The sequence below is a fragment of the Taurulus bubalis genome (assembly GCF_910589615.1).
Source record: "Taurulus bubalis genome assembly, chromosome: 10".
NCBI lineage: Eukaryota > Metazoa > Chordata > Actinopteri > Perciformes > Cottidae > Taurulus > Taurulus bubalis.
The window spans coordinates 7,512,274-7,584,362 of NC_136598.1; the positions used below are offsets into that span (position 1 = coordinate 7,512,274).

The following is a 72,089-nucleotide window of genomic DNA, read 5'->3' on the forward strand; positions in this document are numbered from 1 at the left end:
AACATCGATTTTATGTTTTTGTGTACACAAACCTGGAGCAGTTTCTTAGCAAGGGCTCTGTGTTTGTTCACGGATCAGTGGGAAGATACTGTATGAGCATGTAAACAAAAGGCAGTTGGGCTTGAGCTTGAGTCTGCTGAGCTCCCTCTTCTTTCGATCACCCCAACAGGACGTCTCTAACCAGTCTAACTTTCTCTCTTCTTCAAGTGCAGAGGCTCAGTGAAGCCCTTCACCCCTGTTTTTTTTCATATCTTTTCCATAATCTTCAACATTTGTACTGCAGAAATAACAACAAAAATATAACTTAAGATAATCTCTCTAGGCACTGTTTGATTTCCAAGGCTTTTTGTTGTAGACTGTGATAAAAGGTCAGCAAACAGATACAAAAAAAAAAAAAGAGAATAAAAAGAAACACCAGGGAGTGATGGTTCTGCAGACCAAACACGTTCTCCTCCGTGATGTATCAAGGTCCTTTCGAGTCAGCTCACACAGCCAAACAGACTCGCTCTGTGGTGGAGAGGCTGTAAGGGCAGAAAGTATCTAAAGGGTAAGTGTGTAGAAGTTTCAAGGTTAAGTGTCAGTTCCAGTCTTGAACCTGTGTATCTCCTTCGTAAAAAAAAAGAACAAATGTCGGATCTTAAGCCATAATCTTCTGGGGAATCTCTATAGAAGCCTTGACGAAGATGCAGTTGTCTCGGATGTAGTTCCTCTTCTTGATCTCCTCGTGAGAGATGAACTTGGGGTAGCCGAAGCCCAGGGTGCTCTCGTCCAGCGAGTTGCGGCTGCTGCTGGGCTTCTGGAAGTTCTTCCAGTTGGGGTCGGGGTTGAAGGTCTCCGTGATGTGCTGGGGTTTGGAAAGCGACGGGTCGCTCTGGTCCAGGATGGAGAAAGTCACCTTGAAGGAGAAGGGCCACTCCAGCAAGCTGTCGTACTCTCCGGGTAACACGCGGATGTAGACGGAAAGGTGGGAGCCCTCGCCGCTGCCGTTGCCATTCAGGAAGGCCGACACCTGCAGCTTGTAGCCGTAGCGGTGAGTGTAGAAAGGCGGGCTGAAGAACTCGTGATTGCTTCGGAGTTTGGCCTCCTGGAGTTTGCGTGTGTAGTCGCTGAGCTTCCAGATGAGAACGCCATCGTGACTGACGGACAACTCCTCCATCTCCCTCCGCAGCTCCAGGATCTCCTGCCTCTGGCGCCCCACAAGGTTGCACATCATAGTCAGGTGAGACTTAGTGGTGTCTTCCAGGTGACGACTGATAGCCAGTTTGGGGCACTGCCAGAGAGAAATCAAAGAGATTCATTATTTTAAAAATCTGCTGCACAGTGAGTTAGTGATGAGATGCGTAACACGTACAGAGGTGGTTCATAAAAGGAAAATACAATAAAGAAATTGTCTGTATTGTACTTTTTTTCAATTATGATGTGAGGAGGTTCAGATGAATAACAAAATCTCTTGCACTTTTGACATAGTCCCTAACTTCAACTCCTCAACTACTAATACTAAAAAACAAAACACCCATGCAACATTAGTTTCATCCTCCACTGCACATTTTAATCTGATGAAAAATTATCGTTGATGAACTTTAATTTAAATTTAGATTTTTTCCATACTACAGCAAAACTGTGGATGCTGTTCGGTGTTCAGTTTAGTGTGCATTATCTGAGCAATGTACTTGTTTACATCCATGAACAGGCACAGATGGACAAAGATGTGGATAATGTGATTATTATATTTAATAGTCACGCTACTGCTGTGGAGACATGTTTTCCATCTATAAATGGTACACATCAAGTTTTCCACAGAGTATGCAGAACGAGTATGACGCTCATTTGCCGCTCTTCCTCGAGCGTTTCCACATTTTCTTAAATTGATGTCAGTTTCAAAAATAGACGGAAATGTCAGACTATAGTGATGCTCTCATTAAAATAGACCCTACAGGCACAGTGCTGTATGTTCGAAAAGAGAAAAATCATTACTTTGGAAACAGTGAGCAGCGATTTAAAGGAAATATAATGAAATAAACGCTTGTAAACAACAAAGACAAACAAGCTCGGCAGTTGATTAACAATAACAGCGTTCACAGAGAGGGAATAATCTTTTACGGTGCAGGTCAGTCTTACCCTGTGTTTGCAGCCGGCGTCTTTGAAGGGGCAGAGAACGAGCGCGCTGCCGCAGTTGTCCTTCACATGGTTCGCCAGATCCTCTCGGGCGATGTTGGGTGTGCCGCACTGGTTTGGGCACTGGACAGGAAACCGAGGGCAGTGGTACTGATGGTTCTGCAGAGGAGTCAAGGATAGTGTTAATGTGTGCACAGTTGACCTACAGCATGTGATATGAACACTGCTGCACGGTGGGGTTGCAGATTATTGGTTGCACAAGAGAAAATGTCCTTGAAAGTAAAACTAAAATACAAGCGGTATTAAGAAATAAGGCTGCAAAAAATAGACCAGAAAAGAAAAGAAAAAAAACTGACCACACAGCCTGAAACCACAAGAATATTGGGACCATTCTGCCAATAACGCAAATCTGGCAATCAGGGTAATAGAACACTCACTGAAATAATAAACTGATGGACAGATAATTAACCGGTGATTTGATAATTGATTGCTTGTTTCTATTGGTTATTGCTTTTATTTTTTTGCTGCTTTTCATTTTCTTAACTGACAGTAAACTGAATATCTTTGTCTTTTTAGATTGTTGGCCAGACAAAAAAGAGGTAATTTGGTCACCCTGGTGTCTGGTCAATTTTCTCTTTCTTCTGAAAAAGAAAAAGATATTAATCAAAATAAATTATCAACAGATTGATAAGTAATGAAAACAGGGCTGCAACTACTTAATTTGTATTTATTTTAATTTTTCTTGACTAATTAAATATTTATTCAAACTATAAAATGTTGTCTGACCGTCCAAAGGTATTCAATTTACAATGATCTAAAACAGAGAAAAGCTGATAAGTACTATTATATATATTTTTTATTTATTACTTTAATGGTTATTTAATAAAGCGACTAGTCGTTGCAGCTCTAGAACAAAATAATCACTAGTTGCTGCCTCCAGACTAACTAAATGGAACACGATTGTTTATTTTCCATCGACGAGGTCAAATTATTATATCATACCTCTATCAAATCTAAAATACATCAGAGGAAGCAAAAGGCCCTCAGACTCAATACAATTATGTTGACTAGGGAAAAAAAAAATAAACATCATAAACGAATTATAAAACACTTTGTGTCCAAGACCGGGTTATTACATCTTGTGACACCGGCTACACACAGGCAGGTGCTTCAAAACAGCAGCTCACGCCAACAACCAGCTGCCACAAACAGACACACCATGACCCACAGAGAGCCTCCTCTGGGCCATCCTGAGGCTGGAAACCCTCTACGAGCCACATGCACGACCCGGATGACAGGTAGGACGATACTGAGAGGAGTCACATTTTGACTCAATCATGCCAAAAATAAAGATAAAGTCATTTCACTAAAAACAACGATTAAAGCAGTCATTTGACATACAGGTGGTAATCTTAGTGTGATACTGACCTGGATTGTGTCGAAGACGAACTCCTTGCCGCAGTACTTGCAGGGCTGTGTGCGTTTGGGACACTCGGCCAAGCCGTGTTGGGACAGCAGACGACGCATCATCCTCGCTCCACACTTGTTCTCACAGTAAACACTCTCCTGAGGACACACACCCTGGTGGTTCTGGGGTTGAGAGGAAACACGTGATTACAATTTAAAGCAGAGTTATAAAATCAACACCTGTGATACTGGACATATAGTAGGTGTTAATGTTTACTCAAATGCAGTTTACATACTGCAGTTTTTATAGCTCAAAACTGCGTTTTAATGAATAAAATATATAAACTTTGACTGAATGCAATGAGGCTATTACACATTGTTGCGGGGTTAGCCGGTAAACTCATTATTTATAATAATAATGAACAACATTTAGAAACATTTACTAAATCAAATTTACTCTGATGGCTCCAATATAAATGTATTGATCAATCCAGACAAAAGTAAAAAGTAAGCGGGCGTGTCAAGGAAAACGAATATTTTTAGTATACTATAAATCAGACACTATTTTGATTATAGATGAATCATTAAAGCATTTTTTTCTTGCAAGGCAAGTTTATTTGTAAAGCACATTTCAACAACAGGGCGATTCAAAGTGCTTCACATAAAACCATTAAAAGCATCCAAACATAATGCAGAAGAAAACAAGATTTAAAAACAATTAAGAACATTAAGAAAACATTAAAAAACAGTCAAAAAACAAGAAAATAAAATAAAAGTTGCAGTGCAGTTTAAGAAATAAAATGCAGTAGTGAGATGCAGTAATTGATAAATATCCTTGAATCTGGTTCAATTGAAAGGCAGCAGCAAACAGAAAAGTCTTCAATCTGGATTCAAAGGAGCTGATGCCTCCCCATCAACCATTACGCGGTTGTAGTGTCTAGTACGTGAAGATTTGCTGCATTTCTCTTTTTTCATGTCACTGAATTGAAATATTTGGGTTTTGTGAGAAGTTATTTTGGACCCCGATGGATCTCACAAATTGTGTCATCTCATAATTGAAAAATAATATGCGGATGAATCATTAATAAAAGGTTTTGAATAGGACACAGTTGTAAACATTACAATGTGAGAGCCAAAAGGTGGATGCATGCCACTGTAGCTGTGTGCGGCGGCCATGTGGGCCGGAGTAAACAGAGGAGGGCGGTGGAAATGACAGAGGCGTTAGTGAGGAGCCGCTGAGGTCCTTCACCCCGCTCACTGAGGAAAACACATTCGGCATGAGAGACCCACTCAAAGGTTCTTTCCTTCTGCCAGCACACGTGTTATTTTAAAAGAGACCAACACACGTGCATTAGCCTCTCCTCCCCTGCTGCTGCTTTTCACAAAGACGTCTTTCATATAGGCATGGAAATTATATGGCCTCACTCTGGGTTGTTTACATCAAGCTCGTGCTGAGTTGTAACAGGAAAACAAAATAAATAGAATAAAAACAGGTTTGCAGTCAGCGTTTTACCTCGTAGGCTTCACCGGTGAACTCGCTGCCGCAAAACTCGCACTTGACCTTGCGCTTGGGGCAGTCGTGCTGCAGGTGGTCGGGCAGGTCGCGGCGCGTCAGCTTGACAGAACAGCGGTTGGGGCAGGGTATCACATTGAAGGCGCAGGTGGAGAAGTGGCCCTGAGGGAGAGACACAATGAGACACACCCACACATGTTAGTAGAGAGAAATGAATAAAACAGAAGATGGAGGAGAGACGGACGAGAGGATATCAAAGCTTCTCACCTGCAGCTGCTTCATTTGGCCGGTCCAACGGCAGCCCTCCTCACTGTGGATGCAGCGGATGGGCAGTGCCAGGATCTGTTGCTCCAGCTCTGGGTCCGGGTAGATCTGGAGAAGACAAGCAAGACGAGGTCAGTATAGCAGTGGCAGGAGCGGACCAGGTCATGTTGGAAGACTGTAATATACCACTGTCAGAAAGTGTATCACATGGGGTGAATAAATCATGTAAAAGCCAACGGACCTTTCCTCTAATTAATGCATCAAAAGCTGATATTTTGGAGTCGCCATGTTGAGAGCCGTTGATAGGCAATCAAAATGCTCCAAATTTCATATCTTGCACCTTTAAACAAACAAGATACATTGTGCAAGTATGTCACCCTAACCCTGCTTTGAGTCTTTATGCTAAGCTGGGCTAAACAAATCCTCCTAAACTGCAGGTTAATGCACACAGTTGAGATTGACTGGTGTCTCTCAAAAGGACAGGTAAGACTGAACTTTATTTATCTCGAGCAAAATCATTGTGCGGCAGTTGCAGTACAAAGTAGTGCAAATAGAAAATATCAAGGAGATTCCTAATATACTCAATGCCAACACTATTAACGGTGGAGATCATAAAATCTATAAACAGGTTAAATAAGAGTGTCCTTTAAAATATATATTAGAGTGGTTGCCACACACACACACACACACACACACACACACACACACACACACGAGATTGAGTTAGCAAACTGCAGCAGCGAGTCCATCTAGCCGCTGCAGTGATAATTAGTTAGTTTATGGGTTTATGGGACCTTTGAGTGAGACAGGCAGCATAGGAAAAGAAGTATTTTTCCGCAGTCGCTGAGCGATGAGGATGAGTCAGTTTTCTGGCCAAACACCCCAAATCCTCCCCTACAGTACGCTGTCCGGGGGATTTGCAGCTCTGCTCTGCCTCTCCATCCCCCCATGCTGTCACACAAGCAGAGGACCGGTCAAACAAGACAAGCCACTTCCTCAAAATGCCACAACAGCCCTCGAAACAAACAACAGCTCAGTAACAGCCCGACCGTCGTCACGTGCCCCTGCAACGAAACCTGGGAGCCATCGCCTTGAAATTAAAATAGAATTTGGAAAATAATGTAGAATAAAACACTTAACTCACTCATTGTTTAGCTGTGCTGGGGATATATGCCGCTGCCAAACTAAATAATCAGACAAACCTGTTAAATATGATACACAGACACATATATCTAACATTACAACAGATGCTTGACTAGCGTCACTTTTACAGTAGAAGCAGACGTTTTTGCTGCCATAATCACATTCTTTCAGCGGAGGCAAAGAGGGGAAGAAAAAAAAATCCTCTAAAGCAAACGGAGACACTCTCTCATTGTTCCAGTCTTGGAATCTGCAGGGAGACGGCAATAATGACCTTTTAATAACTTAGTCCCAGGCAGATCAGGGGGGTTAAGCTCTTTGGAGCTCCAACTAGGGGGTTTATTCTGTCTGGTTTAGCAATTTTTAGTGGCAAACTACAACTACTATTACTACTACTGCTACAGCAGCTGCAGCACAATCCTTTAATGACTGCAACGCTCTTGTTCTGTTGGAGCAAGGTTGTGTTTGTGCTTTTTTTTTTTTTTTTTAAAGGACAGTGTGCAGCGAGCGCTACCCTGACAGCAGACCACCAAGACGGGGTAATTTGCAGGCGACTGGTAGCCTTGGTAAATAACAACGTCTGACAGGTGCGCCATGAGCACATCCTTCCCGTGGGGTGTCCCTGCTATAACAGGCGCCTTCATCGCTCTCAGCACAGCATGCAGACATGCACTGCTGCAGCTCCGGGTTAATGGCTCGACGGCTAATGCAGGCTAATGCTAACTAACTGCAATGGGAGACTTACACATAGAGGACTTCTTTCAATCGATGCCAAAAGCTGCTCAGACGATCATAAGCTGTTCATTGGGTTTGAAGTCTCTCATGCATAGTTCAGAATTAAGCCCATATCCTTTTCTTTCACTCTCCCACTTTACAACGAGGGTATCACGTGCGAGAGAGCCATCCTCTAACTCTTTGTTCCCCATCAGGCACATTTTGATTAACCCCCTTCAGTTGAAATTTAGATACACTTTTCTTTTCTTCTGGGAGAGATTGATTTAACGGGAAAAATGCAACGGTTGGATCAAGTGAACGTACTTCTTTCCCACTGTAATGTGTAATGGAATGAAATGCAACTGCTGACTCTGGGTTAAAGATTATTCCTTTTTTGTTTAGTCATGCTGGCTGCATCTACACAGACACACACGCAATTATACAAATATACTGTTATGTATTAGGGAACATACATACATGCACACATACACATAATGCAACATAAATAAGTTGGTTGTAATGTATGATGTTGTATTATGTGTTTTTATTTTTTTAAAGCCTCACTTCGGACAAGGTCTGCAAATTAGCTCGGGCTTGAAGCCCGACATGCATTGCATCGGTTCCACTTTATTTAAAAGTAACAATGCCTTCATGTTGGTCTGTCCACATTTTTGGTGCGGACTGAAATATCTCTGCAACTATAGGATGGATTACTATAAAATGTTATACAGATAGTTATGATCCCCAGAGGGTTAATCCTCTGGTAATCCTTTGACCTTTCCTATAGTGAGGCTGTGTGTTTTGTGGTTTTGAATGAAATAGCTTGACCACTATTGGACGGATTGTCATTCAATTTGGAACACACTTCCATGTTCCTGGGTCAACATTTCAACTTGCCCAATATTTATCATTTATGACCAAATAGCTGCTAAACTAACACCATTCTCACCAGCCTCAGCTATACATTGTGTTTAGTGCTAACTGGGAAATGTTAGCATGCTAAAATACTAAGCTAAATGGTGATCATGGTAAATATTGTACCTGCTTAACATGTTAGCATTGTCTAAAAGCTCAAAGCACCACTGTGTCACATGATACTTGTAGACTATTTTAGTCTCATGTTAATAGTGTTATTAATACCTTATTTGAGAAGAAATGTGTTGTGAGAGTGATCATCATACCTTAGCATAGTCCAACGGTAGCTGGTCCTCCGGACACTTGAAGACACCCTCACTGCAACAAAAGAACAGAAGAGCTTTGTTATTATTGGAATCACTCCAAATAAAAAAGGACAGCAGACAAAAGTGTTTGCAAGCATCTCGACAAGGATGATCAGTGAGATCCTTAACTCTGACCCCGACTGAGAACGACTGGAGCTAAAAGTAACTTCTTTGACAGTCGTTGTTTTTAGTTTGATTCTGTCTCTTCATACACTCTTAATATGAGAAGCTCTCTGACTCATCACTCTGTATGATGTAAAAACACACACTCCCCATCCACACACTGCACAATAAAGTCAGATCTCTGAGCTTCTGGCTTCAATAACATTGACTCTTTCATCCTCTCCCCCTCAGAGGAAACATCTGAACGATTTTACTTACAACAGACGACAAAACTTCAATTTGGAGCCTGATCGCTTTATTTATAATACATATAGAAATGATGACTTCCCAGCTACTTTTATAGATTCTCTCACAGCTTCGAATGAGTGTGTAATTTTCGCTCTTGGTCCACAGTCTAGATAACAATGAGCTAGTTTCAAGAGGCTTCTGTTTCCCTCAGAATAAAGCAGTGTAAGCCTCGGCTTCATGCGCAAGGCCCTTCCTCACAAAAAACTGACGATTTCCTGATTTGCTTGTGTGAGAAGAGTTTTGGGGTTCTTTTCCTGATTTTTCTCCCCCAGCAATTCACCCCAAATGAAGACTTTATTTCAGGCCCCCACTCAGTTTTTGTGGCGCCACAGCAGAGCCCTCACCAGCCTGTTTTAGGGCCAGATGAACAAGTGCCACGGCTCATTAGGACATCCCTACCCTGATGTCATCATTAAATATTCACACTTGTAAATAATGGAGGCAGCAGCCACTAGGGCGGAGCTGCAACACACAATCTAAACAAAGGTCTCACAAAGGTTACTTAAAGAAACACAGAAAAGGCAATATCTATATGTTGGCGTATCTCTTAAGATGTTAGCGGCGTCGCCACTGGCTTGAGCGCTCCTGCTGTTTCTGGAGCAGAGATGCTCCCAGTCTGCTAGTTTGATAAACGGTTAATACATTTCAACATTCATTGGTTCCAGCTTCTCCGATTTGCTGCTCTTTTTATATGTTATGTGATAGTAAACTAAACTCCTTTGAGTTTTAGACTGCTGATCGTCCCCCTTTGCGATTGTGGGAAACTGTAAAAGGCATTTTGACACTTTGACAACCAAATTATTTGTTGCTTAAATCGGTTGATAAGGAAAACAATATTTAAATGTTGGCTTTGATTTTCCCCATTAAATCTACTGAAACTGCAGATAACAGAAATGCACAGAAATGTGCTTCTGTTCTAAAGTCACTGGCCCTGAAGCTTGATCTGACCTCCCCTGCAAAGAGGCCTCCCGCAACTCTGGCCATGCCTAAATTATGTTAACAATAATTAAGGGACAACAGTGTGCAAACAGTCAGTGTTTGTCTCTTGGTGCTTTAATATGGTTAGCTGCAGTGTCACCTGACCACAGCTCCCAGAGGCACAGTGACATGTGACAGGACGGGAGTGCACTTTGTCCCGTCTACCCAGCTGCTATGAAATGAGGCAGCGTGCTGACGGGGGGATGGGAGCAGAGGTTAGGCCTGAGAGGGAGGGAGGGTTGATGAAAAGGGGGGTGGAGGAGGGAGGTTAATGCATGACGAGACAGCAGTAATTCTCCTCCATTAGGGTCACTGTGTCAGCATGAGAGCTGGAGTCCAATTAACAAGCCACAGAGGACAGTAAAAGAGGGTCAATCGATTAGAGGCTAGGGGAGCCCAGTCAGCATCTCACGTGTAGTGTGAAATAATTTACAGTACTCATTGCCATCACCGAGAAATCATCCGGAGCTGCGAAGAGTAGAGAGCACCACAGCCACACAGCGAGAGGAGATGAGAAGCGACAGGCTCTCAGCTCCGGACGGGGGACAGCCAGAGGCCCCGTCCAGCCCGGGCCCCGTATCTGACACGCAGAGAGGCAGACAGGCGAAAAGAGCCAAGTCACAGACTGTCAGGATAATTTCTCCCATGGTCGCAGAGAAGCTCCCACAGCCACACATTCATGTGTTCGGGCCCCACTGCTGATAATACTGCTCGACTCTCCTGGTCGCCCGTGAGTCAAACTCTCTGCCGCTTTGTGACAGCACATTAGCAGAGAAAGGTTGGGCCGATGTGTAACGCAGCGCCAGTTCAATTACATCCATCTTCTCTGACTATACGGAGGGCTTTCTAGAAGAGACTGGAAAGCAGCATGACCAAAAAACTGAATATCTCAAATAGGGCTTCACAATGATTAAGATAAATACTCAAAGAAGCTGCATGAGTCCAATGAATGCTGAGCATTTTTAGCCATACCAGTGGCTTCATATGTTAGACTTACCCAAAATGGTGAACATGGTATACAGAAGCTGCTTAACATTAGCATGTTAGACCTTTTAGCATATAGGACACATCACAGGGCTGCTAGCATGCTGTAGACACTTAGTCTTACGCTCGTCAGCCGCATGATGAAACGTTGTGTGGCTTATCAGAATAGTTTACAATTAGTTTTTACTGTAGATCAGCCAATCGATTGACTGACTAATTTGTTTTCTACTCTAATCACACATTTGACTGAGGGCCAACTTCGATTGAATCGCTTAAAAAACAATTAGTTAATTAAAACATTTGCTGATGTTGATAATTCATTCACTCTGTTATTTATTAGCCAAATATTTGTTGATCTCAGCTTCTCAAATGTAACAATTTGCTCTTTTATGTGGGTAAAATATTTTGGGGTTTGGGGCCATTGGTCAGACAAAATCAAGAAATCTGAAGAAGTCACCTCAGGCCCTAGAATATTTGTAGAAATAGCAGAGAGCTTTATCAGTAGGCATAATTGTTTGCAGCCCCAATGCAGTCATCAAAGGATAAATATAACTGTTCCACAAAGCCCAGAGAAAAAAACTCCTCTGCGCACATCCTTGCAAGTGGGAACTTGCACCTCACATACAGCCAAACTGTTTAAAATCAAGTTTCCCACAAGTGTTTGTCCCTAACCACAGGTTCACATCCTTGTCAGGGAAGATCCAGGGTGAGAGGCTGAAAAAACAAGTGTTTCAGCGTCATGTTGAGATGTCACAGGGGAGCAGCTTAAGACCGGACAGCAGACAGTATAATACAATAACCTCATTAAAATTTCATCGCCTCCCCCTCTGTCCGCACGCACTGCAAGAGCAGCCGAGGCTCCACAGCTGCTCTGCTGCGGAGACCGGGATGTTTAAGTGACCTCAAATTCACTGCCAGACAACGGCACACACATTATCACCTTGTGTTAGCGTTCACCCCCTCTGCAGGTGAAATGCACCCACTAGTCAAACCCATCAATACCTTGGACCTTAAATCCTTCTCCCCTGCTCAAATCTTCTTTGCAGGCACAGATTAAAACAGCCATGCATTCAGCCGGGCGATGCCACGAGGACAGCTGTCACCACATGCTTCGTCACTGTGCGCACGGCTCCTGACAGGCAGACGGTGAGGAGGTACAAATCCCTCAGGTTTAATCTCACCGGTGCAGAGCGGAGGGTTTACTCTTCAAGCGACAGCGACCAGTCTGCAGGCCACACAGAGTGAGCATCGTCGGTGACAGTAACCTTGAAACCTGTTCTATATTAACTAACAGAGAGACTCCTAAACAAACCTTGCTGTGTTTGCCATTGTAGAGGGCATGGCTGTCGAGACAGGCTAAACAAACTAAATCAAAAGAATGAGGCCTTTGGAGGGGACAAGTCTGTGGCACATTAACACTCTCAACAGACCTTTGTCACATCAAGGATTTTCTCAGATGGTGTCGAGGAGCCTCGACTGAACTGCCCGCTGATCTCCTGCTAGAGCTCACCACCAGCTTTTATGTTCATCCTCCTGCCAAACACTTTTTGTCGTTTTAAGTTATACCGAGGATTAACATTAATATACACAAACAAAACCTTAAATTCCACTAGAGCGCTCTGTTAGGGCTCTCTGTCTCACAGCGGAAACTAGACTCCTCTCAGGAAGTTGAAGAGAAAACAGGAATCTAGTTTTATCTCAGCTAGAGTCCTATCATCCCCCAAATCCATCTGGTTTTTAGTTTGTGTGTTTAAGACTGTCTGCAGTCATGATTTCTTTCTTCTGAGCCTTGGAATTTTAACAATAATGAGTTTCGATAATATAGAGACATTACAGAGAGACTGATATTCTTCCGTGTATCATCAGTTATCTTGAAGCTTTTGAAAGCAGATGTCTTTTCCTTAAGATATCTAGTTTTTCAAAGAAAAAAAATGGTTGGTTCCAGCTTCTAAAATGCTTCGCTTGGCTTACCTTATAGTGCATTTTATATTTATGGGTTTTGGATTGTTGCCTGGAAAAATGTGGGAAAAGATATTTGCATATGTGTAAGCAATCACAGTATTTTTTCTCAATCATTAGTTGCAGCCCTACATTTGACTGTTATGCAGTTGAAAATACACCACCTGACAAACACATTTATCAACAGCTGCAGGGTTAGTGCTGTTTAGAAGTGCTGATATAGGCTGATTACGTTTCCTTTGGCTGGAGCCAGGTTAGCTATTTCTCCCCGTGTCCAGTCTTTATGCTAAGGTAAGCAAACGCCTGCTGGCTGCTGCTTCATATTTATCGTACCGATTTCACACTATATTCTCTGCACTCGGTCCTAATACTCTTAGTATACTTAAAGTAGACTAATTAAACTGGCATATAGTCAGAGTCAGCAGATTTGTACTGACACAAAATGATGTGCGACTTTGGACAGCTACTGCTACTTTAATTACGGAAACTTCACGAAGGGAAAGCAAGATGTTTTTCCACAGATTTAATAGATTATTTTGATGTTTCCCCAGCTGTCTCTGGAGCCGTCTCACCACAACCCGCAATTTGTTGTAATTTCTTGAAAATTGTGGATCTGTCTGTGAGTTGCTCAGGCAATTTGGAACAATAGTGTATATTTAGTGGAGGGAAAAACATATTTAGCATACTGTCATCTTTCTGTATAGTCAATATTGTCAGTATGTGTGAGCTGTGCTACTTCTTAAACCAACTGACAATCCATCCTTGGAACAACTTGTTCTCACTACCTGGACTTTAAAGCTGCAGAAGTGGTTCGGCCTGCAGAAGCCCTTCCTCTCATCCTCTAGCTGGATTAACTTGAGCAGTCTGTGCTGACTAAAGTGGCCCCTAAATGAGGTCGAGTGACGGGGGCTGAGGCCGGCTGGCGTCTCCACTGGTGGAACCTGATACAATGCGAGGGCAGAGCTCCCTTCGCCCACGGCTGATTTTCGCTCTTTTTTGTCTGAAATGGGAGAAGCAACTCCGATACTTTCATTGAGTGTGATGACACACTCGCCCACAGGTGGATCGACTGCTCCTTCTGAGGCTTTATGTGCGGGACAGACACAGAGAGTGTGGCGCTGTGACAGCTTCTTGTGTGGGATTTAATACCCACAGGATGAGCTTATCATACCTGTGGTTTGCTAGAGATTATATTGTGCATAAACCCTCCAACGTTCTACTCTGCCACCTCTAAAAGGAAGGCAACGCTTACTATGACATGAAGCTCAGCCTGTTGCACATCTTGTCCAAATATTGTACATTAAAATCATCAAAATGTTTGATAACAGTGGGTTACTAATACATGCTTATGCTGCAGAAAAACAGCTACTATTAACCAATTTCTGGAGAGGAGCTGAAATGACGTCAATTAGTCAAACTATGTTGATAATTGAATAATCATTTCAGATGTTTTTTTAAGTAATACATCTGAACATCCTCTTGCTTAAGCTGCTCAAATGTTAAATATTTTGGTTTTAAGTCAGTACATTTTATAATTTTAGGTGTTGTTGGAGTTAGGGTCAGACAAAACAAGACAACTGATGACATCACTTGGGCTCGTGTACGATTTATCAATTGATGTTGAAAATAATCAGCAGATTAATCGTTGAAAATAACGTTAGAAAGATACCATCTTTCGAAGGATTATTTTGCATCTGTTTTTTACTGTTTGCATCTGTTTTTGATGTTAGTCAGACAAAACATAGCAAGAGAGATACAAGCGGCTAGAATGATAAGAGACTTCTTTTTCAGCACCCAGCAAAGCCTTTTGGCCAGTTAAACAGTGAATACTTACTGTAAATCCTCTTTTCTATTTTATGGGACTGGCATAACCTGCTGTCCTCCTGAAATGGTATTCATATTTATAGAGGTCATCTGTGTGCTTAATCTTGTTCCAATCGGCTTTGTCTGTACTTTGTAAAGCACACATTTTGTCATTAATTACTGACCATATTTCACCAAACTTCGGATAAATATTAGTCCAGTGCGAGTAAGTATTTCCCAAACGTCTAATCCATTTGGCAGAGGAGCAGTCAGAAAGTCAGTGAATTTGAGGCTTATTCATTTTATTAATTCTGCAAAAAGCACAGAAAAAAACGGGATACATTCTTAAATTACCTGTCTTGTGTAAACACAAAATTTGTATTCCCTTAGAAAGCTTTTTACGGTCAGACTTTAGATGGATTTCCGGTTTGTTGAGTTTAGTAGAAGCCTGTCCAGAATATGACACCTGTAAAATCCCATTAAACTTCCTCTGCTGGTCACTAACAGCCACCGGCAGCTGTTTCATATGAAGTAACAATGGCTGACAGTTTGCAGGTCATGGTCATCAACTAGACAGAAATAAATTACATCTGACTCTGTGTTCGACAACCCTAAAAAGACAGGCGGAAAATCAAACCGCTTCCAATGGTGATTACGCTCATTCAAATAAATCAAGCAGTGCTAAACTTTAAAGTGCAGTTAAAAATCTCTATTTTATGCTTCCTTATCCATGCTTGCACTATTTCTTTTGTGTGTTGCTGTGCCAAAATAGGGAAAGAAATGATGCAAGTGGAAGAAAGACACTACTACGAGAGAGTGTGTGTGTGTGGGTGGATGGATGTCTGGCCTCTTTTCCTGGCTTCAACACCCCATGAAACACACTCACTGGGACCAAATGCGGACCAAGATAGAAAAAATATATGAAAAAGAGTGTTTTATTACGAGCTACACTTACACCAACTACAAAACGTGAACAAAAGAAAGCATATGTTGATGCTTTCGTTTCCTCTCTTTTGCATAATATCCGTATGCAGAGATCATTTTGCAAACCGTACATACTGACAGTTCGGACACCTGAGGCCATGCATGCTCATATCGTAATCACTTATGTAATTATATTCATCTCTCCTTGCAGTTCACCTCACCGTGCTGACATTTGTGAGCACAAGCCATCTGTGAGCAAGTTCACACAGCTATAGAGCGTCCAAAGGTTAACAAATTCTCAGTTTGTTTTTCTTAAATGTCAACTTTGCAGTGGCACCGGCAGCAGATAAAGCGAACTCTTAAAGCCTACTGTATGTTGTTTAAGGACTCTGATGGAGCTTATTTACATTTCAACCCAACAACAACATTGTTGGGCTTGTCCTTCATTTATTTTCCAAATGTCAAGGGACTGTTGAAAATGACACAATTATGACCAAAACAATGATATTTAATATATATTTACGACACTTACTTTTGACCCGTGTACATTTCTGCCATTGTTTACATTTAGTTGTTGGACCTTGATAATATGTATTGTTTGTATTTTGCATATTTGCACTTCTACTTCTTACTGCAACACAACAATTTCCCTTAGGGATAAATAACATTCTATTTTATATTATATCTTATATTAACCTTGCTACAACCGAATGAAATACCCAATGATTACAAGGTTACCTTTATACACACATGGGGGCTTGGTAGAGGATCATTACCATTGGTTTATTACAGTAGGTTCAGACCTACATTTCCTGCACGGAAATATTTTGCTAGTGTGATTATAAAAAGTAGCTCTGAGATGCAGGGGAGGCAGAATCGGCTTGAATGTGTGAGCAATGAATACCATGACTCATCGAACTGCCAGAGGTGCAGCTTAGAAAACACCATGCCATGATAGCAAAGCGTAAAGGAAGGAGCCACCTGCCAGAGGACAAGCTGGCTACAAAGACAGAGCAAGAGGAAGGAAGGAAGGATGGATGAATGGATGGAGGGAGGGAGGGTCCGAGGGAGGAGGAGCAGCCATCTGCAGGCTGAGCGCAAGCCTGCGAGATGCCTTAATCCATCCTTAAGTGTGTGAGGAGGGGAGACAGCGCTTAGAAGTATTTATAATCCGCTCGCACTGTCTCCTTCCATCAGTGTGATCGGGCTTTGACACGGAGTCTTTATCAGAGGGGACGGTTACAACATGAAATGCTAGTCCAGCTCCTCTTTGTTTTTTCCTGTTGACTTTATGAATTTATAGCAACACAAGATCTGTAGGACATCCTTTAAACTCGCATCTACGATATTATGAACTAAGAGGCATAGTTTGACATTTTGCAGAATGAATTGTTTGCTGTATTGCATGCTGAGTTAGATGGCGTGATTGATCACTCGTAATTGTGTACGCTTAGCTTTAGTAAAAGACTGGAAACAGGCAAAACCAGCTAGCCTGGCTTTAAGTGAAGGCTTTTGTACAGATTAAAAACACCAGATATAATTTTTAATTAGATCATTTGAGGTGCTTGAGGAGGAGGAGCTTTAAATAGAGCAAGGCTAACTATTTCCCCGTGATTCAAATCTGTGTGCTCAGCTAAGCTAATTGACTGGCTGACTGTAGCTTGGCAGAAAAGAAAATAAGCAAATTTATTGAAATGTGGAAAAATTACTTGACCACCCGGTCAAAAGAACTGCTTCACATGATACAAGGATTTCAGTCTCAGTTATGCAATCAAATAAATAAAAACGCAAATGAACATTGAAGGATGTTTTTGTTTTGTTTCCCTATATTAAACGCTGTGTGCAGGAGGTACAGGAAAATCAATCCACTTTCATTAACTGCTGCTGATATGGGTGCAGAATGGTGGATGTGGGGGGGGGTTGAGGGAAAAGTCTGTCCCATCAATTGTATCGGGAGCTGAGCTCATGCATGCAGTGCAGTCACCCTCACCCACGCAGCAAAAAAGAAGAAAAAAGACCACGGAGGCGGACCCACATGCACGAGGGCCTGAACTGCGTACATGAAAGGAAAGAAGGCCTTGAAAGGAAATGCGTTACGTTTGATCTGGTTGAAGAGCGGTTTGTGGAGGGGCAGAGCGGGCGGAGGATTGCGCCTGGAGATCAATGAAAGTCCTGAGCTTTAACATGTCGCACACGTGAGAAGGACCTACTGGTCTGTGAAAAAGAGCTAAAATCACTTGCAAGGTTGCAGCACGTGTGAAAAACCCCACTCTCCATTTTACTACCCACTGTCACACAGTCGTGAAAAAAAGAGCGTTCAACTGTTATTCACCAACTGAGACCAAATGGAAGCCGTTACATGCTATAAATTACTCCAGACGTGTGTGAATTTGATCTGTTTTAATCGCAGATGGCAGGTCTAATTTTAGCTCAGCTTCAGAGGACAGATTTCTGCTCAAAAGGGTGATCTGCAGCGATGGCGGCTGGCTTCGAGGAGCTGCGACACTGCCTAGCTAATCCTGTGGAATGCCTGCCCTGGACGAAGGGGCTTTGAGATTGCCAAGGCATCGCCTGGCCTATGATAAGGGAGAGCTGCCTGCCTGCCAACTGTATGCATATGGCGCTGGAGAAACAGCACGAGTCACAGTCGGCTAATTTTTCCTTCAAACGACATTAATGATTCAGCTATTGGAGTCACAATCATCGAGAAGCCCGGCATTACATCGCAGCACTAATACAGATGAACAGTGCGCTACGAGCCGTGAGCGGAAAAGGCATTTTCAATCAGAATGCGAATGCTTCAGTAAAAGCCTTAAAGGTGTCATTCAGAAAACAGAAACTTGCGTAAGTGCAGGTGTTCATTTTGGGGTAATTTCTTAATTTGTTTATTCAGGCTTAAAGCAACAGCTGGACAATTTTGGAAACCTGCTTATTCGCTTTCTTGCCGAGAGCTACAGCCCGCAACCGTCTAGCTTAATTAGCTTAGAACAAAGACTGGGATGAAGGGGAACACAGCTAGCCTGCTCTCTCCAAAGGTCACAAAATCACCACGTTATATCTTGTTTATTTAATCCATACAAAATCCTGTTTCCAGTCTTCATGCTAACCGGCTGCTAACTGTAATGTTATAGCTTTATATTTAGAGGACAGATATGGAAGCCGTATCGATCTTATCTAACTGTTGGCAAGAAAGTGCATTTCAGACTCTTTCAGGAGGCTTTTTATATGTTTTCTTTGCTTGAGCTAATGTGTTGTTGACTGCCAGAATATGTGACAGATGGTTCGTAGTGAAGAGGTTAATGCCTTGTAAATAGAGAGATGAACTATTGGGTATCACAAACTATTTCACTTTAAAAACACACTTTCTCTGATTAGTTAGGATAGTAGCAGATACATATGTCCTGTCCTGGATTTAAATGCCAGGAAAGTTTGTGCTCAAGCATCCAGAGTGGAGGTGCAATAATGAAATATGAAACATCCATCAGTCAAGACCGGATTGAGCTTTAATGGAGTCTACTTCCTCCCTCACTGTAATAAAGATAAAGAAAAAAAAATCAATTCTGACACAAAATCCAACAAGGCATTGGTGTTAAAAAGCCATTAAAATTTAAAAAAGGATTTAACATCCAAAGGTTTCATGCTCCTTTAACCAATTAAGACGCCGTGTGTGAAGTCATCCCATAGTAGGATAAATTGCAAGCCGTTTCCTAAATTAAGCGGTGTGGATTTCAGTGTGAATAAACTGCCCAAATGCCTTTTTTGTCAAGACGGTCTTAACTCCTGTGGAAGAATGAAGAGGAATATGCCAATAGCTTGTTAGCTGGTTCGAACGGCTCATTATTCCTGCGTAACAACCTCCTGATGCTCTCCGTGGGGTTTGTTTTACGAGTTTCAAAACCACCAAGATCTGTTTCACTCGGCCCAGAGGCCAAGAGGGACATTTTCTCTTTAAAGAGAACTTACCCTGCTGTTGGCCACCAGAGGAAAGGCATCAATCAGAGGCCACTTTGAGGTAAAGTTTCACGATTTAGCAGCACCTATAGACACATGAGCTCATGGCACTAGTGGAGGAAAAGGATGAGCGGCTGCGTTGCATGTATTTATCATGAATCAAGTTTTATAGCAATTCGTAAGCACTTCACTTCACTCATTTATGGAGTCTGCTCTCAATGCCAAAACCCATACAGCAGACAAAGACGGCAGTTGTTTTCATTGCATGCGGAAAGAGCCTGAGAGAGGCACTGCTCTCATCAACCTTCAATTAAAACTATTCTTTTATTACACGGTGATTGTCACTTCATTGAAAATATGTGGAGCACAAGTCAGTTGTAAACATGCTGAAAAAGGGAAAACAACACAATAACTGCAACCACATTTCATAAAAACAGACCACGATGACTTATATTAGGTCCAGGAAGGCAGTTTTTCGCTCCTCGTTTCTGCATGGCCTTCCTGCCACCAACAACAGCAGTTGGGGAGTGCAAATAATCCCTCCACCAGCAACATCTTATGCACAGCAGATCTTTTAATTAAACTGCACCTGTTTACCCCATGTACCGGAAAAGGAAATGTAATTTAAGAATCTGCAACCATGCCGACAGCTCAATTTATTCAACCGCGTCACAAAACTATTCTTGCTTGCTAGATGCTCAAAAAGTTAGTTTTATTATCTCCAACGATCTAAACTTATGTGTGCACCTCCACGGAGAAGCATTTTCTTTTGCTAATTCAAATGATTAAAATTTGCGCCACATTTGACTTTTGTTTGCAACTATTCACCATTGTTTCTTTTTAATGGTTGGATCTTTGAACACAAACGCTACCAAACCGCTGGTAACAACAGAAAGAGCAGGTGTACAGTTATTACCAGCGGCCTTTTCTGTCCCGTCATTCATAAGCACTCAAACACACCTCTCGAGCTGACCTGCTTTCTGTGCCTGAGATAGCAGTTGTGGGTAAACCATTATCAGCTTTACTGTGGGAGTTATTTTATTCCGATCCCACAAGCAGAAAAATAAATATATGCAATGTCCTCTGTGACACATTCATTAATTAGCTAAAGGTGGAGGAGTCCAATCTTTCAGAAAGAGTAAAGACAGAAAATGAGTCATTGTGTCGACACAGTGACTCATTGATCATTTGAGAAATTGTGAAACTGATAAGCACAATGGTTTTTGCATCACTTGAACTTAACCAGGTCACAGTGAACTCAAGACCGAATGGAGATGGGATAATGATGCGGGAAGCACAGCCATGAATCTGATGTGTCATGAGTCAGTTGTATTCCTCTCAGGCAGAAACAACCTTTTTCCCCCCTTAACCTCATCTTTCTTCCTTGACGGTGTTCACCTTAAAAAACTAGTCAAATTGACGGCTCACTTTCCTCTCAGATGTCCTAAAAGAGATCAGCGTTATATAATGTGAATTTCTACTTTGGACTAATTTGCATTCTTATTGAACTGCTCGCAGAAAAGCTCCTTTTCCTGATTTGTCAGTGAGGTAATTCAGGCCTGTGAGGTGTGCACGTCAGTGGCAGTGACAATTTTAGGTCCTGTGCTTTTGTGTCCATGGTAACTGGGAGGGAAGGTGAGGTCTTTTTAGGTGTGTGTGTGTGTGTGTGAGGGAGTGGTTTGCAGACAAGTGAGAACACACAGACACATGCACTAATTCACAAAAAACAAACAATCACTGCCCCTCGTATCAGCCGCTATAATCTCAGCCATGCGGTGGCGAGGAGGCCTGCGTGTAGTCGATTGAAGCGATACAGAAGAAAAAAACTCCTCTTCCCTCCTTCCTCCTTCCTCCTCCCTCCTCCCTCTTCCCTCTTCCCTCCTCATTGAGCCAGCGCTGTGCCGCCTTTGTCCGCAGTTGTCCACTTCTCTGCTTTGTGGATGCAATGTCTTTGTTCAGCGAGGCAAGGTGCTGACGTCAAATCGCCTCCTTTGTTTCAAAACGCCTCAGCTGCATTGTTCATCTAGCAGGAATTCTTCAACCTGCCCCTGTTGCTGGGAGCAACAATGAGATAAATGACAAAGATGTTTTGCAATCACCGCATAAGAGAGCAGAGGGGAGCAAAAGAAGAAAACAAAAAGAGGAATCAGCAATAAATAGAGATGTCACCCATTCTTCGCAAGAATACATCGCAAAGAGGACAATGCCATTTTCTTTTGTTAGCTGCATTTTAGGCAATGCTTCAACGGCAGTGGGAGCGCCACTCGGTTGTTTGTTTCTTTACAGTTAGATTCTGCAAAAGGTATTTTCTGGTTTTCCTTTCCAATTTGTTGTAGTAGATACATTACTTTGGTTTTGGGCTTTTGGTTGGACAAAAGGAACAATTGCTAGATACACATTTCCCTTTTTTTCATTCATCATGAAAGTCACCAGCGGAGGAATCAATAATAAAAAACAATAATCAAGGTGCCTGTTTATTAATCCACCACCACAATCGGCCAATCCTGTGCCATTGCCACGATTGGTGGGCTGAGAAAGACCAGAAAACAAGCGCTCCCTCCCCCTGAACGAGTTGACCGATTGATCCATCTGGACGAGCACCTGACAGAACGACTTCCTGTGCGGCCCTTTCATGGGATCAATAGTTCGCTTGTGCAGAGGGAGGAAGAAGTTGGTTCAGAGCATTAACGTGTTGACATATGTGAGAATGAGCTGCGAGACACAGCACAAGGGAGTTAGTGTACTTGACAGAGTCATTGAGCTGTTTGGTTAAAGGACCACCACAGTAAACAGCCCAGCTGATGAGAGGAAGGTAGAAGAGTCTTGGCAGGAAAGAAGCGGAAAGGCGAAGGGGCAACCGGGCAATGACCTTAACATTGATGAGGCTCCTGTGGATAAATGACTATAATTCAGAGTGTGTTCGCTTCAAGTGAAGGGCTTAACTGCTCTGCTGACACCTGTTCAGCTATACAGAGGAGCCTTTCACTGAGGACAGGTGCCTCGGCAGCGAGACGCCCACTTCCCCGCGCTCTCTGCTCCGCTCCCAGCTGCTCTCCTTTCAGACCTCAGACTCAGATTCCTCACATGCCGGCCTGTCAGCTCGGCAACCACTGCAGCGGGCTCTCGGCAGCCTGACAGCGATGACAGCCCCCTAATACAAATGAGACCTCTACCAGATCACCACAGCAGCTTCCTGCATTATGGGGGATAACGTGGAAATATTGCAGGATCGGTGTGTTTATGCTAGATGGCAATGTGCTGCATTCAAGCACCTTTCTCACTCTGTGCTGGATGGGGGAAGTATGTGTGAGCTTCACTTCATAGAATAACAACATGACATGACTTCAGCTACAATCATTGGTTTGACTCAAATTTGAGAGAAATGAACTCATGACTTGCATCAGACTTTTTGGAAATGACTGATGAAAGTCATTTCCTGACTCCATTCACTCATAAGTGGGAGTGGTAATTGTTGGTAGAGCGAACAATTATTTGTATTTTATTAATTAATTAATTTTTTAATTAATCCTCAAGTAACATTAATCATTCGATCTATAAAATGTCAGAACACTTAAAATAAAAAACAAAAGCTGACCTCTTCAATTACCTTTGTCACAGTCCAAACCCTACAGACATACAACGATCATATAAGACAATGAAAAGCAAGCTCACAATTCAAAAGCTGAAACAAGGAAATGGTTTGGTAAAATGATTTAAAGGGTTAACTGATAATCAAAGTAGCGGCCAATTAAGTTTCTGTTGAATCAACTCATGGTGTCTGACTCTCAAACACCCTTTTTGGGAAATTCAGTTTTGCTCAAATGACGCAAATCAGGAAAAACAAAAACCATCCTGCTGGAATGATTTCTGTGGGAGCTTGAACATGTGTGTGCTGCTGTGTGCATATTCACAATCAGCTCTCTAGCCGGTTCAGTGACCTGTGCACAATACAAACAGATTGGGGAAGGGGAGGCGTAGTTAGTCAGTACGATGGCGCAGATGAAGCCAGATCGAGCACTGAAATGGTTTTCAGCTGAAAAATGTGCCTCATGCTTTCATTACGTTCTGCGATTTAACACCTCAACTACAAACCTTCTGGAGAGGCTCGCAAGTTTTGTGGGAACGGGCAGAGGCATGTGCGTGTTGTGATAGCCATACCTTTATCTAAGCTGTTTCACATAGCATGCATACCCGGGCACGTGTGAGCACTGGCCATGCTTCCCAGATCTGGGCCAACTGGCTGCAGTCCAGCAGCGGCGCAGCAGCAGCAGGGCTGGGTCTGGCGGCTTGTGACAGCGCCAGACCCAGGCGGCTTGTGCGAGGGGCAAGGTGCTTCGCTGCATAGCTGGAATGTTTTCGGTCTTTGTTTGGCCCCAAAAGGCTGCGAGATTCATTTAAAGGACCTCTTATAGAGGAGGGCAAGTTATATTCTATAAGTGGCTGTGATCTGCATCCACATTGCTGCTGCTGCTGCGCATTTAGTGATTTAGTGTCGTTAGGGCTGTTTTCCCTCCAAAGACAGTGGTTTAGGTTATCTTCATAATAATCTTCTTCTGGCCTCGTCAAACCTATTTTTAGGGATGCAGCCATGCTCCCAGATCTCAGCTCCTAACCTAGTGAATATAGTGTCATTATACATTAGAGCTAAAGCTTCAACAATAACTTAAAAATTGTAGTAAACCTTAAATTTCCTTTCAGTAAATCATCTTTGTAATTTAAAATGTAGAAAATAAAGTCTCATCCAGAAGACCCAAAGTTTAAACTAATGACTAAACATACTGTAGATGTTTTTTGCTAAACTCCACAAAAGCTACAATATTTCCGATCTATACTCCACAACAACCAAAGCACCTGGGCCCTGTTTCTCGTACCTGGCTTACTGAGTTAGCGGGCTAATTGTCAGGATAAGATGACGTAGGTCAGGCTTTCTCGGTTTCTCGAAGCAAGCTTAGATTAATCACCATAGAAACGCAGCAAAAAATGTAAACCTGCTCCCGGGCAGGCTTACTGAAATTCACTGGATAAGCTGGACACTCCCACCGGACAAAAACGGCAGCTCACTTCCTCATTGATGAAGGAGCGATATTATTTATATTAGTTTTATAGGGAGAGAGTTCTTCCAGATCGCCAGGATCCATCCTTTACATCATCATGACTTCCTGTACGCGGCGATATAGATTTTGCCGGCAAGAAATAATTTATTTACGAGAGCTTCTCGAGCCGCGTTTACTGTGAATGACTACGGTATTGACTTCCTCATATGCCTTCATGATCATCTCCTGCTTCTCAGCAGAGGAATAAAAGGAGTTTCCTCTGAGTTTATTTGCCATTGTACTGTTAGAACATCGTGGTGTCAGTGCTCCATTATTATCACTTCTGAAGAGGAGCGGGCGCATTTATCCAGATGACTGACGTCTGGCTAGAATTAACGAGATCGTTTCAGCGCGGATCAGCCGTGAAGAAACCCAGATAGCCTGATGTCAATCATCTCGCTAATTTAAGATGGAGATTAGGATATTTGCTTGACTTTGTTTAGTCAGGTACGAGAAACAGGGCCCAGGTGATGATGAGTTCAGCTCTCTTCATGTAACAGGAAGTCAAACTAATTGCAGTAATTTGAAGTTGTTCTCCGCGAGTGATTCAGGTGTGTATATGCTGAGTCACGTCTTTAAGACTTTCCCTAAACCACAAAGTGCCTTTCGTCGACACTTTCACTTCCTCCTCGATCACATGGCGCAGAAAACACTCGATGTGTGGTCACTTGATTTGGACGCTCAGGAGGTCGTGTAGAGGTTGAGTAGAGGCTCAAAGTTCTCGAACACGGTGGAGCATTTAGGATGTATTTTTGTCTGAAGCTGGCTGAACCGTTTCGCTTGTGATTCAAATGAAAGCCGCCACTTTCAGAGATCTTTCAAAAGCGATGAATTATGCTTGAACTGGCTGTCTGCAATAAACTCCCTCGCAGCAGACGGATGATGTGACCTGAAAGCGCCGCACGGAGAGGCGGCCCGTCACAACGAGAGGCTGAAACAACTCAATGAGTAAATCCACCTAAGACGTTTAAATGCGCCTCCATCCTCTGAATGTCACAAGTGCCTCGTTCTCGTTTCTTTACGTTCAAACAGCTGTCACAATACGAGTCTCACAATAACATATTTTCTGGAACTCTGCAGCTGTGTGAAATGGTCCGGGCACTTTCTCTCAGCGATGTCATCGTCACAGCTGCATCTCTAAAGCCTCTCTGCTTCCTCCCAGGAGATTTGCCGCAGATTACCTTATCCTAAAACAAGCCGGCTCAAATGTGTCTGTGTGGAATTGACAAGAATAGGGCTATTAAGTTAAGGAAGTTTCCTCGGGTCCATCAAAGAAGCTATTCTTATTCCGCTGTTAGTTTTCTTTACTAGAAACGATGGTGGGAAAGTTTACAGGCGAATTACAGCTTGTAAACAAACTTCACATGGGGCATTTGTGTCATTTACCATGGTGTTAGGCAGAAAAACAGAACCATTGGACTGTCTGTAATAATCTACCTCATGGTGTTTACGCAAAGTGAGGGTTCACTCATTTTAAACCAGGCTGTGGGTCAAAAGTTGCAGTTTGGGGGGGCTTTACTAAACATGGGAAATTACTGGCCATCCAATGTCAACATCAATTTCCTTACACCCATAAAATACCGTGATTTAGGCTCGTTTCCTGTTGGATTTCATTCTCAGGCTTTTATTTTCAGCTTGAGTGCAGTGCCTCGTTTCATGTGCATCAGTGTTCACACTTGAGCTGACACAAAATGTAGCAACTTTTTAGATCACAGATTAATCAGTTTGGTTAGTCTTTAAGCAAAAACACACAGAGAGATATAGAGCACTGACTGTTCTTTTCCCAGACAAACGCTGCTATATTCCTCTCCCAGTGTCTCCCTCTATGCATTGATGTGTTCAAATGTACTGGGCTGTTTCCAGCTCTGTCACCCCAAGTTCCTCAGCTGACAGCAGCCTCCGTGCACACCAGTAAGAAGGATTCACAGACCCTAAAGTGCAGAGCGGAGGCCGAGGGCTTTGACTCCGCTAAACACAACATCTCTCTGTGCAGCTCACTGACCACCGTTGTCGTCAGAGACCGGATGGGACAGCAGAGACCCCCCTAAACTCTCCGGATCTGGACCCAGGATGCCTGTGCAGCCTGCGGACACCTGCAGGGGACTGTGAATGTCTCTGTGATGGGACGGAGGGACGGGCAGGGTAATGAACACGCAGTCATTCATCAGCCATCCATGGCATTGCTCCCATTCAGATACAGATACCCACTGAGACACAAAGCCCCAGCTGCCTCAAGTGGCAGACTTACACACAACATTGGGCACCAATGCAACACACAGCTCCATTTAGCGCCTTTAAAAAACGCCCAAAGTGCCTCTCTATACGTCCCTCTGCACGGCTGTGTGCACAATGGATAGAAGTGGATTCATCATGTGTTTAAAAGGAGAGAAAGGGACTTTGATTATCACATGTTGACGGAGCCAAACGCCTTTCAGATCTGGTGTTTGATTTTTATGGTACTACTTTCTTACAAATCACTCTTTATTTAGTGTTTTAATGGTTAATAAATCACTTTCTAAAGCTTTACAGATCAGTTATTAATCTAAATAACTTTTGTGGTATTTAGAATGTTTATCCTCCAGCAGGACAAGTGCCTTTTGAGCTCGGTACACTTTAAGGTTATTTGCTCTCTTGCCAAGAATTGAGAAGATTGATACCACTCTCATGTCTGTACGGTCAATATGAAGCAACAGCCAGCAGTTAGCTTAGCATGGCATAAAAGACGAGAGACAGGAGGGGGGGCCTTGCTTTCTCTGAAAGTAACATAGTCTACCTAAAACCACTTCTAAAGCTCATTAAGATACCTCATTCATTTAATCTGTATAATATTTGAAATGTAAAATACGTCAAGTTGTGTAGTTTATGAAGATTATTCATTTGTCAGAGGAGTTACTTCTGCAAATTATGTTTTTTACACAAATTAAACAAACTACATCCGACAGCTGTTTCCTCCTGTTTCCAGTCTTTATGCTAAATTAAGCTAACCAGCAACTGCTGACTGCAAATGTATTGTACAAACATGAGTGGTGTCAATCTCCTCATCAAACACTCACGATTTGTTAACATGTGTAACTGCAGACTTTATGGATTCTTTATTAATGAACATTTACATCGATCAGCATTAATCGATGAATCGTTTCAGTTGTTTGTCTTGCAATGCTACTTAATCGTGGCTACTCTAATGTGAGCATTTGCTGCTTTTCTCTGTTTTATATCAATTCAAATTAAATTTCTTAGTTTTTTGGGACAAAAATAGACATTTTAAAGAGGTAATGTTTGTCTTTTTGTGAGATTGTAATTAGCATGTTTACTTTTTTCTATAATTCACTAATTCGATTCATTGGAAAATTGCTCAACACATTTGTTGAAAGTGAAAACTAGCGTTAGTAGCCCTGATTGGCGGATGTATGTACCATTAATAAAGCCATTAGTTAGACCTTATAACTCTTTCATAAGAGGTCACGGCTCACAGAGTAGTATTGATCATTATTGCCCACACATTCAAATAAGACATACTGCTGCTGTTATAGAAGAGTATAAAAAGACTATAACAGTGTGAGAGAGTGAGTATGACCTATATCAATGAGGAGAGAAATAACTGCACTATACATAGATGATGCCTCAAGTTAAAATGAATCACGATTAATTAAAAGAATAATAAAATACCCCCCAGGCTTTTGGACAGTGAATAATCGAGTCGTGAACATTTTCCTCATATTAACCCACACTTTGTAGTTCATCGTGACTCTGGCTAAGTCAGCAGTTGCAGCACTACGCAACTGCGTGGAAGGAGAAGCTCCCGATCCGAACAAACCAATTACACCCATGGCAAGGCCGTGGCACTGCACTGCATTGTCCCCACAGAGACGGCGCTGTCACATTGCATGGCATTACTGTGGCTCAGTGGACCCAGGACTGATGAGCCATGAGGCCTGGCATGTGTGAGGGAGACTTGGCCCCCACACAGTGAAGGGAATTGTGTTACATACCATTAAAGTGTTGATTGCCCTTTATTAAATAGGCAGTGTTGCTAAAACAAAGGCTGCCCCGGTCACACTCAATTGTTGAAGCATGTGACTCATATTTGATTGCAGTGAGCGCTGCAGGGCAGGGCTGCTTCTGGCCCCATGACTCTCCCTTGGAGCTGGGACGGCCTGCAGGACTGAAATATTTGAAAGCATTCCTTGAAAGCGGAAACACAGCCCATTGGCGTCATATGCTAACATGCCTATGGACACAGACGAGGCACTCACCAGTTCTTCTCAGCACTGACACATAACATGGGAAAGTAACAACAATTCCAGAGTGCCTCTCAGGAAAGTGTATTTTGACAACCTTCGAGCTGAAAATACAGGATTAACCCTTTCATTGGGCAACACTTTAGCATTAAGCTTATGATTGCTAAATGAGTCAAAGTGTTACCGATGAGGTAATATTGAGGACTGTCTGTTGAGGGAGGATGATTAACACTGAAGAAATGCCATGCAGCAGCATTCTTGCATGTCTTGTTACAACAGAGCAGCGAGCTCCGGAGACAGCGACATAGCCGTCAGTGTGAAAGTGGGCAGAGTCGGCTGGCAAGCCCCGACTGGATGTTACACATCCTTCAATAATTACAGCAAAAGTATCAACCTAGTTGCACAATGGGCGAAGCATTAGATAACTAATGTCTGTCAGCCTCAATACACTTGAACACTCCTCGCGAAAAGATGCGTGCGCCCGACGTGGAAGTGGCCTCAACCGGCACACTTTGTTAATTAAAGCGGTGACAGAGCAGCTTTGTTTCTGTTAGTCAGAGCTAGTGAAGGTGGAGAAATATAATTTACTGTTGATGGAAATCTATTTAAGCTTCATTCGACCTGTGAAGTGGACCGGGAACTCTGATTTAAAGCAACATCTGAAACAAGTTGTCATCTTGGAGAGAAATAATGTAATATTTTACACCAAGATGAAAAAACATTTTGATTGTGTTTGGCTATCTCAACATCAGTATCAGATGTACAATCTGATTTTAGATAATGACGTACCACTTTTTATTGGGAAGTCTATAAGTTGTACCTAATGGCTTATTTAATGATTAATAAATCATTTACAAATGCTTTAAAGATGCGTTTTGAGCCATTATAAGAACAACTTTTGAGTTGCAAAGTCGTGAGGAATCTCATTGACTGGGTTATCCTTTCCATGTGGTAATAACACAGTTATAAATGGTCCTAATCATCGAGCTTGCAGGAGTAAACCATAATATCTTATTGCTTCCCTTTTACATTTTAAATAAAGAGTTTTGATGAAGTATTTAGTAAAGATGTTGATTAGTCATTATTAAAGACTTCTAATCATCAAATGTTGCAAGTGGTTAAAACGATCTCACCAGTCAAATGGAGTTTTTAAAACATTGCAACTGAAAAGTTGATTCATAACAATTTATAATGATGTATTATCCATTAACAAAGCCAAAGTTACAATAGGTCTGCCTGCTCTCAGTCGATTAATCAACGAATTGACCATGTTTTTATGTTTTTTCATGCTGAATGACTTATTTACACGAAACCTATGAGCACATCTCTGGTAAACACAAGATTTAAATTGGTGCTTTTGTGTGATTCTTTCTGGAGAAACAGAGTGTTGGTCCACTGAGTATCTTTTGTCGAGGACAGCCCTAAGCTACAAGTTATAACTCCATAATGAAAAGGTGCCTTATTATTTAAAATGGCATTTTTTAACTTATTGCAGATAAGTCCAGACATTGAAGGTGAACAGACCTCACTGATGTTGCACCAGCTGTTATCTTCAGGCAGGGCAGAGAGGTAAGCATCACATTCATATCTGGAGCGACATCACGACCAAACAGAAGCAAAGAGCAAAAACAAAAACTGTCATAAATCTGGAAACCTTTGCTTCATCCAGTCAGTCTGTGGTATGAAAAGAGTGTACTGGAGGACAAAGACAGAGGCGGGTAAGATGAGGCAGACAAAGCGTCGGGCCAAACTTATTGATCAGCAGCAAACACTGTTCCTCCCTTGCTCTCTTTGTTCATCCGAGTTTCTGCTTTTCAACCAGATGCAATTTGCTGCCGTCTAGTGAGCAAGGAGAGGCTTTCTGACGACTCCAAGAGCATGACGCAGCAGTTCATGAAAAGTTGATATTTCACGACTAAATTAGATATTCCTCCGTCCTGATGTATTGTAGGTGACAAATAAGTTGTATTTGAGAGTTTCTCTCAAGGTGCCATCAGGTCTCATCAAGTAAAACTGAAGACATCAGATCTTTGCCAGCGCTGGTTACAGTAAAATAATTGCTACCAGTCCGATTGATTCTAGTGATTACTCACTAGAAACACAGCACACTTAACAAACCGTGGCACTTTTAAGAGCTACAACACTGACTTTAACAGGATTAAAACGCTACACTTAAATATGTTTGAGTGCTTTAACTTCTCACAAGAGTTTCTCAATAAAGAATAAGCAAAGCACTCTGTTTGTTTCTGTTTTGTCTCCCTCTCTTTGTCTTTCTGAACACACCACTGAAGCCCTGATATGATTCATGCAAAGGAGCTGCTCTTCTATATCCTCTAGGTATGAAAACATCAGTACGGTTGCTCTGTGTGAATAAAGAATATCCACATTCATTCACAACATGTAAATGAAAATGCATTTTTTGTTTGTTCATTATGTTCTGCCTGTTAACCAAGAAACAATGAACGCATATAAGCCGGATCCAAAGAGCTACGTGAACATCTAACTGAAAAGCAAAACAACGCTCACAATCAAATCCTCAGACCTTCATTGTCTTTTCTCGATTTTTCAAATCATCTTTTATTCCCAGAGCCTAAGGTGAAGTCTTCAATTATCTTTATCCGACCAACACTCCAAAACCCAAAGATAATCAGTTTACAATCATGTACAAGAAAAGAAAGGCAGACGATTTTCAGCAAGTTTTGCTTGAAAAATTACATGATAAGTCAATTACTGTTCATGTTGATTTACTTATTGATGAATTGACTTATTGTTGCAGCTCTACACTCAGCACCATTTTGATCATCTATACAGCATAATATTTTGGGAATTATTGAGCCAATTCATGGAACTCCCTTCAATCATCTTAGTTGTTTTACAAAGTTGAAACAATTAGCTTTGTTGTAAGATTTTTGTATCGGTTTCATACGATTGTAAACTGAACATCTTTAAGTGTTGGATGGTTGACGCCACTGGAAAACTGTGTTGAATATTTGTATATATTCTCTGACATTTTATGGACAACAAAAAAACTATAGATTAATCATGAAAATAATCGACAGGATAATTAATAATGAAAATAACCAGGAACAGTAGCGATAGTCTACTGCCCAAAATAAATCAGGGCCCTCTTTCCACTTTCCAACAAAATCACATCATCTTCCTAAATGCTCTGAATGTGCCTGAAGAAGCGCAGTAAATAACTGTGAAGATCTTCAGCTCATAGATAAACGAGATGTAACATAAGATTACTCTTTCTCCGAACTCCAATGGAGGGTTACTTTTAATAGATTTGACATTACAACTCAAATTATTAATTATTCACTCGCACTGTCGAAGACGTTCATGATGCAACTTCATAATGTGCAGTTAAATTGTGTTTTTTGTTGTTTATTATAGGTTTCCTTTTATCTTATGCTGTTTGTGACTGTTTTATCTTTAGGTGAACTGTCCACAAACAAAGGCTTTCTTTCTATAAGTAACACATACTTCAATGTTGAGCAGATGAGGAGGAAGAGGAGGAGGGGGGGTCTATTAGTTTGCTGACCTCGGCATGAAAGGTCCCTCAGTGGCCCCCTGACTGACACCAATGAAGGAATCTGTCTAATCCTGGACTGAGGGCGCACACACACACACACACACACACACACACACACACACACACACACACACACACACACACACACACACACACACACACACACACACACACACACACACGATGTGGAGGCAGGGACCCTCTGCAGGACACCACAACATGAAATATATTAACACCAAGTCACTTCACCATAAAGATTGAATTAATCAATTCTGCAAAAGCACACAACAATAATACTTTGCATCATTGCAAGCCTCGGTTTTTTTTGTGGGACTCGTGGATGATGTAGCAACAACAACAGCCACCTCCTTTGAGCAGAACAATGACAGCATCCTCTCTACCTGTCCAACAACATCACCTGGATTCATGACCGATCCAAAACCAGGAGCTCTTGGGTCATGTTTTCATGTCGACACAGCGGCTCATAAGCATTCAATCATTACCTTTCCGGGAAGGAGAAACACACCTGAACCTCAACAAGGAGGGGAGCTCAACGCAGGCGCTGTTTACCAGGCCCCATCATGCACTGTCAGAATAATTGTGCAGCAGCATGAAATACTAAAAATGTTAAAAGGTGAGGACTGAGGAGGACACACCTACACATCCTTTATTTACTGTTGCTCGGCCGAAACTAGCCGAGGCTGCGGTGGAGTCTAGTATCGCCCGCTCCGTGGCGGCTGTGGCAGACAAACAAACACACCGTAGCCTACCTCAGGAATTCTTGCAGACAGGTGTCACAGAACCGATGCCCACAGGTAGACACTTGGACCGGCTCCCGCATCGCCTTGCTGCAGAGCGGACACTGGAACCGTCTCTTTGGCTTTTCCAGGAACTTGTAATCAAACCCGGGCATCGCTACAGGTTCCGTGGGTATTTGTTTTTCTCCCGGCCTTCAGCTGCAGGTTAATGGGCACAAATGTCCTCTTTGCTCCTCTGTGAACTCCCCACCCCCCCACCCCTCCCCCTGAAAACGGGGCTATTTAGCTGCACTGCCGTTTAAGCCGATGAGGGGTTCACATCACGTCCCTTCCGCCAAACCGACCGATCGGGCTTCGGAGAGGCGAGTCCTCTCCGGTTTTCTCTTCCTGCAGCCCGCAGACTGGCGGCGACAAAAGAGCGACGTGTACCGTCCAGGAGGCGCTGCGGAGATGAGCACAGATTGGCCCTGGAAACCCTCTCCCTGCACGTTTACTGATCAGGGGTTAACGTGTGGCCCTCGTCTCCTCCTCCTCCTCAGTGGATGCAGTACTGAAACACCGAGTACAATGCACAAGCTCTCCGTCTGCTGAGGTGCACCGAGTCCCGCCTCCTCCTCCACGCAGGAGGAGTCAAGAAGCTGAGACGCCGTTCACACCATTTTATCCCTCTCTTCTCTCCTCACGGAGCTGCCGTTTGTGTGGCTGCTCATCAAATGCATAGTTTGTTTTTCCATGCCTTTGTTTTTAATATGTATTAGCTTCTTTATTTGTCAGATGCAAGCTTATATGTGTATTTAGTGCACACCTTCTGGTCCTGGCGTAAGACATATATATAGTCTTAATCAGAAGAAAAATCAGAGGTGAGGAAGGTTGTGTTGTTCATATCTCAAATAAATATGAAAGAAATGTCCAATTGACCTAATGCAGACGCCAACAGCGCAGTAAGGTGACAGATGCCCTCTAGTGGTAGAGCAGACACACACACAATGAACAATGTAATGCATCTCAGTGTATTTAATGTTACAATGTTGCGTTTATACGTTATAGTATTGTAATAAAACCTGACATACTTTGTTACACAGCAAAACTGGACATGATTTTACGACAGTAGAAATAAAGAGCCCAATCCAAATATTTTGCATATTTTTTTCACCTGCTGTATTGCTACTGGATTACATCATCATTACATCATCATACAAGACAACAATGTCGAGGACCCATTTCCTCAGAAAAAAATAAATAATTAAGGAATAATATCCTCAAAAAACCTAAATCATAGTTGTAAAAATACATGATATTGAATCAAAAATCTTGATGAATACACTTGGAGAAAATACATACTAATCTACAGAATAACTGTAATATATATATATATATATATATATATATATATATATATATATATATATATATATATATATTAATAAATAATAATAGTTACCATAATCATACCCACGTGATATCAGCTGTATGGAAACTATATAATAAATCAGATGATAGTTTGCACGTTTTAAACTGTTTAATTTCAAATATTAAGAAATATAAGTATTTCCATTTTAAGGTAATCACTTTTTTTTTACTCCACTACATTTCAGAGGCAAACATTTAACTTGTTACTCCACTACATTTATTTGGCAGCTTAAGTTATTTAGCAGATTTCGATTATTAAAACTAAATATAATCAACTAAGATGAATTATTATTGATTAAGTATATAGGAAATAAACATTGAACAAGTTAGCAAATTTGTGTTTGGTAGATTATTTCCCCATTTATAAGGGGGCTGAGCACCACAGTTGAGTATGTGGGTTGCGCCCATGAAAAATGTGCCAAATTTTCTGCCGATGCCAAACAGCTGATTCTGCTGTTGCTATTGACTCTTGTTTGGTAGATTGGATGATTGAAGTATATCAGTAACAAGGAAGGAAGAAGACGGCTTTATATTTAATTATTTAATAAACAGTCAGGAGCCTCAGTAGCGTGTGAAAGAACCATCCACAACCACAACAACCTGGCACCTCCTCCTCACTGCTGTGGGACGGCATTCCATCCTCAAGCAGGATCTGTCTCAAGTCAGCCAAAGTGGTTGTGTTGGTCACTCTAACATGAACAGCACCCCCAAGCTGATCAACAAGGGTTCAGTTGGGTTGAGGTCAGGACTGCTGGAGGCCATTTTAGTCTCTCTACTCCCAGACTCTGCAGGTAGTCTTTGATAAACCCGCTCTGTGGGGGTTAGGGTCCCACACTGTGGCGCAATGGGATTGCTCCTGGTTGCAGAATCTCATCTCAATATATCTCTGCATTGAGAGTGCCTCCAATAAAGCACCTTTGGGGTACCGGAAGCTCAAAACAAGAGCCAATAGCAACAGCAGAATCAGCTGTTTGGCATTGGCAGAGAAGATTTGGCAAATGTTTCATGGGCGCAACCCACATACTCAGCTGTGCTGCTCATCCCACAAATCCATGTTCCTTACAAATAGAGTAACGTTTGAAAGGGAAATGAACAGGCTTTCCAACGGTAGACAATGTATTGCCAAGAAGCATTGTTACAATAGAGAAATAATCTACCAAACACAAATCTCCGAGCTTTTTGTTCAATGTTTATAAAAGTAGTAGCCCCACAAGTGCAAGCTACAACATTAGTGACACACATATTAATGCCCCACTAATTATAATAAAGTAATATAATAAATATTAGTCTGAAATGTGCCATTATGCATAATGAGTCATTTTACTTCTATATTTTGATGCACATACTGTTGTACTTATACTTATTGAATAAAAGGTCTGGGTTCAGTCTAGGACTAGGTCATCTTGAATACAGTTCACACGATGTATGTACCATCTCATTTTAAATATAATACACATTTCAATGACGAAATCACACATTTATTGTACATTGCACTTTATGTGCAAAGTATCCGAGGGTGACATTTATGGCTTAGAAATGGTGACCCAAACTACTACAATGCAACAAAATGTGTCCAAGTATATGAGCTACTTATGATCCTTACTGTTAACCTTGTTCATATTACGGCATTGCCTATACTTTGGATTTTGTGTCTGTTTTTAAAGTTTTTTAATATAATTTTGTTATAGTTGCATTCCTTCTAAATTTGTACTGTAACTGCTCTAAAACGATTTCCTTCAGGATAAATAAAGACCTATCTTATCTTATCTTACTCTACGTAGACGATTCATACATGTGGATATTTACGGCTCCCTGCAGAGTAAACTATTGAGTGTCTATTATATAGGGAATAGTGAACGAGTGAACCAGGGAGTTATTTCGGACACAGTACTTACGTCTTAAAGACGCTGATCAGTTGAACCCTGAAAAACAGATCGTTATCTGGTGGGAACGCTGCTGGAGTTACAAACGTATTGGTGGACTAATCCAATAAACACAATGTGAGCGCTGACGATGCAATCGAGATTATTGGGTTAGGTTCATTCGACTGATGACGCTCAAGTGGCTGTCATTCTTTTCGTTTCTCTGCATTGTGTCACCTCGCTCACCAGTGGCTTAAGAGAGCTCAAACCAGTTTGACTATTACTGGTCTTTATCATGCTAACTGCACGTGAGAGAGGACAATAGCTCGCCACAAGAACGCTGCCTAATGACTTCCTGTAATCCATCTCCAGCAACAGTGTTGCAACATTCCTTTAACTAACCTGGTGAGAGATACACCTACTGAAACACACAGCGTTTGACCTTTTCTTTCTTGACCGTGCTTTGCTGCATGATATCAAACCGCAGAATGAAACAACCATTCATTCCTGGAGAGAAGAAAACCACGTGCGAATTTGAGGGCGCAGCTGCGGTGTGAAAGGAAATCTTTCAACTGCAGCGCAGACGGGCCTCTGGGAAGAGTTATATTCAGAGGAAGCTTCACCTTATGCCACGCTGGGCTTCAGGGCGACCGCCGAGTGGGTGTGGGTTTGTTTTCAGGACAAAATCATCTCTGCGCAGGTTCCTCAAGCAAAGCTGAAACAAGAGAAAGAGACGAGGGTGAAAGGTCAAAAAGAGCTGAAATTACACTGTCTTTTCAGTCATTTCTCAGAAATAATGTTAAAAGAGGATTTACTGTTTCTCGTCTTCATAAAAGAAAGTTCCGTGGATATATTTTGGACTGATGGTGGGATAAAACAAAAGAGTTTGAAGATCCCTGACAAAACAATTATTCAATTGATTGAGAAAAATATTCAAAAGAATGATCAGTAATGAAAATAAGTGTTAGTTGCAGCCCTAAACGTCCACACATGACTCATCTTGTTGAACAGATTACTGTAGACCGATGAATACATTTGCCATTAATGAGGCCGATAGTGGCTGACAGTTGTAGAAGTAACACTGTAGTGAGGAATCAAACGGTTTAGTGTTTCTATTTATAGTTGTTTTTTTAACCAAAGACATAACTATCACTCCATTCATGAAACAGTATGTGTTTAGTTCTATAACAATCAAGGTGTTTGTAGGGTTTCATTGCTTTTTGATGCTGTAATACTCAATAGAAAGTATATTTGGACATGACAACATTTATCAACACAGTTCTCAAAAGGTGTAGTGTTATTCTCATCACTTGGTCCGATCAGCATCAAACCCTACTAATGACCTCTATGAGTGTTAGTCTATGTTGGTCTCCATGTCTTCGTCACATGATGCAGGTCAACAAAACATTTAAACAGCAGCCGTGTAGCCTGTAGCGAGGATTACCGTCATCTCTGTTATTTATTAAATTGCGATGCAGTTTAATCTTCTCTACATCTGCAGCTATTTTCAATTTGGAGTGTAGAGGGATGATTTAATCCCACCTTCACTGTTTTTCAGTTTTCATTCGAATCTATGGCTTTGCACTGTCACCGTCAGGGCAAAGAGAGACAGATTGCTGTTTTTTATTCCTCTCAGGAAGATGTCTATGAAAATGTCATAATAATTTTAGTCAACAATCAACAGCCACAATGCACAATTAGACTGAATTATTAGTTTTGGCATGCAGATAGAAAATGTATGATGATGTGTAGCTGGGAAGAACTAGTTTGTTAATGTTAACAGACCGCCTGTGAATGGAAATGCTTTAAGATGTACGACTGCATGAAACAAAGCTGTAGTCATGTCATCAGCCAGTGAGCTTTCAAACTTAGAAATTAGTCCATTATCAATTCTTCATAAACATGCAATTCTGTCGACGCCACCAAGGGAAGCTGGTCTCAAGTTCAGCCTGTCTTTCATCCGGGGATTAGCACTCTCTCAGTTACATTTCACCAGCATCCCAACATCTCACAGCGTTTGTTAACAAAGGCTAATAAGCAAAATATTACGTTTCACTGCCAGCAGAGTGTTGCCATGACAACAAGCCACCGATGTCACCGTGAATGGGTGACTCTCGTCGAGCTGCACCGCGTTAGGTATCCCAGAATCCTCTTCTTTCCTTCCGAGGCGGCCGCGGGCCCCCTTTCCCCAGGTGTACACCTCCCCATCTGTGGAGAGCGGAAGGAGAAGAAGCTGGTCACTGTTTCTCACAGAAATCGTTAACTGACAGCTCGGTCTCTCTCTCTTGCCGCATAATGACTTTATCTGAAGGAAGCCGAAACTGAACAAAGACTTCCCTCAACAAAGAAAACCTACAGGCAGTGCTGCCACTGCTGGCTTTCTCCCCAGGGAGCCAGTCGCTGGCACAATAGGACATTCTACAATTTAACCACCAAAACAGAGACTTACACACACTCAAGCACACACACATCTGTTACCTATCTGTTCACCCATGTGTTCAAAGAAGCAGACCCATGGTTTCTTATGTGAAGCCCATTGGCTAGCACCCTGTATTGTACTGCTTACCATTCATCCAAACCATACTATATGTTCCATTAAACCATTAAACTTCTTTAGTTCATTTCAGTTATTTTTAAAACTTCAAGAGACTTGAAAGAGTAACAAAACCCATCCAGTAAAAATTGAATCGGCTGTTTTTGAATGAAAGTTACACTTCTGTTGTGTGGTCACATGGTTGCTCACAGGGAATGTTTGAAACTGGGTGACTCATTACAATCCTCCTTTTTGTTAATCCAAAGCAGCTAAACCACAGATATCTGAGCAATGCTATCTCAACTGAGAGCTGAGATGAACCCTGTTGTGTTTGCTTGTGCGACTTCTACTTATGCATATCTCTAAAGGTAGTGAGGGATTACAAATGAGGGGAAATAAAGAGTTTGTCTTGTCTTGAAAATACTTCTTTTGTACTCTCAAGTCAGTTGCAGAACAGCAACAGTTTTAATGCAAAACCATAAAATTCATTATGGTTCTTTAAAACTGATGTGTGTGCTTATCCTTTTTCTTCAGGTTTAATTACCAGACAACGTGGCTCTTGTTTAAAGCGCTTGTCAGGGTGTTCTGGTCACAACCAACAAGAAGAGTTTCTAATCAGTCCCAGCATGCATTAGCATCATCACGTAGTGACAAAAACATTATTTTCTGTCTCCCCTGATTTGGGCCACACTATGCAAGTACATTTCAATGGAGCTTCAGGTCTCCCTGGCCCTCCTGTTAACTTTGTAGCACCTTGGTATGTCGGGACAAATGACACCTGTATCAGTTATTAGTTCAGGAATTCTGGGGACCTCACATATAGCCCAGTCTTCAACCTATGGAGGTGTGCAGGGCTTCAAAACCGAGCCAGTCAAAATATCAGATATCGTTAGTTCTACTCACCAGATCCGATAGCTAAGGAGAAAGCGTCTCCGCAGGCAGCCATGGTGATGCCCTGCAGCCCGGGCACTGGGTAGGGAACACGGCTGCTACGACGGGAACTACAGCCCATCTGACCATGCTGGTTGCTGCCAAAGGTAAAACACTGACCCCTCTCTGGAAAATGTTAAGATAGACAATATCATTGGTGCACTCAATGTTGTGGCTGTAGCCTTAGTTCTTTTAACTTGTACATTTAAAGGTACTAGGTGAAAGTATTCCATTTAAAAAATGCGTTTCACTCAATCTGGCACTACAAGAACCGAGAGAACTAGTTTGACTAATGCTAAATGAAACAATGACCTACTCTTACTTAATATCATGATGGAGGTAATCACTCAGAGATGCATCATTTCAAATCTGATTCAAAAATGTTATTTGATAGATTAATAATGGGAATATCTTACCTGTAACAGCAACAGAATGGGCTGTCCCAATGTCAATGTGAACAATCTTCTCACTGTTGAGTGGGGCTGATTGGACTGGACAGTAAGAACTGACTTCTTCCAACTGATTTGAGAGATTTGGTTCCTCTGTAGCTGTTATCTTATCCAGCCCAAGCTTGTTGAACCTGACCCCAGCAAAACAACAAGATCCAGGTACTTACAACAGAGAGAGGAATAGAGAACACTGCATGTATTGTATCCTTTTACACCACTCCTTTAATATGCAATATATGTTGATTAAAAAACCCTAGAATATGTTTTAATCCTATCTCCCTTATCGGCTGCAGGTAGCTGCTGAGTCCTAGCTATCTGAACAATGCTGCTTCTACTGAGACATGAAATGAATGCTGTTGTTTTTACTGTCCTACTCATACACAACACTACATCTTGTCCAAAACCTGTTTGAGATAAACAGATTAACAAGGATGGAAAAGTATTTGTCATTTTAAGAGAATGCTGTCTCACAGGTTCTGCACCAGGAAAGTATGTCTGAGAATCATCTAATCTAATACCACCCCATCCTATATCTATTATAATGGCTATGTCTTCTTATTAAATGTAAAATAAGATGGTTCACAACTGATCATCAGTCAGTGACAGTCATTGAAACATATGGCCATAGTTTTGGGTGGGAAAATAGAATTACCTGTTGCTTCCACATGCCACAATGCTGTACTGGGTGCTGATAATCATGGAGCAGTCGACTCCACACACCACCCTCTGGGCCTCAAATTCCCCAGGTAAGCACACCTGCTGTGGAGAGTTGTGGGTGTCTTGGGTGCCTAGCCCGAGGCGACCTTGCAGGCAAAGGAGCAGAAACAAGGACAGAGACCCAAACATCAAGCTGGGTGAAGATCTACGGCTGCCATAAATCAATCACATACAAAACAAACACCAAAAGATGAATACTAAGATACATTTGAAAACAACCAGCTTATTTACTACCATTGTCTCCTCTTCCCCAGGCAAATACTTCTCTTTCATTGGTCACAGCGAGTATGTGGGAAGCACCACATGACACCTGCACCAGCTCGTAGCCGAGGAGTGCCTCAACTATCTTGGGCTGAGTAGAAAAACAGAGAGAGAAAAAAATCAAAGTCTTCATTTTAAATGTTTAAGTTACATATGTGTAGGGACATAGCATTCTGGTTGTCCAGTATTTTTAAAGTCGAAATGCCTAAATAAATTATTATGAGACTAAATATGATAAATAAAGATATACATCCAGTTTAATATGAATATTCCTTCCTTTGAATGGTGGACCCGTACCTGTGTGACATCATTGAAGTTACCATGTCCTAGACAGCCGTTGCTCCCACTTCCAAACGTCATGACAATCCCTCGGTCTGAAAATTAAAATTAAAAAGAAGGGATTAAAGACACTATGAGTCGATGACTGTAGGTGTATTCTTATATAGACCAACACAATTATTCTAATCCTCATCTAGGAAACGCTAATCTGTATCACTACAGTGAAAAGTGATGAAAGAGAGGCAACGGAGCTGAGAGGACGGGTCTTTAATCCTGTGTTATCTGCTTTGAATACTGGACGGACTGACAGCAGCCTCCTGAGGCACACTGACTAACAGAGCACCATAGTTTGAGTTCAAGAAAAACTGCAAACTGCTCGGCAAACATGGAGAGGTGTATTTTACAAGTGGACCCAAGCTATCTGATCAAGTCTGGAAAAAGAGCTGACTGCCTGTGTTTTACAGTCATGTGGTGCTGCACGAGAGAGCAGAAAACAAAGAATAGACATTTATTTCCCTTAAAAAAAAGCTGCCTGCTAAACTGACATGGGTGTAATGTCTCTGGTGATTATAAAAAGCAGAACAGCCCACCAACCTGTCATGCAGGTTGTAAAAAGGTCGCCACAGGACACAGACTTGATGGTGACTCCAGATTGACCCTCAAGGAAACGTGAAATGAACTGAGGCTGCATCTGCTCCACCGCACCGGGCAGACTGGCCTCACCAGACCCCACTGATGGAGCCTGTGACAGTAAATGATGATTAGTCTAAAGGGGCCAAACTGTGAGAGTGTAACTGTGACCTGGAAAACATAAGCAACGAAAAATGTCAAACTGATTCATCATTAGGAACCATCAATGTGTGATGCTCTATTATTGAGTACCCATATTCCACAGCTCTATAGAAAATTAAATCAAATCCCAAAACATGTTGATTTCAGCTTATTGGTTGTGGCCGTTAACACTGAGGCAACTGCTGGTGTTAAATGTACTTTCTCTGACTCTTCAACACTCTATTTTTCACCTCTAATGTGGCAGTTGAATCTACGAAGAAGCTCTGTGAGCCGTGACATGAAAAACTGATTTTTACCAATGATATTTTTGATATTTGAAAAACAACTAAATACAACTAAAACTGTATTTTACAAGTTATCCGTGAGAAGGTTTGACCCAAGAGGGCAGAATAGAGCACAGCTGTAGCATGACTTTTAAATTATTAAAGCAGCATCGTAAAATAAATGTACAGGTTAACACAGACCTCCCATGTAATCAGCCGGCCAGACTTGGTCACCCCCATCTTCTGAGTGCGGCCCAGAGACACTTGAAGCACCTCAGTGTTGAGCATCGGCAGGCGGAGAGGCGCTGAGATTCCACTTCCCCACGTGTACACCACTGACAGCGGGAGGGAATGCACCTTCCCTGGTCCTAAACCAAAGGATCCATCTGTAGAGGCCCAAGAAATAACAATCAAATGTGTACTTAAAGTACAGCTAGTTTTGTTGTCAAATAATAGTGTTATGAGCCTCACCTCTGGACCTGTTCGAAGGAACTCTCCCTCCTGGTCTACCGTGACCAGTTTGCAGAGTAGACAGTGGTTTCTCAATCCTGGAACAAAGAATAATAAAGAACTCATGCACAAAATGTAATAAATCTTAATATCAATATCATCATTAGGCATGCATTAAGGCAGTACCTGCGCATTTTAACATTGCCTATATCTGTGTAGAGATTAAGCAGAGGCCTGATGCATATGGGAAGAGCCATTATTTCATTGAGTTGAGGTCGTTTGGTTGGATCCAGATTGAGCATGTTGAGGATGAGCTGTCGAAGTTCTGGGCTGTACCGATCTGAAATCGGAGCGAATGTTCCGCTCATGATCTTCAGAACGAGCGCAGGTAGATTCTGAAAGCAAAATTAAAGATTGTTAAAACAGTGAAATTACAAAATTAGAAATATGTGAAAGATCCCCAATTATCTACGCAAAATCCCTGGTATAGGGTATGAATTTCACATTAATACAGCACTGTGGAATTGGCAATGATAATATTACAAAAACTAAGACAATTGTAGTGCTATTTGAATCACTACATCCAAGTAAACAAGGGATTTCTTTTTTAATTGAATGTCTTTCTTACAGCAGCCTCGAAGGCTCTTTTAAGACTTGCGAGCTCATAGAGCACACAGCCCAAAGCCCAGATGTCACTCTTCTGGTTATACGGCTTTCCCTCACACAGCTCTGGGGAGATGTAACATGGGGTACCGACCACCTGCAAAGTGAAAAGAAGGAAGAATTGATTTGTGCTAGCACATGTTATGTTGCTGAAGTAATCACAGTTACAAACCAAAGGCAAATAAACACACCGTGTAAGCTTTGCTCTTGCTGACAAGGATTTTGGAGATGCCAAAGTCACCGATTTTGACGATCATCTGGTGCTTGTCAAGAAGAATATTCTGTGTCTTAAGATCTCTGTGCAAGATAAGTTTGTTGTGTACGTGATAGAGAGCAAGTAAGATCTGTACAAAGAAGTGAAGGATAGTGTCCTCGTCCAGCAGAGAGTTACAGCGCTTCTGTATGTAATCAGCCAAGGTTCCACCTGCATGAGGAAAACATTAAGAATAATAGTATAAACAATAAGGATGACTTCTTGCTTAAAACCACAATAACCTAGAAATCGATCAAGTTGCTGGGTTGAGTGATCAGCCGTGAGATGATGATACCAAAGCCAATAGAAAATGGATTTAACAGGTTTTAAGAACACAGCAAGTGTTGCAAATGTTATCAAATAATGTAAAGGATGACACAATACATTGATGATTTACCTAAACCCAACTACTACAACATAAGTAGGGTGATAATAACAACATGGAATGGTAATAAGAAATAATATACTCAAAACAAAACAGAAAATATTTTACAAAGATTATAAAACAAAACAATTGAGAGACCTTTGAATATGTCAGTCTAAATTAGCTGTGGATTATCCAGACCTTTAGGGTTTGTTTTTTAACCGGCTACTGGCTCTGGGTGGTGCTGCTAAATTTTGGACTACTTGATCGCGCTCTACCTTTTTTTACACTACACCTTACGACAAAAAGTTACCTGATCACCTCAAAACGCCAACGGGCAGATGGTGACATGGGAACAAAAAAAAGGTATGGAGCCCTACAGCACTAAACCATGGGAAAAGTGAACCGTTAGACAATGAACAAAAGGGGGTTGTGTAATGAGATATTACAGTAAGCTTACCTGGTGCATACTCCATAGCTATCATGAGGGCCTTGTCTTCCAGGAAGTTCTCATAGTACTCTATGATATTTGGATGGTTGAGCAGCTTCAGGACCTGACACTCGTTCTGAGCTGACAGGCGTTCATCTCGTGACATCTGCTCCACTGGGATCTCCTTCAGGATGACAAAGGCCCCGTCGATGCGCCTGCGGCACAGGTGAACAATCCTGACAGGGGAGGAAAATGAAGAAAACATATATATATATATATATATATATATATATATATATATATATATATATATATATATATATATATATATATATATATATATATATATATATTTTGTTCCGTAATCAATACAGTAAGGTGGCCGTTGGTAGTTTATATCTCGTGTGACAGTTTTGTTTTCGACACAAGCATCTTGTATTTGAAGAAAATAATTATGTTAAGAAAAGTTTGAGTATGACAGTGAATCACTTGTAAGGTAAAGGTGTCTTTTACCTGGGAAAACCTATTTTCACAAAATGCTCAAAAACCTCAACAAACATGGTTCTTCCTATCACTTACTGTCAGAAAATTAATGCCAAAAACAATCACTACACAATTACAACAGACAAGGGAATGTTCAGATTAGAGTACAGATTTACATTTACATTGTTGCATGACTAACAAAGGAGGAATAACAAGTACAACTTTGACAATGTACAGTTATACATGATTGAATTTACCTTCTGACTTCCCACCTCTGCTGAGTATATAATAGCATGTAATAGTTTTAAATGCATTGGGAAAAGAGCAGTGAAGTCGTCTGCTAATGTTTGGGATGAATATAGTAACAGTCTATGTAACTTAATGTAACTTTTCCAGCAACTTACTATCTTTAAATAACAACTTTGTTTATCAAATGTTAAGTAATGCCACTAGTAATTCAAAGAGAGGTGAACGCAATTATTCAGACGTCTGCAATAATTGTTCATTTATAGCTAGCCGAGCTAACGTGTATTAAAAAAAAATCGTTCTAACTAGTTTGCGTTAAATGACAAGACCTACCAAGTTTACTGAACAATGAATCAACCCAGAGTGCTTTGGCATTACGACTAATCACGCTATTCACGTCAATATAGCAGCTGAAACAACGTTTTTATATTTCACGTGTAACGTTCAGGGGAGCTAGCGGTTACTTTTCTAGGCATGTCTTCTTCTTGGCACATTTGACGGATACTGTTTCCCCCATTTTCGCCAGTTCTACATTTGTTAATTTACGCCTGACAACACCTTATTTTCACACATGCAGTCGGCATAACAGATGTGTGGAGCACAGACCAGCTACAAAGTGGAACTAAACTCAAGAGTTTACCCGAAAGCTCCTCGGCCGACAACTTTGATTTTCTCATACTTCTCCATCGGCGCTCCCAAACGTTTCCGCCGTCACCAGGCAACCCTTTCCAACTACTATAGGAAGCCACGAGGGACAAAACTAAGCGAAGGGAAAAAGCTTGCAAAATATATGTCAAACTGAAAAAAAAGTAGTTTGACAGAAGACACAGGAACACAGTATTTTGTTGAGAGAATAAATCCTATATTGCATTAACAGGGGAAGATATGTATATGAAGATGCATCTTTTATTAAACCTAACTAAGTATTTCACTGTTTTTTATGAAATCTGACCGAGTATTTCACTGTCACCTAACTAAGTGTTTCATCATCCTTTATTAAACCTACATTAATGTAGTATTTCACCAGCGTGAAAATATTTTTGTAATGACTTGGTAAAGGTCAATCCGGGCCTCAAATCAACTGAGATTCTGTAACATGAACTGAAGATAGCCATTCACGAAAGACATGCCTGAAATGCCAATATATACAGTATATAGTAAAATTGTCAAAAATGATCCTGGCCAATGTGGAGATGTGATCAACATGTGCAGGAAAGATTTGGTTGAGGCCATTGCTGTAGAAAAAGATTTCAATACTTACCAAAAACAATATTTCACTTTCTTATCCCAAAATGACTTTGAATGTTCAAGCATAGTTCAATAAATACAACATGCATGTTTGAACTTTTTCAGACAGATAAAGCTAGTCTATTACTATGAAATTGAAGAGTATCAGACCATATGTTTTGACTAAATTATGTAAGTGTGCAGAGCAATCCAAGGTGTCAGCATTTTAGGTTACAAACTGTTTTTCTTACAGTACATTGTATGTAATTTTACTGATGTGCCAGAAATATACTCAGCACAGTGTTGTCTAACAATTGTGACAAGAAACGACTAGAGCATGGACTTCAGATACTGTAGTCTGACATCCAGACGCCTGGTGATTATAACGTGCCTTCCCCTTGTCTGAGATAAGCAGGAAGAGGGCTGCGTGAGCACTGCTTCCCCTCTGCCACGGGGATAATAAACGCTTTGTGCTATGACAAAGCCTGCACTGTTTTGTGCTGAAGTAATCCACTAGTATCATCAATCTGAAATTATGATATATCACCACAAACATTCATCTTCATGTAATTTAACCTTTTCTCTCCAATTTGCAGTTTTCTAAATTACGTTAAGTTAGGTGGAGGTAAGATAAGAGAGTAGGTGGTTTACCAAACAATAGTTGGCTCTTTCTCAGGGATATAATATCTCAACAAAGGAGCGCCTATGGAGCCTTGCAGAATGTCTGGCACTCCTTAGACCAGCTCAGTGACATATTTGGCCTTGTGCTGCTGTGTTCTGTTAAATTTGTCTCAAGACGCAACAGTCAGTAACCAGGAATGCATTGTGTAGGATAGTGAAACTGCTGCTAAACCTCAGGTATGTTTGGAGATCTCTCAAGACTTGCAGGAAGTTGTGGGTTAGGATGTTTCCTCATATCGATGCTTTCACCTCGCTCCTCATTAACTCATATGCAATTTTCGCAGAAGGAAAAGCACAGGTATAATTAATAAAATTAATGAATTGTGATATAAGTAACTACTGTGATTTTCCTATTGAGACAAGTGTGTCTCTCTCTCTAACATATATGTGTATGAACCTACAGTATATATGTATGGTACTACAAATGTATAATTATATAGAAAATCATTATAATTTAAGTTGTTCACTAGATGTTCCTTGTTTTTTTTCTTCCGTGTTTTACATTGTTTTGTAAAGAACCTTGTATTTGTTGATTTTGACATGCTATATACATAAATGTAAGTACTGTAATTATGATTACTGTATAGCTAGCAGATAGTGCTACATAAATGAACACCAATCCAAAATAGTTTATACTTTTTATGGTTCTTGTTCCAATTCATATTTTGGATGATTACAGTTCTCACTATAGCACTCATAGCAGTTTAAACACGATATGCATTGGAGGATAGGAACACAATATATGAAGATAATACATGTATTTATTAATGTCAATAAGTTGCACAAAAGAAAGGTAATTTTATACATCACAATTAAGCCGTACTGCTTGAAACAGAATCTCCCTCTAAACAAGACAAACCTACTTTTTTTTGGCTATTTATAATGCAGTTGCTGGACATCAATTAACCCGTAGATTGTCTCTCTTGCAGACTTGCAGTCTCCACAGCATAGCAGTTTCTCAACAACCCTCCGGAGACAGAAGATTCACCCCAAGATCAATATTGTACTGAGCCAGGCACAAAGATCCTGGTCTCAAACACATTAAACTGAATAGGGAGACCGGTTGGTGTTTGCAATAACAACTTCTGTTAGAAATCCTGAGCTGTTTCTTTGGAAACTTGACCCTGTGAGGTTTCTGATAAAACTATGAGAGCAAAAGACTCATTCTCTAAAAATAAAACAAAACATCCACGATGAGGTAACCAGAAAACACAATGAATGGCATTAAGTTACAATTCTCTCTCTAATTACAATGTGTCTCGTTACAGAGAAGCCTGTACTCAACGCACGTAGATTAAATATAAGGTTCATGTTTCCAGTTTCACACTTGGAGGACTAGACCTATTGATCAGTCTTTCTTTTTTATTTATTTCTCAGTCACACATATACACACACACACACATGTGTAGCTGTGTAACTTGACTACTTTGGAATCATGTTATGAAAGCAATTGCAGCCATATTATTAACAGGGAATTTTCTAGTACATCTCAACATCACCACGTCATCACCAGCGAGGTGGGTCTTCCTGGAGGTTATTGGGAAAGGGCGCCCCCAAGTGATTGGATGGAGAACTGGGAGGTACTGATCAGAAGAAAAAAGTATCAGTCTGAATGAAACGCATGTTCGTCACGTGAGCTTGTGCTTCTATCTAGTAGTGTTGTATATGTTGCAGGCTATACATTGCATGCTGTGTTTCTTGATAGAGGGCAAACTTGTATGCAATGAACACGGTGGTTTCTCTTTAAGTATAAACTACAGTGTAGAAACACTGTTACAAGTAAAGGTAAATCAAAACATGTAAGCATCTAATGTAAAAGTACTCATTATGCAGAATGGCCCATTTCAGAATAATGTATATGCTGATACAAATAGTGATGCATTATGTGTAAGCATCACTAATGTAGCAGTTATTAAAGTTAGGCTATCAAATAGTAGTAAAGTAAAAAGTACTAGATTGGATTTCAAAATGTATTAGTAGAATAATCACTAACTAAGTAACAACTCCTCAAGCCCAAACATAGAAATTAAAAGAAAGAGGTTGGCTAATCGTGGCTTCTCTCAAAACGAAGGTTTCGGAAAATCACCACCCACCCTCAAGTGACTGGTCAAAGCACAAATAGTCCGGTAGTTCCAGATAGAAAGCTGTATTGCTGAGTTTGGTTTGACAAGGTGTAAAGAAACCCTTGTAGTTTGTAAGTAGGTGTGTGCATTGTTTAGTTCAATGGAACAGTCAAACACAGGCAGTAACACTAGTTTTGGGCTTAATTGTCCCAACTACTGAAAATCCGAAAAAAAAAAAAAATATATATTTTCTGGCCTTCCTGAATGATACTGAAGAGATGGAACATACCACTCTAATAGGGCAGGTGGAATAGTCCAAGTGGTGTGGCCTTTGTCCAAACCTGACCAAATTTCTGTTGGAAATCTGCACAATAACAAAGGCTTGTAGCCAATTCTTGAGTCTTTAACTTTTAGTTTAGGAAGGCTGACAATACAGGATCCTGGCCTGGTGAATGCGATCTCCTACTTTTACTTCCACAGTCCTTATTCGGTCATCAGGTGCAGAAACAGTCTGAGCGATCAGTCCTACGGGTAATGAGGCACGTGGTAGCTGGGGGATAATGACCATCACTTTGTCCCCTGTTTAAAGGTTTGTGGAGTCAGAATGCAACTTCAACAGCTGTCTACTAAAGGGATCTGACTCTCTGTACACCTCTGATCTGGTTGTGAGAGACAACAGGAGGCTTGTTGCTCGCCTACTGTTTCAGTTCAAAGCCCCTGCTTGCCAGTGAGTCCTGCAGTTTATCAACGTATGGCTTTTGCCTCGTCCTCTGATGTCAGACTTCGTAAACATGTGTCAACATAAAATGAGCTCTCTGGCAAATCGAGAGGTGAAGGAATCTGTTTTCATACCAACAGTGGCTGGTGTAACGACCTGACAGTGATTCTACAGCACTACACACATAATAAGCGAGGCCTATCAACAGTCAGGCTGTGGCATCATACATTAGCTGTGTACCAACAAGCACCAGAGTGAGCTAGCACAACGCCCATCCCTGGTTCCCAGCTAAACAGCTAAACAGACAGTTAAGGTTGCAAAAGGAACAGGCATTTAGAAGTGGGGACAAGGAAATATTTAAAGAGTCAAAATGCAGGTTTAACAAGGCAGTGAGGGATGCTAAATGACAGTACTCTGATAATATGCAACACCAGCTCTCAGCAAGTGACTCTGCTTCTGTCTTGAGAGGCCTCAGACAGATCACTAGAGGACCCTCACTGTCCCACTCCTGGACCTCCTGCAGCTCTCCTACAGAGCCAACAGGGCTTTCTCTGTGTCTCCTGTCAGTCTCTTCTGTTGCTCAGAGCAAAGGGAGCATTGTTTCCTTTGGCGCCTTGCCAGGGTGTATGTTCTGCACACGTTAGAGAGGGGTAACATATTGGTGAACACCTATCTCAACTCTTACCGTTTTGCTCTCCAGAAGAGTGACAGCCTCTTTGTCCTGGCTGGAGCGGGTGCAGACCGTTTCATGGCAAAACGTCCGTTTGCCACAGCTTTTCAACATGCCTGTAGATATCTGCTGGTTGTGACAGAATGGATGTGAACAGACACTGCTGCTCTGACAGCAGTGGAGGCCTCAGTCCCTGTGCTGGGCCTTGGAGAGACCACCCAAGGCAGGACTTCACAGCTGCAGGGCCTCTGGGGGGCCTCAGGCGGGGAATTTTAGAGCCAATGAGTAGAACTGGGCGGACAAGGTGAAATGAACAAAAGGGGGAGATCTCTCAGATGGCAATACTTCTTTTGGAGGGCCTCCACTGGATGTGTGTGTTCAGCTAGTCCAAGGTGCTTTGCAGTAAATGCTTGGTTGAAAGAGAAAACACGGTGTGTATCGGATGCTGGGGAGATAGTGAAGAAGACCATGGCGCCACATAGAATCTGCAGCTCTTGTCTGACTGTTCTTAAAAGGGCGGTATTCTGGTACCCCTTGAGGCCAGCTGCTGCGCTGCTGGGTGGAGGACGATATGTTCCGACTCATCATCCAGAATTGCACAGGCGTCCATTGATCTGTGGATCTGTGGGTGTTGGGCCTCCTGTAGAACCGCTCATGTCCACCTACTGGGCTTGACTATTGGTGACGGAAGTGAAGGCACTTGTGGGTTTTGGGCCGTCTCGTAAATGAATCATCAACCTCAAGTGACTGAGAAGCTTTATGTCTGTGTGATGCTGACCTGTAATGACGCTCTGCAGAATCTTTGCTATCAGATGAGCTAGTTTGGCACAGCTCAGATGATTCCTGGCTGGTTTGGTGCCTCATGTGACTGGTAAGGGGGGTACTCCATCCTCTACGTTGAGTGGCTTGGCTTAGCATGAGTGTGATTGTGCTTCAGGCTTGGAGATGTTGTGGGCTTTATAACAGATCCACAGTTGAAATGTAACGAGTATAATTGAACAAAGATGTTATCAGCGTTACGGAGTTGACTCAATGTTTGATTTGTATAAAGAAAAACAAAAATTAACTTGAGGATAATTAATGTAATTAATGTGGATAATTAATAACAAAGGAAAGAAGCAAAACAAGCATAAATAATGAAGCAGAAGAAGCAAGTAAAAAAAGGAATACAAATATGAAAACAAATAAATACAGACAGACAGGGTTAAAGAAATACATCAGTAAGTGATTTAGCTGAGAAACTTTAAGCAGGTAAAGAAAAGTAAACTCACCGTGGGTTTATATTTCACAGAGGCATCTGTGGTGCAGGTGGTCATGTGTAGAGGGTCTTAGCTGTTCCTGATAAGTTGTACTTACTTACTCACTTCCTTTTCCCCCATTGGTCTGCAGAGGGGCCAGCTGTGGGGGATGAGAGATGTGTTTATGGAAAGAGTTATGGCCAAGGACAGAGGGCGTGAGTTACATAGGCTGCCTGTCTAACACACCATATTTACATTGTTATGCTCCAAACATAACAAAGATGTGTTTATATTCTCAATCGTATATGTTCACAGTACTTACTGCTGACATTGCCACCAATTTACGAGAGATGAAATCCTGAATTTAATAATTGCATTCCATTATCCAAACCGGATATCCCATTTAGAGTCGCGGGGGTGCTGGAGCCGATCCCAGCAGAATTTGCAAACTCCACAGAAGGAGCGCCCGGGATTGGGAATCGGACCCCGGACCCCTCTTGCTGTGAGGTGACAGTGCTAGCCACTGCACCACAAATTAGATAATTACAAGGTCACAAGGTCCTCCTCTTCGGAGTCCTTTCCTTCCAAGTAGGTGTTGGTTCACCTTCTGCTCGTCCAGCTTCTTCCTCCCAGGTGCTATTCCCCTCTGCCCTTTATCCAGCCCTGCCTCAATTAGGGGCCTTAAGCACCTGCAGCTGGGTACGTGATGAGGCAGTCTGGGAGATGAAGTCTTAAGCCCGGCGGCCATTTTGTGGTGTGGGCACTGATCTTGAGTGGGGATGTAGCGTCCCTCAACTACCTGTCCCCTTGTGATACCACAATGTGTATCCAACTTGCCATTTCAAGTTAAGAGGATTTACATTCCAAATTTGTTTCAACTTGCATAGAAATGTTATTTTGCTTGCTTTATAAAAAAAGAAATCACCAATAATTCTTACTTCTGTTCAAAAGATACGTAACAGGTGTGGTAAGGACCCAGAAGCAGTACGGCAGATACAAGGAATAGTTGAACGGGCAGAAGACACAACAGGCAAACAGTTGCTCACGTGGAGAAATCCACTCAGTGGAACGCCAAGCCGTCAAGGGAGAAGGCAGACAGAAACCAGAGGAAGCTGAGACTATTCTCGTGGTCGGGGACAGAAGGCTGTGGCGATTTACAGGGGCAAACACAGCAGGAAAGTCTGACATAATGCAGCGAAGGATCTGGCACTGAGTGAGTGTGTGTGTGTGTGTGTGTGTGTGTGTGTGTGTGTGTGTGTGCGTGTGCGTGTGCGTGTGCGTGTGTGTGTGTGTGTGTGAGGGAGTAGGTGCAGCAAAGGTCAGAGCAGGAAACTGGGTGGATCGGCGGATTTCCGGTCCGGTGTGACACGCGGTGGAGAGCGGCTGTAAAGTTGTTGGAGGTTTCGTGAGACACTAAGCGATTTGTTGGATTAGGTGGTTGGCATAACCTGATTTGTGACTGGGTTAGGGTGGCAAATCAGGATATGGATGGGGATGATGATGGGCATACGGATGGCTGGACTCCAGTCTCTAGTGGGGAAGGAGGACAAAAGAAGGGAGAGAACAGGCAAAGGCGGGACAAGTATGAAGGGTAGTCAACATCTGAAGAGAGGTTTGGAGGGTAACAGTTTTGATGAAGGAAATAGAGTGGGTTGCAAGAAGATGGCGAGGGGGGAATTTAAAATAATCCTTTAATTCAGAAAGGAAGATGAGCATGTCGGTCTTAGCCCGATAAGTGAAAAAGAACATTGGAGAGGTGGAAATGACTAAAATCCTGAGGGATGGAAACGTGTTGATTATATGTAAATCGGAAGAACAGAAAAACAAAGCTATGCTAGTAAGCATATGTACGAAAATGAGTGAGAAACGATCATTGGGTTTGAATCGAGTGAGACGTGGGGTGATGACAGATATTCCTGTTGATGAGGATCTCAAAAAACTCAAACAGAGTATGTATGGGGGAGAAGTGAGCAGAATGAAAAGATTGTTAAGAACAGTTAATGGGGAAAGGGTTGACAGCCAATCTGTACTTATTGAATTGCAGGGGTCCGTTCTTCCAGAGAGAGGTAAAGTAGGATGTATGAGCTTCCAGGTGAGGCCCTACATCCCTCCCCCACTTCGCTGCTACAAATGCCAGAGGTATGGGCATATAGCAGCAGTCTGCAAAGGGAAACAGAGGTGTCCCAAGTGTGGAGAGGATCACAGAGTGGAGGACTGTAAGGATAATGTGCAGGATAAATGTTGTAATTGTGGGGGACAGCACAGGGTGACATGTGGTGGATGTGAAGTCAGGAAGAGGGCTGTGCAAATCCAGCAGGTAAAAACAGGAAACAACATAAGCTATTCAGAGGCTGTGAAGAGGGTACAAGGACAAAGGGAAATGAATGAGACACCAAACTAAGATTTAAGAGCAGAGGCAGGTTTCACCGAGGAATCCGATATAGCACTGACAGTGGAGACGTTGATCCAGTTCATGGCATATGTGATCAATTGTACCGACAAAGTCAAACACAAAACAGAAAAAATTCAAATAATAGTGAGGACAGCGGATCATTTTTTGGGTTTAAAAGGGGCATCCTGGGAGGATATTAATACAAGACTCGAAGACGGCGGGAAGCCAGGAGGCCCAGGGGATCGGACAGTATGATTGTACTACAGTGGAACGCAAGAAGCTTGTCATCAAATGGCCAAGAGTTTAAAGGATTCCTTAAAAACCAAAAAAAAAAACAGAAATGATATGTGTTCAGGAAACTTGGCTTAAACCAGCACTAGAGTTTGTTATTTAAGGATATAATAGTATTCAAAGGGATAGAGTGTGGGATAATGGAGGAGGAGGAGGCTGCATAATATTTATAAAACAAGGATTACAGTATAAAGTTTTGGGGAAAGGAAGCTAGCTGGAATATGTGATAATTGAAGTTTGGACAAGAGAAGGACCGATTAGAGTAGCAAACTTTTATAACCCATGTTAGAAACTGTCAATTGATTTACTGGAGGAATTAGCAGTACATTTAGAAGGGAAGTGATATGTCGTGGAGATTGTAATGCTCACAGCACATTATGAGGTTGTGGAAATGATGGAAATGGAACGGTCATAGAAGAGTTAATGGAGAGAAAAAATCTAGTATGCTTAAATAATGTAAATGGGACCAGATTTACCATCAGAACAGGAACAGAGTCTGCTATTGACCTTACTTTGGTATCAGATTCACTGGCAAGTGTTAGCTCCTGTGAAATAGGGCGGAGTCTAGAAGAAAACGAGACAGAAGTACCACAGAAATGGTCTTTTAGCAGCGCTGACTGGGAGAAATTTAGAAGGGTCAGTGACCAAGAAATGGAGAAAGTTTATGTCAGTGAAGATGTTGAAGAGCTAAATGAGTCTGTATGTCAAGCAATTCTAGAGTAAAATGTTAGGAAGAGAATACAAAATACAAAGAGAGACTTTTGGAGGAAATGCTGTGACTCAATAGGAAGTTAGACAAAAATTCATAAAGTATGGAAAATGATTTAAAAAAAAATTAATGGGATTAAAAGAGAGTTTGGGTATCCAGTCCTAAATAATGGGGAAACAACAGCAGTGAGAGATGAGGAGAAAGCTGAGATGTTGGCACAAACTTTTGTCAACATCCATAGTTCAGGCAATATTGGTGAAGAGGGCAAAAGGTGGAGGGAAACTACAATAGTGGAGAATGAATATGTTTTAGAGCAAGAGGAAGAGACTAATAATCTGCTAAACAAGCCTTTCACAAAGACGGAATTTAGGAGATGTCTAAAGAAAACCAAAATGTCGGCACCAGGCAAGGATCAAATCTGTTACATCATGTTAAGAAATCTAGGGGAATCATCTCAGGATCTACTGCTTGAACTATATAATAAAGTTTGGGAGGGTGGGGAATTGCCTCAAAGTTGGAAGGAGGCCATTGTAGTCCCGATACGCAAATCCGGTAAAGATTGCACTAACCCAGGGAATTATTGACCAGCGTTAACTTCAAATATCTGCAAAACAATGGAGAAAATGATAAATGAAAGATTAACATATTATGTAAAAAGTAAAGGATATTTATCCAAATATCAGAGTGGTTTCAGGAAAGGGAGAAATACAACAGATCCAGCTTTAAAAGTTTGGAACATGAAATTAGGAAAGCACAGGTAAACAAAGAAAGTGTGGTAGCTGTCTCCTTTGACATAGAGAAGGCATGATATGGAGAGAAGGGTTATTAATTAGACTTTGCAAGTTGGGTGTTAGGGGTCAAATGTATAGATGGATAACATATTTGTTATTAAACAGATTCATAGAAGTCAGAGTTGGAGAGAGCTATTCGGGAAAGTGTTGTATCGAAAACAGAACTCCTCAAGGGAGTATAGTCAGTCCTTTACTATTCTCCATGATAACAAGGTGTTGAGTGAAATAGAACATGGCATGGGATTGTCACTATTTGCGGATGATGGGTCAATTTGGGGAAGAAATGTGATATTCATAGTAAATAAACTGCAGAGAGACATCTGTAAAGTAAAAGAGTGGTCATATAAATGGGGTTTTAAATTTTCAGCAGATAAAACTAAAAACAACATTCTTTACAAGGAGACAAATTGGTAGTGATGCAAAACTAAAACTATATAATCATGAATTGGTAAAGAGTAAAACACTTTACATTTTGGGGTTTGTGAAGAGCATCCAACTCAGGAAACCTTAGTACCCTGCTGGGAAAAGGAGAGGAGGGAGACACGAAGCTTTGGATGGACAGCAGCACAGAAAGCAAAATAAATTAACATTGACAAATTAAACTTCAGTCCAACAGTTCCATTGCCAGCAATAGCACTGTGGATACTTCCTGAGGCAACAGTAGAGTTGGCATTACTTAAAAAGAAGAACAAGGATAGAGGGGTTTAGAGACGTTTAATGTGCATACAATTCAGACACAAAGCATTATTTTAGGATAACAAGGACTATTAAGAGAATATGAGCCCTAGGTTATTTATTTTGGTTGGTTTGTTTTGATTAGTTTGCTATGGTTTGGTTTGTTGAAGCTATATATATGTGGGTTTTTTTTCTGGTGTTGTTGGTTGTTTTTGTAAGTGCTAGACATCTTGATCCACACTCCATACCAGTTGGTGGCGGTAATGCACCAAACAGTTGTTTGCCAACCGCCATTAAACCTTCAAGAAGAAGAAGAAGGAGACGCGCTGTAGCGGGCTGGGGAGGTGAGGGTGACGCAGAGTAACAGGGAGCATGGAAGCTGAGCTGTGAAAATCATCAGCACAATCATGGGAATGTATGCCGTGTTTGTGAAATATCTAACCAGTTACTGCATGCAGATGGAACTTTAAAGACTGGTCCTTTGGCTACACCATGGACCCTCACCTCCCAACTTCAACAGTGAAAATCACGAAGAAGAAAGGAGCTAAATTAATCAAGAGCCTATTATTTTTCATTCCTTATTCATATTCTGAGTGGAGGAAACTGAGTGGGTTTACTCAAGTCTATATAAGAGTTTTTTTATTTAAGTATTTCCATTTTACAAGACTTTGTACTTCTGCAACATTACATTTCAGTGGGTAAACATTGCGCTACATTAATTTTACAACTGTAGCTACTAGTTACGTTGAGGTTCAGAACAATATAATAATATAAAATGAATGTAATTATTGTGACATCAGGAGAGTAGGAACACCTTGGTTAATTAGCAGCACTGGCTGGTCCCCCTCTCTGTCCTGAGACACCCGTTTGGCTCTATGTTAAAGATTATGATTTGTCTACACACACACCTCCACTACTGAAAGTACTGACTCCACACGCCACTGTTAGACTAAGTTGTGTTTAATGCTACCTAAGTTAAATAAACTCTTTTTGCTAATTACCTACTTGTGTCAGTGGTGGTTCGTCCGTCCAATTTTGGTTTGTTTGAGGCTGTTCTTTGCTACATAGGAGTGATGTGTCTGGGGATACATTGTTTAGCCACAGTGGACCTCAAATATGGTCCTCTGGCGGTTTGGGGAGTATCCCTGGATAGGTAAAAGATACATGGTCCGTTGGGTTGCGTTTTTTTTTTAGGGGGGCTTTTGGGATTTGTTGTTTGTGCTGTTGTCTTGGACACATCCATAGCTGGCAGGTGAGTAACCAGTTTGTTGGGGGGGCCTAACCAAGCTACTGGTTTCAGTGTTTAAAAAGCCTCCCGCTAATCGGCATGAAGATAGTGTTCTGTAAACCTAGTTTTTGATAGGCAGTCTAGGTAGCGGGATTTCCACATTAGTTTGGGGGACATATCATTGTGTTTCAATGCACTAATTGACCTAGACAAAAACGGTTTGCTGTTTTTGTTGTGGTCTTTGACCTGGTCTATTATGGCAGGGTTGGAGGACTCTTTTTTTTTTTGCTCCATGTGAGGAGTTTCTGCATCACTGCAGGTGGGTGTGGCAGAGGGTCATAAGGAGGGTGGGAACACCTGTGTTAGTTAGCAGCCCTGGCAAAGCATGGGCATTTGTGCCAGTGCACGCTGTTAAAAGGGTCTCTGGTCTCAGTTGGTTCCCCTCTCCGTCCTGAGATACCCGTTTGGCTCTTTGTTAAAGATTATGGTTTACATTACATACACACTTTGCACTCACCTCCACTACTGAAAGTACTGAAGCCACTGTTAGACTAAGTTGTGTTTTAGGCTACCTAAGTAAAATAAACCCTTTTTGTTAACTACTTGCTTGTGTGTATTCCACTTTTTTTTGTCATGGCCATAGTCTAGGGGTGGCCCAGTTCGTGACATTATATGACACACTGAAAGGGGTGATTCTCCCAAATGAGGACTTTTCTATGCTATTCTATTTTTCAAATGTTCTTCTGAAAGACCGTCACAAACAATGCATTGGAGTATTTTATATATGTGGCATTGCTACTGTTAATTAAAGGATCTGAATACGTCATTCACCACTAGCAATGTAAACATATTATCCTAATCCAAATACCACAAACATACGCTTATAATATAATAATTTGTAGCCAGTAACCAAAGAAACCCTGCGTTGGAGAAACTTATCGGAACTGCTGTTTACAGGTTACATGCGGTGGGAGAGAGAAGGGGCCTTTACGCACAGTGCCTACCCAAATGCATGCAGATATGAAAGGGCGACGCTGGTAGCCATACAGGTTATAGCTATGCAACCATGTATTACATTTATATTGGTCTTTTTAGACATTCCTAAATAAAATCTCGTGTCTTCAGCCCTGCTCTGTTAAACTTGTGGAACGTAAACACGGTCTCGGTTCCGCCTTGTGTTTGTGGTTAAAGGGCGCAGCCGCACCGCCCACTCCGCTCCACCACGCCCCCTCCTTATTCTGCACAGACGGGCGGGCTGAGCGCGCAACACATTGCATCTAAAGGCGCTGCGTGAAGACAAACATCGTTTCGTTGGATTGAGCTGTTACGAGAATCTCCACGACTGACTCGAGGCGCTTAAAACGTGAGAAGAAAAAGGCTGCATCATTAATCGGACTTGGTTGAAACTTTATTAATTAAAAACAGATCATCATCGCTCGCAGCGCCTCCCATGTCCGGGAGAACACTTATCTCTTACCGCGCAAATCTGTCCGTCTTTCAGCCCAGGAGCGTGAAAAACAATCCAACAGAGGGGGAAAGACTAAGGGAGGAAGCTATAGAATAAGAACACGTGTCCAGAGGGAGAGCCAGGGCCGAGGACGACATGATGGATGTCCTGGTTCCTGTGCTGAAGAGTCACCCAGGCAAGTCGGTGCTGGTGTTCGCTCTGATTTTCAAGTTGATCCACCGGTTGCTGCAAAGGTTGCCTGTGCCTAAAGTAGTAAAGCAGGATGAATTCAAATCCTGGAAGTGGAAGAACCTCTCCGTCTCAATAGTGCACTCCCTGCTGACTGGATCATGGGCCCTGGCCTGGTAAGTTTCCACCCAAACATCTGTCCATCCATCCATCCATCCATCCACACTGTGAGACACCATTGTCTATTCACAGTCCACATGATGTGTTATTTGTGGAGTTGTGCGTGTGTGTGTGTGTGTGTGTGTGTGTGTGTGTGTGTGTGCGTGTGCGCGCGTGCGTGCGTAGCAGTGACAGTCTGTGGCAGCCAGGAGAAGAATGGTATGTTCAGACAGGGTGAGGGACAAGGGAGAGAATGGCATTTTTAAGTGGGGAGGGAAATACCACTGTACAGTATGAGCCACATAAAACTGTTATTGCTATTTGCTTGTACTTAATTTGTGCCTGACTTCTAGGTTTGAAAAGAAATACACATGGTCAGGCACGCCCACACACACACAAAGCCAACAGGGTTTCTTTAGAGACAGCCATACTGATGTATCAACTGGAAAAACCTGATGACTCAACGATTCTTGTGAAAGCATCATGAGAAACTATTTATTGGGGTGGAGACTGTCTGAGACCTAGCTCAGGTTTCTTAAGCAGTTTGCACTCTCACCTTGGCTATTTATTTAAGGAAATATGTGAATGAATGGAGAGACAATAATTCAAAAGTAGGTGTTTGAGCACTCAAAGTAGTGTCAAGGAAACATGTGAAACAGTATGCTGCTTTTATATTTGTTATCACACTAATTATGCCATGGTGTGTTTATACAAGGAGGGGACTCAGAGAAGCCTTTGCTTATTGAGGTGTGCCCCCATTTGCCAACAGCAGTGAGAGGTGGCAAAGAACACTGCAAAATCAAAGCATTTATAAATGTGTTTTGTAAAGATATAAAGATACCAATAGAGCTCTTTTACTACTGAAAGGAGGGAAATCTATTAGTCCGGGGTTTTAAAAAGACCTGAAATGAACTTATCTGCTTAGTCTGGCTCTCCAGGAGTTGGCCCATGTATGTCTGAGTGAACACAGACACATCTTTATATAACATGTATCCCTCTCTAGTGTGCTGGTTTGGCCTGAGATGTTGCACAACCTTCACTCTTACCACACCCCTCTGTCCTACCTGCTCGTCTGTGTCTCAACAGGTCAGTGAATGCATCGCGGCAAAAGAATAACACTTCAGGGAAACAAGTAAAATAACTGCAGTTAGGATTTGCAATCTAAATGAAAATGCAGGATCACATATTCAGTCTGACGAAAAATGCCCTTGGTTGTCGTATTTTTATGTAGAGCTGCAACAAAGCATTGCTTTCATTGATTGATCTGCTGAAAAGTGCTTATGTAATAACTTTCCCCAGCCCAAGGTCTTGTTTCACATGATGGTTGTTTGTTCAACAGTCATACTTAATATTTATTGGACTATGGAATATTGGACCGTTGAACAAACGACCATCATTCATACTGTATGTGAAAAAAACACGTGAGAAGCTGAATCTACTTTTTGGGGGCATTTTTGCTTGAAAAATGGATGAATGAATTGTTGCAGATCTAGTTTAATGCACAAAAGAGAAATGTGGGAGAGGTGTTGATAGGGTCTTCCATCCTTGAATTGAGCTTTGAATTCATTTTAGGGGCATAACAGTGTCACTTTGCAGTTGCTGCTTTTCAGAGAAACAACAAAAAGATCCGCCACTCAAACTGGATTCTAAATCACTGTGGACACCAAAGATAATCCACGGAGGACTCGTGGTCTGTTTGAGCTGTACTGTATGCGTGATGTCTTCTGTGTTACCATGAAGATACAAATCTGTGGAGATCTGCGCTAACAACCGCAAACACCCATTTGCTCCACTGAGGCCAACCACAATTGATACTGGATATCGTGTTTAATATAGAGGCTGTTTGTGTGTCTGTCGAGGCACAAAAGGACTCTTAGTAGTATATTAGTCACTTGAATACCTCCAGCTAAATGAGGCTTATACTGTTTGATAACCGTGGTTATGTTCTAATAATAATGACGAAGACAGACATTAAACTCTGCTTTCAGATCAGCTCAACTAACTTCTTGGTTAACGGGTGACATGAGGAAAATCTTGCATTGTAATATGATGTGATAAATTCATACAAGTATGAATGCAGGTTTAACGCAAAATATGTTTTTGCAAGCCAAACAGGCAGGAAGCTCGGAAGCTTTTCAAAAGCACAAAAAATTCATACACCCAAAGATGCCGGGTCTACATGGACATTAGTTACATTTCACAGACGAGAAAAAACAAAAGGAAATAAGCAAACACATGCTGCTGTATCCTTATGTGTCAAAACACATGTTGGAAATAATTGTATCAAATTAAACATGCAATTAAGACATACTTCAGTAAATTAAACAGTAAACAATTGTACTGTCGTCTACATGCATCTGTTGCGTCAAACTGACCAAGGATGAACTGTAAACATTTTCAGGAAAGGCTTAACTCAAAGATCAAACAAACGGTAAAATATAGATTTTATTCTGGACCTCATCTTCCTCCTGCCCACTTCCTCTCAATGTCATTATCTCTTCCTTAGGATACTTTGTGCACGATGCAGGTGATATTATCCTGACAGGACATGGAAGACAATCATGGGAGTTCTTACTCCATCATGTGCTGGTAAGACAGTTTGGCATGTTTTTTAATTTTTTAACCTCAATTTTTTTAACTGTGTCTCTGAAATACCTTCTGTATTAAATATTTGCTGAACGGCTTAAAGATTTGTTTAAAATGCTGTTATTGACTTTTACTGAATATGTTTTAATTGATGATTGAATTAATTTATTATCTAATTGACAAATTCAACCAGCATAAGTGTCATTGGTATCTTATCTGTATCATGTAGAGTGTCTTTTTGTTTGGTCTTTATTTTCGAACCATACCCTCTAAGTAACTTTAAGGCTGAAAACATCAAGTCTGAGAAGATCATGTCTGATTTGTTGTTAATCAACTTGTTCCATTAAAGCTATAGGGTGTTACATGCTTGTAGGCATCACTTGTGTTGACTGGTGCGTTTTATATGGATTTTCCCAAAATTCTGCTGCACATATTTGGTCAACTTTGGCTTCAACACTAGAATTCAAGTAGAACATTTGTGGGTTTGAATTTGTATTATTATTTTTTTGTTGACAGTGGGGCACTGGAGGTTATATGGGGACAGCATTGCTCACAAAAAAAGCAAACAATGAAATAAATGCAAAGACAATCAATGAGAGCATCAAACAATGAGATTAGCTGTTGGCTGTAAAAGCCCCTCACCTCCTCTGTGTGTCTCCTCCTCAGGTGATCTCGTGTTTCCTGTACTCTCTCTTCACTGAGCTGTATGTAGCCGGCGCTGTCATCGCTCTCTTTGTGGAGGTCAACAGTATCACCCTGCACACGAGGCTGATGCTGAAGCTAGCGTGCGCTCATTCCTCCTCCGTGTACCACGTCAACAAACTCGTCAACATCATCACCTACATCACGTTTCGTCTGGGCACCCAGATGTACCTCACCTGGTACATCGTCCACAACTACACCTGGCTGGACCACGGTTTATACTTCCTCGCCGCCATGATGCTGATGAATGTCATGATCCTGGTTTATTTCTACCGCCTACTACGTGCCGACTTCTTCCCCTGGAGTAAGCGACCTGTGAGGCAGAACGGGACGAATAACAGCGACTCTAAAAAGTTTCCCTGTGATTGAGTGGGGAAAGTTTACAGACCTGTTTTATTTGTATTTAGGGTCGGAGTTCCCACTTAATCTTTTTCAAACTGATCACATTCCTAGAGACTACAGCTTCCCTTGTCTCGCTGACGAAGATAAATTATTTTGTCCAGTCTTGTTCAGAAATGTTGGAAAGTCGTAAATGTAAAATGTAAAAATAAATCCTCCTGTAAAACTAGTTTTAACTTCTGTGATTGTACAAGTCAAAGCCTACAAACTGTTACTTGTGCTTTCGAGGTGTTTGCAGATTTTGTTGTCTTTAGGCCAGTCTTTATGCTCAGCTAACTGGCTGCTGCCTGTAGCCTTATATTTAGAGCTACAGACATGATACATGTATTGTATGTATAATTGTGTTTTCATATAAGTCTCAGCAACAAAGTAAATGAATTGCCTATATTTTCCTAAATGTCAAACTATTACTTAAACATTCAATTTCAGTATCCGCACAACCTGAAGGAATAGTTTGACATTTTCGAAAATACGCTTATTTACTTTGTGACTGATGCCACTTGAATATCGGTTCACTAAATATGACGCTACAGCCAGCATATGCTTAGCTTAGCATGAAGAATGGCATTGGGGAAATGCAGCTAACCTCATAACATACAAAGGTAGAGAAACAAAATATAATGTGTTAATATGTGAGCTTCAGGGGTGAGATGGATCATTATTTTGCCTTTTGACAGAGCGATGCTGTTTGCTTTTGTGTACAGCTAAGCTAGCCGACTACCTGCCAGCCAAGATTTTCTGACTTGGCCGCAATAGACTCACTCACCCCGTCTCCATGATGCCACCTGTGGCCAAAGAGATACTGGGCTGTGACTGAACTGGTACAGGTCTAACGGGTAACAATCAGGAATGCAGGGAACTCTATGTTTCTCGTAACTTGAGATAAGTGGGCCTGATGCTGGATCTTCCTGCCATCTAACAGGCAGATAATTGAGCTCATCAGGAGGTGGGCATCATTAGAAACACTTCGCTATGAGCAGGCAGCAGAATGATCAATACTGATTTTTCACCAGTAGTTAGACTAGATGTGGAGTGCCAGAGATCCCCACAGTGTATGACGTATTGCCTTTTACAGAATGGAAACCTTTTTTAAGATATTCTCCTCTTTCTTAAAAAATATACCTCAAACATGTTGTGAATAATGTCACTTTTCTATATATATTTCATGTGGTAATACAAGTAAACACCAACAGTGGACTTTAAAGCAATACATCACAACACCCTGTGTTACCTTGAATTCTTGAAGAAAACATATTTTTTCTCGTCTGCCTCCCTGTGAAAGAAGAAACTATCACACAATGTGTGCAGTATAGAGCAAGTCTCATTAATCCAGTGGTATATGCTCACTTCAAGACACATGCATCTTCAATATAACCTAACTATTTCAACACGTGCAGTCTAGTAAGGTTTCAGCAGAGATGCATGAGTTTGATAAGTAGTGGACTGGATAAATGAGACTTGGGTTATAAAGCACACGTTGTGTGAGAGATGGTAAACGGATATTTTTATAGTGTCTTGTTGTTAAACGTGGCCCCCATTTACTTCAATTTACTTTTTTTCTGGTTTTGGTTCTTCGTTAGGCATGCGAGGAAAAAAAGGTCCTCATAAATTTAAGGTAACACAGGGTGCATTATTGATATACAAAATGGTCAGTTTGTGGGTGAGGTTCTGCTTTAAATCCTTATTTCCTAATCATGCCATGAATAACAAGTGGTGACATTTAAAAACCTAATTTCATTTTCAATTTCAGCCAACCGCCAAGAAATGGATTAGATTAGTCCATACCTGTGCAGCAGTGCCGATACCTCTGCACCTTTTCAAAAATAATAAAGCACTGATGCTTTATGAATAAGAAAGAAAATATATTGTGTAGACTGACATTTGTAACTCTTTGTGAAAGGTGGACCAAGTGGAGAGATTTTTGACACTAACGTACAGTCATTTCTGTGACCAAATGTATCCTGTATTAACATTTTTTGAAGAGCCCCTGTATTAAAGATTAAAGAAAAGTATTTATTGTATTGATGTTTATTTTTTGTGATATGCATTGGTTTGATGTATTATTTCACTCTGTATAACATACATGTAGTCACTTACATTCACACCTGAGAGATAACTGGTGAAGCTAGAGTCCTTAGATCCTTTACCAATACAATAATGTCCAATTACTCCATTACAAGTCCTGCATTTAACATTCTACTTGAGTAAAAGTAAAAAATAGGATTGGCAAAATGTATTTAAAATACTCACTGTGAAGACGGTGAGTATTATAAATGTATAAAATAATACATTATTAGATCATATAATGCATCGATGTGCTTGTAGCATTTTACTGTTGTAGGTGGTTGAGGTGAATGTTTTTGACATTATTTTACATTGTCTTTATACAAAATGAAACTCCAAAGTGCTTTGATGTCAGAAAGATGTTGTATTGAATTCTCTTGATTTAGTCTACAACGCTTTTAGACGTTATCCATGGCAGCCTCCTAAAATATTATGCTAGTTGTATTGAGTATTTTAATTGAATTACTAGATCAGACAGACAGATGCACTGTGTTCATAACAAGGCGCTCTCAGTGGAAAGAGCCCGAGAGCGCCCTCTGTTGTCCACATATGTAACTGACGAAAAGCAAAAGCAAACCTCCCTTCATTACAAAGACAAACTCGTGCTGACAAGTATGACAATATTACATGTAGAAGAAATAGTAACATTATGATGTAATGGCATACATAAATAATGAATACAAAACAAAATAATGGAAACAAAACGAAATAAAAACAAAAGGAAACAATACAAAGTCAACAAGATAAATGTCCAATTTGTTAAGAATAAAATCTATCTATCTAGATTCTAGATAGATAGATTGTTTTCTTTCCCTCTTCGTAATTTCCGATTATTCCTCATTTCCTCCAGTAGGGGACCGAGCAGAAAAAATCTGGGAGGAAAGAAAAAAGGAATCCGAGGATCTGAGTCAGCAGCCAGCGGCTTCAGTCTGCTTCTCCTCCTCCTCCTCCTCAACTTCCGTGGATCGATTCCAGCTCTGATCACCATACAATCCACTCTTTAACGTTGATCAATGAATATGCAAGAGTCCACATTACAACAGGAAGCAACCTGTGCGAAGTAAAAGACCAAGCCGAAGCACAGAAGAGAGAAGAGTCGGTCTCGATGAGGTAACGTTCCTTCCTTTGCAGCTCAAACGCGCTGTTTTTTTTCCAAAAGTAAAATTTGGTTTGTGGGTAACTTTAATTTATATATCACTTAACGTGTCACTTGACAAAGTTAATAACATACATAACCTAATGTTTGGATAGAACATCGAGTTTTAAAGTTTCAGTTTTGAGGTGGACCAAATCAAACTCTTCTTCTTCTTCTTCTTCTTCTTCTTCTTCTTCTTCTTCTTCTTCTTCAGCAGAAGCTTTGATGAGCAACAGGATTAAAACAGATCTGCACAGTAAGTGGATCAACACTGATTACAGTTGTCTGGCTCTGCATGTGGTCGTGTTGCTCTACAATGGATAACACATATTTGCTCTCACTACAGTTTATTGTTTGACTGCCTGGCTCTCTCTTTATTTCCAGTGAGCTGAAGTCTTTGTGACTCTCAGTTAAGAGGTAGATGTGTGTGCAGTTTAGGAGGGGGGGGGGGGGGGGGGGGGGGGGGGGGTAGTCTATGTTCTGGTTGCCTGGGGAAGTTAAACTATTCAAATTCTGAAATAGAAAATATTTAGTTTCTTTTCAAAGAATACTCAGACACCAGTTAGTATTGGCATTTGAGGTGCCAAACCAGTGAATTTGACTGAAACAATCAATTGAAGTAGTTCCAGGTTAATTTTCAGTCAATCGATTAATAAGTTTAGAAGTAAACAGTTAAATATAATTAATCTAATGGTTTCTCTTCAACATAGACACACAGACAGACGGACAGATGCTGCACAGGATGCTCAGTGTTTATCTGTCTATAAAGTGTCAGAAAATAGTTTAAACAAAACAACAACAACGAGGCTGCACCCAGGGCGATGCATTCAGTGTCATTTTTTCCGTAAATCATTAGTCAATTAATCGATCAGTCAAACTACAGAGAAGCAGCAAATGCTCCAATTTAAAGAACATTGGTTTGTTTTTGTTTCATAACAAGCTTCATGTAACATCTTGTAAGTTTGACTTCTAGTTGGAAAAGTAAAAGTTAGCACCAGGTCTAATGTTTGGGCCTAACAATTATTCATTGCAGTTTAAATAGAATGAAGAAACAGATTTGACTTGTTAAAATGTCTTTCTCTCTCTGTCCAGCTCACCACGTGTCCCTCTATTAAACATTTACCGCAAAGCTTCATGTCCGTCCGAGTCTCAGCCATGAGTGTTCTTCCTCCGGTCCGAAAGGACCGTATCGTTGCTCAGCTCCCTCAGGTGAGGTCATGTGCTATCATGATCGCCTATAGTCATCCACCATCCCTCTAAAGCAGCCTCACAAATTCCTCTTCCTCTCTTGTAGTGTTTCCGGAAGGAGGCAGCCTTCCACACGAAGGAGGACTTCAACAATAAAGTGAGGACGGCCTGTCAGGAGCAGCGTACCGGCACTGTGGGGTGAGTGCGGCAACCAGATGATGCTGGATGGGATGTTGTTGTGGCACGAATTTATTTACATGTCGCGGCTTCTTTTATTCTTCTCAGCAGATTTAAAATCTCAAAGGTCATCGTTGTGGGTGACGTGGCTGTGGGGAAAACCTGTCTGATTAATAGGTAAGCTCAAACACCGTCACTGTTGCACTTCTGGGAATAAATAACTTAAACAAGAAATAGCTCAGAGGACACGTACCTCCTTCAATGAAGCACCGTCTACTAAGTTTGTTGTTCTACTAGAAAAAGTGTAGAAAAAAATCTGCTCTGCCGGTGTTTGGTTTGTCCGTTCAGGGCTACTGTAGAAACATGGCAGTGCAACATGGTGGACTCCATGCAGAGGACCCTATCTATCTATCTATCTATCTATCTATCTATCTATCTATCTATCTATCTATCTATCTATCTATATATATATATATATCTATATATATATATATATATATATATATATATATATATATAGATATATATATATATAGATATATAGATATATATATATAGCTAATAAGCTTTTTATGGTTTTTCTAGATTTTGCAAAGATGCTTTTGATAAAAACTACAAGGCAACGATCGGTGTTGACTTTGAGATGGAACGCTTTGAAGTGCTGGGCGTTCCTTTCAGCCTTCAGCTGTAAGTGAAATTTCTTTCTTTACTGCTCTTACTGTAAGTAAAAATAAGCAAACTGAGTCTTTCTGATTTGACATTGCTTAAATGTCTGTGCCTATTTTACAGTTGGGACACTGCAGGCCAAGAGAGGTTCAAGTGCATTGCCTCTACGTACTACAGAGGAGCCCAGGGTGAGAGATTGCTGTGCTTTAGGGCAGCAACCTTTATAAGAAATGTATTAAACACTGTTCCTCTTTCCTTGAACACAATGTCAGGGGATAAAGGAAGCTGTGTATACATAACATTACTGGAATGTGTGTGTTAAAATGCTTAATTCATTCAATATTTTCTTTTCTTCCAGTTGTGATCATTGCATTTGATGTAAACGACGTGGCCTCTTTGGGCCATGTGAGGTGAGTTCACCTCACATGAGCAGATTGCTGGGCAGTTTTTCGCCCAGCTGGGGGACTTGATCTTGTCTTGTTCTGTCTGCAGAACGTGGCTCGAAGACGCCCTGAAAGAGAATGACCCCACCGCTGTTCAGCTGTTCCTTGTTGGCACGAAGAAAGACCTGAGCGTATGTCTGCTTAGTGTTTGAAGTGGGCATGCCTGAGAACGTTTCTGTGTGTTTTACTGGAGTCAAATGGGAATTCAAATAGCTTTTGTGTCCCGACTCAAAGCTCAGTGATGTATTTGCCCCGTCTTTCACTTCACGAGACTCCAAAGCTTTTCTGAAAGAGGCCGAAACGATGGACATCCAGACATTTCTAAGACATTGCTAACTGTTTTTACGCAGTGGTCTTCTTTTTCAGGAATTCTCTTATTTCACTCTCCTGTGATTTTTAAAGGAGATTTGGTATTTAGTTTTTGTCTGTTTGGACAGCGCTGTGGCTTTTGTAACAAATTAGATTACCGGTAATGGATTATGTAATTTACCTCTTTCTTATTTCAAAAGTACTTCTCTTGTCCCTGAGTGATTTCTTTGCAGTATAATAAACGTGACAGATAACTGAATGTATTTGGATTTTAGACTGTTAGTCATCAAATTGTCAGATTAATCGATAATGAAAATAACTTGGTCTTCTCTGGTTTCTCCGACAGTCTCCTGCACAGTATTCTCAGATCGAACAAGATGCCCTCAAACTAGCACAAGAGATCACCGCAGAGTATTGGGCTGTGTCGTCGCTGACAGGTGAGTGTTATTTATATATATATTTAACAGTCTCTATGAAGAATTATTCTCAGAAACAAAGTTGAAATGATTAAAACTGGTGGGTCTAATGTATACCTAAAGGATCGTTTTATTATCCGAGAGTCTTGAGTTTCTATTTTTGGCAACATTGAGGATATGGCTAAAGAAAAAAGTTAAATGCAAATACAGAATTTATTTAGTAGCCCGTAGTTTAATACTCCACTCTTAATCTGTGATTTGGGCTGCACAAAATAATTGGACCATTCACATTTTAATCTTTAAATCAAGGAAGAGTTGAAAAATGTCCACACAGAGGTGAAGAACGGAAGCTAATATTAATAATCCTGGAAACATAGGTCTCAAACCTAATGATTTTCATACAGTCCCTAACTGATCAATGTCTCCTCTTTGCTGTAGGGGAAAACGTCAAGGAGTTTTTCTTTCGAGTTGCATCGTTGGCCTTTGAGACCAACGTTCTTGCTGAGTTGGAGAAAAGTGGATCGAGGCAAATTGGGGGCGTCGTCAGTAAGTATCCAAACTAACTCTGATGTGATGAAAACCTTCACATTTCTCTCATAGTTTTAACATCCTGCTATTCATTGGTTCCAGGAATCAACAGCACTTCAAACAACATGCATGCTTCATCAAAGAAGAAGCAGCCAAACTGCTGTCAGTAAGGATGGCAGCAGAAGTTTAAAGTCAAAGGTACGGACTGAAAATGAGGGAAAAGACTGTGGAGGTATTTCTGTGGTCGAGGCAGGAGGAGGGACGCTGGAGTTTTACTTCCTGACATGTTTGACTTCAGTTTTTCCTGGCCGAGAAAGAATTTTCCCCTGTGGGATGTGGATTCTTGCGGTGTTGCTCAGTTTAACTTGTCTGCAGTTATAGAGCGACAAAGCAATTACACACAAAATGCCTGTTCTGTTACTGCAGAGATGCCAAAGGGTGACTGTGGATGTTTTTAACATGACGACTGTGTAGATGCTTAAATATTTAGTCTCACTGCTGTATTTTGTTTAACAATTAAGATTTTTCTTCAACTTCCAACACCATCGTTGCTATTGTTGTTATGTTATGCTGATTTTCTTTCATCTACAGTGTATGCTTCTTAGGTACTTTTTGCTTTTTGTTTACAATCAATTCAATAACTTAATTTAGATGATAATGTTTTATGTCAAAAACAGATTTGTGTGTCTGATTATTTTAAGCATTTATTTTCTTTAAAAGGTATCATGATATGTTTTACATGTAATAAAAAAAGATATAAAAAACATTTTTCAACAACAAGTATAGCTTGTCTTATTTAAAGAAAACAGTGCTTGTACTGCATTTCATTAAAAAGTACATGTATGTTGATAAACTTTCTTGATCATCTCAGTAGAACATATCATTATTCCCCCTTTCTTCTTCACTGAAGTTGTCAGGAATAATCTTTTCTTCTTCAGTTGAAGTTTATGAAGGAATCAAGATACTTCTGGTCAATTTGCCTCTGGAGCTCTTCAGGGATGCAGTGAGATAATTTGTAATTTTCTTTTATCCACTTTCGTCCTTCAGTGTTCTCGATGGCCACGGCTGCTACACCTGCAGGAAAGTGTGTTACATTTTTAATATTAAAATGTTGAGGATATTTGAATTATGTTACACTATAACCAGTGGTGGAAAATGTATTCAGATATGTTGCTTAGTAAGAGTAGAAATAATCAAGTAAAAACCCTGCATTCAAAATGCTACTCAAGTGAATGTATGAGCATTAAAAATCATTAATTAGGCAGAATGGCCTAGTCATAATCATATATATTTTTATTTTGCACAATTCAAACAATACAAAAAAAAAAAATCATAACAGAAAATTAATATCACAGTGCAGGAAGAGACAAAAACCCAACTGGGCTTTTTTGAAAATTTTACAAAATTACAAACATAAATTGAAATATGCATAAGATAGACATTGCTGGATCATAATTGTAGATGCATTAATGTATTCATTACTTTAATATTGCAGCTTGTTTTTATAACTTTATATATTGCTGCTAATCTAACTAAAATCATATATTTCATTTGTTTGAAAGTATAAAGGTACAATATTTTCCTTTGATTTTGGAGATGTAGTACA

The 72,089-nt window shown here is 41.2% G+C and overlaps 5 protein-coding genes across 5 annotated transcripts in view; 2 read left to right on the forward strand and 3 right to left on the reverse strand.

The window, feature by feature from the left end:
• Positions 1-637: 637 nt before the first annotated feature.
• traf4a (tnf receptor-associated factor 4a) lies at positions 638-33,162 on the reverse strand (the record flags this gene model as incomplete). The annotated part of the gene is made up of 7 exons (XM_079225029.1): positions 638-1,270; positions 2,119-2,274; positions 3,544-3,705; positions 5,036-5,197; positions 5,303-5,407; positions 8,335-8,386; positions 33,020-33,162. 7 exons carry the CDS (start codon positions 33,160-33,162, stop codon positions 638-640), a joined length of 1,413 nt encoding a protein of 470 aa, XP_079081155.1.
• A 3,803-nt stretch (positions 33,163-36,965) lies between these two features.
• On the reverse strand, positions 36,966-46,079 carry nek8 (NIMA-related kinase 8; the record flags this gene model as incomplete). Its single annotated transcript, XM_079224461.1, has 15 exons — positions 36,966-36,994; positions 38,329-38,487; positions 39,716-39,868; positions 40,159-40,322; positions 40,844-40,994; positions 41,143-41,260; positions 41,467-41,543; positions 42,043-42,190; positions 42,705-42,889; positions 42,975-43,051; positions 43,140-43,348; positions 43,582-43,713; positions 43,808-44,040; positions 44,694-44,899; positions 46,033-46,079. 15 exons carry the CDS (start codon positions 46,077-46,079, stop codon positions 36,966-36,968), a joined length of 2,088 nt encoding a protein of 695 aa, XP_079080587.1.
• A 13,559-nt stretch (positions 46,080-59,638) lies between these two features.
• On the forward strand, positions 59,639-63,726 carry tlcd1 (TLC domain containing 1). Its single transcript, XM_079224638.1, has 4 exons — positions 59,639-59,887; positions 60,874-60,956; positions 62,377-62,459; positions 63,123-63,726. The coding sequence occupies exons 1-4, from the start codon at positions 59,679-59,681 to the stop codon at positions 63,525-63,527; spliced, it is 780 nt and encodes a 259-aa protein (XP_079080764.1). The 5' UTR covers positions 59,639-59,678; the 3' UTR covers positions 63,528-63,726.
• A 2,867-nt stretch (positions 63,727-66,593) lies between these two features.
• LOC306742608 (ras-related protein Rab-34-like) lies at positions 66,594-71,130 on the forward strand. The gene is made up of 12 exons (XM_079225002.1): positions 66,594-66,731; positions 66,974-67,012; positions 67,849-67,965; positions 68,051-68,142; positions 68,230-68,298; positions 68,707-68,808; positions 68,911-68,975; positions 69,146-69,197; positions 69,280-69,361; positions 69,886-69,976; positions 70,394-70,501; positions 70,586-71,130. Exons 3-12 carry the CDS (start codon positions 67,891-67,893, stop codon positions 70,651-70,653), a joined length of 804 nt encoding a protein of 267 aa, XP_079081128.1. The 5' UTR covers positions 66,594-66,731; positions 66,974-67,012; positions 67,849-67,890; the 3' UTR covers positions 70,654-71,130.
• A 287-nt stretch (positions 71,131-71,417) lies between these two features.
• Positions 71,418-72,089, reverse strand: part of LOC306742121 (adenine phosphoribosyltransferase) — a gene marked incomplete at both ends in the record, with an annotated part of 2,073 nt that continues 1,401 nt past the window's right edge. The window contains 1 exon segment of the mRNA XM_079224462.1: positions 71,418-71,557. Within this exon segment, the coding sequence (XP_079080588.1) occupies positions 71,418-71,557 (140 nt within the window).

What these genes read in the sequence shown, in the direction of transcription:
- LOC306742608 (XM_079225002.1), top strand. Translation starts at nt 67,891, where the DNA reads ATGTCCGTCCGAGTCTCAGCCATGAGTGTTCTTCCTCCGGTCCGAAAG. An exon ending in GTTCCTTTCAGCCTTCAGCT is followed by an intron (nt 68,809 to 68,910) that starts GTAAGTGAAATT and finishes CCTATTTTACAG; the next exon opens with TTGGGACACTGCAGGCCAAG. An exon ending in GCACGAAGAAAGACCTGAGC is followed by an intron (nt 69,362 to 69,885) that starts GTATGTCTGCTT and finishes TTTCTCCGACAG; the next exon opens with TCTCCTGCACAGTATTCTCA.
- tlcd1 (XM_079224638.1), top strand. Translation starts at nt 59,679, where the DNA reads ATGATGGATGTCCTGGTTCCTGTGCTGAAGAGTCACCCAGGCAAGTCG. An exon ending in GCTCGTCTGTGTCTCAACAG is followed by an intron (nt 60,957 to 62,376) that starts GTCAGTGAATGC and finishes TCTCTTCCTTAG; the next exon opens with GATACTTTGTGCACGATGCA. An exon ending in TCTTACTCCATCATGTGCTG is followed by an intron (nt 62,460 to 63,122) that starts GTAAGACAGTTT and finishes TCTCCTCCTCAG; the next exon opens with GTGATCTCGTGTTTCCTGTA.